The sequence below is a fragment of the Calliphora vicina genome, chromosome 2, assembly GCF_958450345.1.
Source record: "Calliphora vicina chromosome 2, idCalVici1.1, whole genome shotgun sequence".
In the NCBI taxonomy this organism is placed as follows: domain Eukaryota; kingdom Metazoa; phylum Arthropoda; class Insecta; order Diptera; family Calliphoridae; genus Calliphora; species Calliphora vicina.
In genome coordinates, this window is record NC_088781.1 from 110,422,078 (window position 1) to 110,494,166 (window position 72,089).

General features: G+C 31.7%; 3 protein-coding genes across 3 annotated transcripts; all 3 read left to right on the forward strand.

Moving 5' to 3' along the window:
• The first annotated feature begins 2,843 nt into the window (after nt 1-2,843).
• LOC135950785 (synaptic vesicle glycoprotein 2A-like) lies at nt 2,844-10,413 on the forward strand. The gene is made up of 8 exons (XM_065500312.1): nt 2,844-3,003; nt 3,059-3,220; nt 8,744-8,906; nt 9,022-9,143; nt 9,220-9,791; nt 9,847-10,130; nt 10,187-10,314; nt 10,379-10,413. The coding sequence occupies exons 1-8, from the start codon at nt 2,844-2,846 to the stop codon at nt 10,411-10,413; spliced, it is 1,626 nt and encodes a 541-aa protein (XP_065356384.1).
• A 7,009-nt stretch (nt 10,414-17,422) lies between these two features.
• On the forward strand, nt 17,423-21,871 carry LOC135950786 (uncharacterized). The gene is made up of 7 exons (XM_065500313.1): nt 17,423-17,516; nt 17,593-18,164; nt 18,224-18,507; nt 18,579-18,710; nt 21,249-21,424; nt 21,482-21,588; nt 21,644-21,871. Exons 1-7 carry the CDS (start codon nt 17,483-17,485, stop codon nt 21,869-21,871), a joined length of 1,533 nt encoding a protein of 510 aa, XP_065356385.1. The 5' UTR covers nt 17,423-17,482.
• Nucleotides 21,872-25,262: 3,391 nt separating this feature from the next.
• Nucleotides 25,263-40,647, forward strand: LOC135951576 (synaptic vesicle glycoprotein 2A). The gene is made up of 8 exons (XM_065501252.1): nt 25,263-25,545; nt 25,610-25,771; nt 35,432-35,594; nt 35,726-35,847; nt 35,925-36,499; nt 39,962-40,245; nt 40,317-40,444; nt 40,518-40,647. The coding sequence occupies exons 1-8, from the start codon at nt 25,368-25,370 to the stop codon at nt 40,550-40,552; spliced, it is 1,647 nt and encodes a 548-aa protein (XP_065357324.1). The 5' UTR covers nt 25,263-25,367; the 3' UTR covers nt 40,553-40,647.
• Nucleotides 40,648-72,089: the final 31,442 nt, after the last annotated feature.

The window sequence follows — 72,089 nt, forward strand, 5'->3', positions numbered from 1 at the left end:
AAAAAGTTAAATACTAGATTAACCATGTCAGAAAATGGACATTGTTGGTTCTATATTTGTCCATTTGTAGTTTAATATATTCTGCCCCTGAGCCTTAAGCTTCGTAATTTTATTAGCACTTTAATTTTTCACTATCAATATGACATAATATATTTTTTTTTGGTTTTACTACTTTATTATCAACGGGAAAAAAATTGATTTTGCGTAGAGTTTTCATATGGTAATCTTTGTCGCAATTGCTCAATTAGTTTAATTTGTCGTATTATTTTTGTCATAATCTTCACTAATTAAAACGTTCTTTATTTTATCTCTCATTCATCAAACTAGTATGAAAAATGTGTCAAAAACATTAAACAATTTTCAATTGGCGACGATAATGGATCAAATTCCTTGAATTTTAAATCAGAAAACAGCAAATGATTTATTTACTTTTTGTACTTTGTGCAATACTGGTTTTAAAAAAAGATGGTACGCCAAATTATAATCAGTGTATTAATTACTTAAAAGTTTGGCTTTTTAGAATTGCTGGTTTGACGAAATTAAAACAAAATGGGTTTTAACTCGAAGCATAGATCCACATGACGTTTAACGGCTATTGATCGCCATCGAGTATCACAAGCCTTCAAGAGTTTGTGGGGCTCTTGTCCATTATATAATGATGAATATAATGTGTAATAACAATTTTGTCTTGAAAGAGAATTTGCTAGACATTTAAGCTTTCAGATATAAAATACTCTATTTCATTTTGAACCACTTGATATTGGCAATTGTTATTTGTTCTTTTAATACTGCACAATTCTTGAGTATGTTGAAAAGCTAAATGAAAATCAGTAATGAATTAAAATGAAAATGGTTCACAAATATAAATTTAGCCTTTTTATTTACTCTTTAGTCTCGAAATTTTTAGCCTTTTTTAATTTCAAAAAAGGCTATTTTGAAATTAAGAAAAGGCTAGAAAAAAGCCACGAAGCTAAAACCAAAATTTCGAGGCTAAAGAGTAAATAAAAAAGCTAAATTTAGCCTCAAAAAGGCTAAACTGGCAACACTGCTCACACCTTATAAAAAAATCTCTATATGTTATTCAAGTCAAAGACTGCTTACTATGCGCTTCTCATTTTTTCATGTACCAAATGTACATTGGTTTATTGTTGTTTTTTTTCACTTGCACTTACACAATGCTCGTGATTTTTTGTTGCTTCTAGCATTTGCGAATGTTTAAGTGAGCTTAAGTAAACTTTTATTGACCAAACATTCAACTAATTTGAATGACTTTTTACTAAAAAAAGATTTCTCCCAAAAAAAAAAAATCTTTTTTTAGTAAAAAATCATTTTTTAGTAAAAAATCTATTTTTTAGTAAAAAATCTATTTTTTAGTAAAAAATCTTTTTTTTTTGGGAGAAATCTTTTTTTAGTAAAAAATCATTTTTTTTGGGAAAAAATCTTTTTTTAGTAAAAAATTTTTTTTTGCAAAATAAATTTTTGTCATGAATAATCTCTATCTATGAACGCAATAGTTTCTAATTTATGAACGCGCACAAAGTCATTCAAATTAGTTGAATGTTTGGTCAATAAAAGTTTACTTAAGCTCACTTTTAACATTCGCAAATGCTAGAAGCAACGAAAAATAACGAGCATTGAGTGTGTGCTAGTGCAAGTGAAAACAACAATAAACCAAAGTACATTTGGTACATGAAAAAATGAGAAGCGCATAGTAAGCTGTCTTTAACTTGATTAACATAATAGAGATTTTTTTACAAGGTGGGTGATTTGCATGCATTATTTTAAAGTATAATAAAGAATAAGATATAATGTTTTATATATCAATGGAAAGGTAATGAAATGTAGTTTTCAAAGAAATTAATATTTTGAAAACTGCTTAATTATTTTTAGATGAAAATTAATAAAATATAAAATTATTATATTTGAGAAATGTTGGATATATTTTAAACTTTCGATAACTCATCAGCAACCTCCACTGACTTTCAAACGTTAAATGAATTAGTTCGTTTTAATTGAACAATGTTCATTAGCGAATAACCTTAAATAACTTCCAGTAGTGGAAGTTAAAGTGATACCCCAATGTAGTCAAATAAAATACGCATTGATGTAATAAGTCAATATTACAAATTCAGTTTGATTTATTTTAAAGTGTTGATTCAATAACTATATATAATCGAATGGCAAAATTATTGTTACATTTGACTGTTATAAAACAAGCCAGAGTTGTATGCATTTGGGTTGTAAAGTAAGGTTGCATTTTTTCTTTCATACATATATTTTAATTTATTTCAAAAACCCCTTTTACTTAGGATTCAAAACAAATATTTAATTTTATTTGATGCTGTTTGATCTTACAAAATACTTGTAAGAGTAAACAACATACAACTAATTTGAGCTTAAAAAAGTGTTTACCCTTTTTTTTATCAATATTTTGCATTCATTTCGGAAAAAAGTTAAATTTTAATCCATAAATAGTTTTTAAACATTAGATTTTGAATTCATAAATAATGTTTAATTCTTTCTTTCAGTTAATTTTTTTTTTAGTTTCCCAAAATTTTACATAAAAATATTTTGTGCGAGGAGCCCTTTTCAATTTTTTTTGTTTAGTAGTGTTACTTTTGATATCACAAGCTGAAATCTATAACCCAACAACAAGATGCAGGCGTCTTAATTGCAATTATTAAACAAGAATTTATAATATAAATTCTTGTATAATTATTAATAGTATTTAACGAATTAGACAACTATATTTAAATATAAGTATTTACCGAACTAGATTTTCTTTCTTATAAACAAATTGCTACTAAACCAAACAACATCGCAGAAAGAACAGTTGAAATGAAATGAAACTAACCGATGATCAACACTCAGGATCCATAAGCAGATCTATGGAAAAATTAAATATGCCTGATACAGAGAATGAATGTGGCGATTTACCACAAAAGCTGCAAAGTGCTAGGATTAATAGTTTATGGGATTATGAAGACATTTTGGAAATACTGGGTGAGATGGAATAATATATATATTTGGAAATATGAATGTAATAAGAGTTGTTTAGGTTTTGGCAAAACCCAATGGTTACTTTTACTAATTAGTGGCCTTTTAACTATGACTTCAATGGCTGCCGTATTGTCGGTGGGTATAATAGGCATAGCATCACAGTGTGAATTTGATATTTCACAGAAAGAAAGGGGTATAATGATGGCAGCTTGTGTAACAGGTAAGTGTAGTGAATTTAATAATTGTTAATGCTTTAAACAACATTATGACAGAAAGGAATAAAATCAGAGTTTATAAATATTCCAATTTATATATAATATTTTAAAAGTGCTGTTAATGTTGTGAAATTAAATATCTTTAAAAGAACACGATACTTTTGTTGGTAAAAAGATTTTTACAAATTATCCAGAGTTTTAGATTGCAGTAGTGTTAATAATTAAAATTCATGAAATATGAAATGGTTTTGCAACTATAAAATATTTTTTTAAGTGTCTAGATATTATTTAAAAAGACTTAAACCAATTAAACAAAATATTGAGATTTTTCCTTAAATAATCCAAAGATTCAAAAGAAGTCATACGTGGTGTAAATTTTTCAGTTATTAAATAGTTTTTACATTTAAAAGTATAATTACTCGGTATTAAACTGCTAAACAAAAACATGTTCAGTGAAAATCTAAGGTCGAACAAAGTATGTCTTGTTAATGCTAAATATGTAGGATTTTTGGCTATCACACAGTGGTTTAAACAATTTATATTTTGGAATTAATATGGTAGCGTGTGAAATAATACAGACATCTAAATGAAAGTCAGTGCTGAGATATTTGCGAATTGACTCACATTTACATGAGTTCGTACTTGGAATGGAGGCTAAAAGGCTGCTCTCCAAAGTTACTCACCACGGTCCTACAAAATTTGTTAAAACTCACCAACAAATTTCAAGGGAAAACAAGGTTTGTGAATCTCCTGAAGGGTAGATATAATTACTATGTACAAGTAATTATTAAGTAAAAACTTTAGGACAAGAAGAATAAGATTTAACATAAAATAAGAGTGTTATATCACCGTCCGACAAATAGAGAACAAATTCGTTAGACACGAACCGGATGATATACACCTGAAACCATAAATTTAATGGAGAAAAACTGTGTTTTCGGTTTTTCATTTCGTGATACTGTGTCCTTTTCTAAGGACTTCAAAGTTTCAAAGAAGTACATTTTTCAAAAAATATTTAAAAATACTCCTGCTAATCCAACAATGACAAGTTGTATGTCAAAAGAACAAGACGAGTTGTAAAATATTTTGTATTATCTTTATTTTATCCTGTAAGGATCAAAACATATCAAAATTGTCCTTTAAAATGTTTATCCTTTAATATCCTTTAAGATTGCCAGTAAATTCCTTTTAACAAAATAGTGCGTTAAAGACCCAAATATTCTATACTAAATGTCAAAATTTCATCCTTTATATATAAAGGTCAAATTAAAATATAAAAAAAATATTTATTAGTATACAAAACAGTTTTATTAAGAAAAGTGCAAGCTTATAAAATACACCACCATAGTGGGAGAGGTATAATGGGTTAGGGCTGTTGTTTGCAACATAAAATTTTTTAAAATATTGTCCCAACGCCCACCTTAAAGTATACCAATCTGCTCAGGATCGCTTTCTGAGTGGACTGAGTGATGTCCTTCCGTCTGTCCGTCCATCCATGTAAACCTTGTAATCAAACTACAGGTCGCATGTTTAAAGGCAATTCGACAAAATTTGGCACAAACCTTTATATTGCCCCAAGAACAAAGGCTATTGAATTTGGTTAGAATCAGCCCATTATTTATCCTAGCCCCCATACAATTGGACTATTTGAAAATAGTTATGCTCTCATAAATATCTTAATTATAAATATATTCAAACCAAATTCAGCACAATTAACTCTCACGACCAAATTTCGTGACGATCGGTCAACAATATTCCATAGCTCGCATATAAGCAACATTCTCGAAAATGCCATTAATATAATAAAATTCAACACAAATATGTTTCATATATTCGCAATTCATCCCACCAAATTTTGTGACGATTGGTCCATAATTAGTCATAGCTCCCATATAAGCCCCACTACCGAAAATGTGTGTATTCAAATAAGATTCAACACAAATAAGTTTCATATCAAAAGAAAACTCTTTATAATCATATACCCTGTGTAGGGTATCATAAGGTCGGGCTTGCCCGACTATACCATTTTACTTGTTTATTAAAAAGTCTTCTTCGTTGCTTTTCACAACGGATTTTGTTATATTTTTTTCGAATGAAATATTAAAATAAAATATAAAAAATTAAATAATTCAAATTTAAAATATTAGAAGTATTTTAAAACATTTTTTAAAAATGTACTCCTCTGAAAATTTGAAGTCCTTTTAAAAGGAAACAGGATCACGAAATGAAAAACTGGAAACACAGTATTTCTCCATTTAATTTATTGTTTCAGACGTATATCATCCGGTTCGTGTCTAATATTGAGTGTCGTACGGTGTATTCAAAATACTTTTCTGATATAGGGGTTTTATGGGGGGTAGGATCAGTTATAGGTCGATCCTCAAAAAAGTTGCTAGATAGATTTAGATTCATATAAAAGTTGTTTATGTACAATTTCATCACGATATTAAAGTTCATGTCGTTTTCTGAGGGGTAACATGTATGGGGACTAGGGACAAATGTTTTCCGTATTTTGCCATACTTTAAACTATAATTTCAGAGTACTTAGAACTAATTTGTGCAAAAATTTATCATGATTGCATATTTATGGCTACTACATTTTGGGGCTAGTTATGAACCGATATTGCCCATTTTCAATACCAGACAATCTTTATCAACAGATAATATTTGTTGAAAATTTCAGCCAGATAGCACCTCTCGTTTGGGTCCTATCGTGTTTTCAACAGGCAGTCAGACGGACGGGCATAGTTAGATCGTCTTAGAATGTTATGAATATTTATACTTTTTGGTTCTATGACCAAATGTTACAAACTGAATGACAAAATCAATACACCCCCCGTTACTGGGGGTGAGGAGTTTTAATTTTTCCGTCATAAAAAACTCATTTAGGACTTTTATTTTTTCCGTCAAAAAAATAAAAGTCATTTGAAGAGTTTTATTTTTCCCATCAGAAAATAAAACTCCTTTTAAAGCTTGCCGCTGCACAGTGGTTCCACCCATAGGCCAAAAATCAAAAAAACGATCACAAAATATTTAGACAAAATGCAAAAAAATTTTCTCTCAAATGACTAATCTTCTTAATGGCAAACCGGTTTTTGCTGGAAATCTAACCTGACTTTTTAAAAATAAAATTAAAAGCATGAGCACATGTTCATTTGCAAAGCGCAGCTGAACGGTGGAAGAATAATTCAAAGCAGAAGTTCACTTCAAAACGGTCTTGTAATTGCTGTAGTCTACAAAATTAAATTATTTTCAATGGATTTTAAAGTTAAAGTTATTTATTTTATCTTTGGAAAATAATAAAAACTAACTTTTGTTGTATTTCTTGTGAAATTAATGTTTTAGTTAACCTATTTGTTTATTCCTTTTTTGTAAAACTTCAGTATGTTTACTTAAAGTTTTATTTGTGTTCCCCCAAGATTCCCCCTTAGGTTTATTTTTCATTGTATTAATCTGATTCGTAAGATAATAAAAGTGCTGAAGTTAGTTGCGGTCATATTTTTTCAATGTCAAATTTATCCAAGGAAGCTTCTGTTTCGCCTATTTATTGAGCTGTGTGTTCGTTTTCTTCTTTGGTGTTTGAGTACAATTGTCAATGATCATTTAATTAATAATTTTTGCATTTTTGTTTTAAATTTTCAATTCGGTTTTGGAAGGCGACTCGTATCAGTGTGTGTTTGCACCCCTATATATTTTCAATTTATGGTGCACAAAATGGGGTACCATCGCAGAAATATTACAAGAAGTGATCACTGATGTACAACATAATATTGAGAATAACGGCTACATACCTGTCTTGACAGAGCTTTTAAAATCTGTCGGCTACATACATATGTATGTAAAAAAAATTTTTGCTTTTTGGACTCGTTACGATCGTAAAAAATCAGTTCTCCAATTTCAATTTAATTGGCTGAATCAAAAGGAATTTTATTAAAATGCATAATGAGCAAATGGTGAAAAGTGCACATCGTGGTCGAGATCAAAGCGACGGCTGAGCTTACCGAAATAGATGAGTCCGCTGTTTCATCAAATGCAAAATGTATCCCAATGAACCAATATTGCTGATAACAAACTTTGTGAACTGCAAAATATCCTTTGATTTGGAAGCAAAGTATACTAAATTCATTTTTACCACATTCTTAAATATTTATGAGCCATGGAAAAAATTTCAGCATTCTACTACCATTAGAAGTATTTTTGGCCGCGCCTCCATACAAGCGGATCCACTGTGCGCTGGTCAGATCATTACAATTTGTAAAGCCCCTTACATTGCAATTGAATAATTTTTCGTTAAAATAAAATCAGGTGGGATTTTAATTTTTTATTGTTTGATTCCTATTATGTTTTTTTCCTTAAACAAATAAATTACTACAAACATTATATCAGAACGATACTGAAAAAGAGTAGAAAATAAACGAAAAGAGTTTAATTTTTTTACGGGAAAAATAAAACTCCTCAAATGATTTTTTTTTCAGACGGAAAAAATAAAAATCCTCAAATGATTTCTTTTTTTATGACGGCTATTTAAAACTCCTTTTTTAAGTGTTTCATGCGAACTTTTATTTTTACGTTGAATAAATAACTGGTAACTGTGCACTTGAGATAATTTTGTTAATACCACTACAGATTCTGAAAGAGCACGTCAATATGAATTTATTGGTATATAATAGTATAGGTCTCCGTTGAATCTAACATAGACATTTTTTGATTTCAAATTTTCTGGATAACCGTTATTTATAGATGGTGGGTATAAAAATGTATTCTGTCAATTTTCAGAATAAATTTTACCATAAAAACTTAAAATTAAAATAAAGTGTAAACTTTGAACACAAGTCACAAGTACTGGTGCCTGTGTCAAGAGAAAGTCAATACAGTTTTACTATTGACATTTCCTGCAGGGAAATAAATGTGTATGACAGTAATATTTGCCACTCATATTCATTTGATCAAATGAACTAAACACACTAAAGTGTTGAATATTGAAAACTTGAGACTTCACCACAGTCATGTCTCCATATGGGTAACGAAACTGTTGGAGTTTCTGATAACATTTTGATTATAAGTACGATAATAGTGTATGACACCTAAACCTTTTAGGTGCTTGGGTTTCTTCAGACATTGTCGGACATATTTCTCCCCTTCCGACCTACTTTGTATATACTACAATAATTCATTCAAACATTAAATATAATTCCCAAATATGGGCCGGGGCTTCATGCTCTAGTCTAGAGAATTTATAATGACAGGCTTTTGTACATTACTTTTTATACCCTACACCACCATAATTGGTCATAGCTCCCATATAAGGCCCACTTCCGAAAATCACTCAAAAATGTATATTATTGAAATATTGAAAAAATGTTTTTGCTCTTTTACTTAGTGTAGGGTATTATATGTTCGGGCTTGACCAACCATACTTTCTTACCTGTTTTTCAATGTCATTAACTAAACAATAATTATAATTTTTATTCCCCTTTAATAATTTTATTTTATTATGTTTTAAAAGCTTTCATTTTTTTTCATTCCAGGTATAGTTCTGTCCACCTACATCTGGGGCTGTATGAGTGATGTCTTGGGTAGACGTACGGTTTTAATATGGTCCATGTTCATTTCGAACATTTTACAATTTGTATCAATGTTTGTAACTAATATATGGCTATATAATGTCATTAATCTCATTATGGGAATCAGGTAAATTAAAACATATTAAACTATTTCGTAAATAACTGCACTTGGTTTTATAAATATTTTCATACAAATTCCAAAAAAAATTAAAGTGATTTACAAAATAGGATTTTTCCCACAGTTTAGGTGGCATATTAGGCGCTATGTATCCCTATCTCAGTGAATTCAACACAGCTAAATATAGAGCTATAGTCATAAATTATTCTACCATGTTTGTTAGTGTAACAGTTATGTATGTACCAGGTAACAAATCAAATTTAACCATAAATTACAATTAATAAATTTCTGAAAACTTTTTTGTAATTTATTTTCATTTCAGCCATTTCCTGGTTAGTGCTCTCCTACAATTGGTCATTTGAAATAACTGAATCATTTACCTTTAGACCCTGGCGTTTGATCATACTCTTTAGTATGCTGCCTGGTTTTATTGGCGCTCTAATGTTGCTACCGTTTCCCGAAAGTCCCAAGCTTTTGTTGGCCCATGACAAGCAAGAAGAAGCTTTGAAGGCTCTTTATTGGATTTCAAAATTCAATTGCGGTAAAAATCTGGATACTGTTCTAAAAACTTCTGAAATTTATTTAAAACCAGTAGAATTGGCTGATGTTCATCTACTTCAAATGGGTACTGGTTTCACCGTACTCTCCAATATTTGGAAAGCAACGGTGCCCTTATTTTACAAACCTCATGGTACGAATGTAATAATTGCTGTTATAGCCCTTTTAAGCATAATGTTTTGTTCAAGTGGCATGCAAGTATGGTTTCCCGAAATAGTCAATCGCTTAGCTGGTGGTTCAGTGTGGGGAAATAGTTCCACGCTGTGTGAAATTTTAGATGAATCATATCGTGGTGATCATTTGAATGTAACAAATGAAGAGGGTGTAATAAGTGATGTAAAATAATTAATTAACTTTTTTAATTATTTCTATTAAATGTTTGATATTACAGATATGTGATGATACCATCTCCACTAAAACCTACATCAATAATATGATTCTGGGTTTGGTCTTTCTTATAGGATTCTCCCTACAAGGGCTGTTGCTAAGACCTGTGGGTAGGAAAAATCTTTTAATTGGTAACTTGGCTGTTGGGGCTTTATGTGGAATTTTGTTGCATGTTGTCTCTAACTCAACAATAATATTAATACTACTTTGTTTATCGATTTTGCTGCCGGGTTTGGCAGTGTCAATTATGTGTGGCGGCATAGTCGATTTAGTGCCAACACATTTCAGGTGAGCTTGAAGTTTAAATAATTTCTCAAGAAATTGTTTCACTAATTTATTTTCAGAGGTAAAACCGTCAGTTTGGGTTTCACTTTGGGTCGTATAGGCACTATAGTGGCCACAAATTTAATAGCTGTCATGTTGGAGCCCTATTGTGCGGGTATTTTTGGCATAATTACCTGTGTACTTATTGGCAAGTATTACAAACAAATTTTCTATATAATGGGTTATTGTTTTATTTTTGTATTTATTTGCAGTTTGTGTTGGCATCGTTTACTATTTGCCGATTTAGTGTTAAATAAATTTTGATTAATATATTTTTTTTAATTATAACTTTAAGTTGAGCAGCTTGTAGTTGTTCTTTTTATTCTAAGCAAAAATTGTTATTCAAAATTTGTTACTGAATCATTATATGATTTTAATTTAAATTGGGTGTTGAGTTTCAATGTTCTGGAATATTTAATATAAGTATCATTATTCCGGAACTTTGTGGAATACTTTCTTATTTTTCGTTAGGTCTTTGACATATTGAGAATGTCATTCTCAATATCACTTTCGACGACCGTTTCAAAATCACATTCGCCATCACTTTCAACACCGCTTAAATCAAAGTTAATATTTTCATTATTAGCAGCGATTCTGCTAATATTTCGAGCCGGTTAGGGCTCGCCATATCGAGCCCTAACCGCAAAAATAACGTAAGCACCATTTTTTCAAAATTGACTTTTTAATGAAAATCGATAGAAAACTTTTGTGCGCATCAACACCCGAAATAATGAAAATTAAGTGATTATATATACAGAGATACCGCAATTTCAATTATATCGTAAGCGACACTCACCTTTTTGCTTTACCGCAAACGTAAGCGACATAAAAGCAAAAAGGGACAGTAAATGAAAGTAAGAGTAGCCGAAGAACTACACAGAAAATCAAAAGAAATTGAAATATAAAAAGATAGATGTACTAAATGTGATCAAGGAAAAAATTTAGGCAGCAGTCACATCCAAACAGAAGAATTTAAGTTTAAGAATTTTTTTGAAGGAACAAAAACAAAGGAGGGAAAATGTTTTGTTTTTATGTGCTAGTTTCGACCTTCAAAAAGTTTTGAATATGCCTCAGTGTAAAACAAGTAAGAAAGTGTGGTTGGTCAAGCCCGACCATATAATACCCTACTCTAAGAAAAATATCAAAATCATATTTCTTTTAAAATTTCAATAATTTATATTTTTGAGTGATTTTCGAAATGGGCCTTACATGAGAGCTATGACCAATTATGAACGGATCACCATAAAATTAGGTCGTGTGATTTATGTTTATATGAAAGTTATTTATGTTGAATTTTATGTGTATACCAACATTTTTAAGAGATTTACGCACGTTAAAGTGATTTTTGGAAGCGGGTCTTATATGGGAGCTATAACTAATTATAGGCCGATCACAAAAACATTTGGTGACATAAATTCCGCATATATAAAACTTATTTGGAGCAAGACTTGTGGATATATCCATATAAATTAAACATTTATGACCGATAAAGTCCAATTTCGGTAGGACATTTGTATGGGGGCTAGGTGAAATAATGGACCGATTTCAGCCAGTTTCAATAGGCTGCGTCCTTGGGCCGAAAAAATTATATGTACAAAATTGCGACCTGTACTTTGCGCACAAGCTTTACATGTACATCCAGCCAGACGGACGTACATCGTTTAATAGACTCAGAAAGTGATTCTAAATCGATCGGTATACTTTAAGGTGGGTGCTAGACTAATATTTTTGGGCGTTACAAACATCTGCACAAACGCATTACACCCTCCCCACTATGGTGGCGTAGGGTATAAATGTTACACTGTTTTATTCAAGAAAATACTAGTGTTACTATTTAAGTGTTTATGGATTGTGTTTTTTAGGGGGTGAAAAAGGTGGCAAACGATGTTGTAATGAAATTTGTACTACAATGTAAAAAAATCCTTATTTTAGATGGACGGAAAACTGTGAACGATTTAAGTTTGTATTGCGATAGCTGTGCCTGCAAAATCATAATAAAGCCATGTTAACCATGATAGCTTATTTCATTATATCATCCAAATTCATTAAATCTATTAAAATTACTTACTTACTACCAGGTCTTACCATGATGCCTGTTGATTCAATTCACAGCACAATATAATTATTTACTCAAACCGAACTGTATGGGCTCCTAGTGAGTGGCCAACTGTTATTCGAAGTGCAAGAACAAACCCCTACGGTTATAAGTGTATATCGTTAAAGCACTCTGATTTTCTAAACTGGAAAATGTTTTCTGATCTGCTTCTTCCAAAGAAAGTAAAATTAAGCCCGATTTGGTCTACAATTTTTGATACTGTAAGAAAATATATTATTTTGATACTTAAGAAAATATTTTTTCTTTGTAAAGCATTTATCGTATGCGCCACAATTTAGTCTCAGCCATAATTTAGTAAGCTCCAAAACAAATTTGTTGCTCACAAAATTAACTTAAAAATGCACTTATCGCATGTATGATACTATTAATAGACTACATTTAAATTTTCAAAGAAATACTTCGCACAGCTTAAAATAAAAACGAAAAAAACTCTCTCCCATAAAATTTGACTTTTGGCGCTTACGTTATTTTCGCGGTTAGGGCTCGATATGTTCCCCAATCATGTTTAGGACCTAAAATTTCAGTTTCGAAATCAATTGTAAAATCACTCAGCATTTTATTTTACTAAATAACAAATATTTTATTCCGCACCTTTTATTTTCATTGGTTCAAGTCATAAATTAAAGATTTTGTAAGACTTGGTTTTAGAATTCACACTTCTTGCACTAATATTTATATATTTATAGAAGCAGCTATGGGACCTCTTTGGAATTATGAAAAATTTTAGATTTAAATATATGTATATGTACATTAGAGCGTCCCTTAGAATTGAATTTCTTGAATTGTTGAAACGGTACCCCCTGAAAACTTTCGTAATGACCTAAAATACCACCACAAAAATTGTTAACTTGTTCTAAGAAGGGCAACTCGTGCCGACTTTCGATTTAGTTTTGAGGTGCATTTACAAGGGGAAAAAATGGATTTTTCTCAGTTTTTTTTTTAAATTTTGCTATTAAGTAATTACTTTTGCAATTTATTTTAAAAGAATCGAAATGTGAACATAATTATCGTTCTAATGAGATATAAAAGACAAAATGTGGTTAAAAAATGTTAAAGTTATTAAAAAAACAAGTAAGAAAGTATGGTCGGTCAAGCCCGACCATATAATACCCTACACTAAGTAAAAGAGCAAAAAAAAATTTTTTTTAAAATTTCAATAATTTATATTTTTGAGTGATTTTATGACTAATTATGGACCGATCGTAACAAAATTTGGTGACATGAATTTTGTGTATATAAAACTTATTTGGAGCGGAATTTGTGGAGATACATGTATAAATTAAACATTTATGACCGATAAAGTCCAATTTCGGGAGGACATTTGTATGGGGGCTAGGTGAAATAATGGACCGATTTCAGCCAGTTTCAATAGGCTTGGTCCTTGAGCCGAAGAAATAATATGTATCAAATTTCATCGAAATATCTTCAAAATTGCGACCTGTACTCTGCGCACAAGGTTTACATGGACAGCCAGGCAGCCAGCCAGCCAGCCAACCAGACGGACGGACGGACGGACGGACATCGCTTAATCGACTCAGAATGTGATTCTAAGTCGATCGGTATACTTTAAGGTGGGTGTTAGACTAATATTTTTGGGCGTTACAAACATCTGCACAAACGCATAATACCCGCCCCACTATGGTGGTGTAGGGTATAATAACATATTTTGAGAAATATTAAAAAAAAAGTTTATTCTTACTTAAAATGTATCCATATTTACTTGTATATGAGTTTTTATCTTCATAGGATACAGTTAACCTATTCGCAGGTATAACCAAAAAAAATATATTTTAAAAGGTTTGTACATTTTGTTTTTTGAATTTTCTTTTTTTTTATATTTACATTCATTGAAAAAGCATTGAAGTTTTTTTCAAATAAAAACAAAAATTAACTTTAAAATTTCTTTCATAGTTTGCTTTTTTATGTTTTTGAAATTTTTTTATTTACATTCTTAAAAAATATTTTGATTTATTTAAATGTATGTGTTGGAAAAAGTTTTGAAAGCTTTTTATAATATTTCTCTGGTACGAAAAAAACATATAATGTCGACTTTAACAAAAATTAACTTTAAAATTTCTTTTATAATTAGGATGATAAACTGGAAACTAATAAAATGTTTCAAAATTACAAACATATGCCTTGCTGATTACCTAATAAAAATTAAATTTGTACGAATTTAGAGATCGTGTTATTGTTTGCATAAAACCACTTATGTATAATAACAAAATATCTAAACAAGATTAGGTATAATATATATAATCAATATTGAATTCAGTTGCTAACGAACTGCTGCACATTACTGGGACTCAAAAGCATGTGTATAATAAAAGCGACTCTAAATTTTTTAAAATGACTTGCTAATATATACAATATATACCGGGTGAATTCAATACCCTTGAGAAAATTCAACACATTTACGATAAAATCATATTTTTTACACGCTATTACAAGAACACACATTGTTTTATATTTTTTTTAAACACTTTTAGCATTTTAAGCCCTTTCCTTGAAGTCATATAGTGCCAGGAACAGACAGATGGAAGGACATTGCTAGATCGTCTTCGAACCAGAATACATATATTTTTTATATAATTTAGGAATTTTGTTTTTTTAGCAGTTTTATTGCAAGAACCTGGAATATAACTGAATGCTTTAAAAACTATTTATGGATTTAAAATCTAGGACAGTAAAGCTCTCAATGGAGTACAATTTGTTTTTTTTTACATTAATAATGTTTGCAGGATAATGCAATTAATTGCAGAATTTTCAGTTAGCAAAGTTGCAACTACGGTAAAGCTGAACAACTCCTGTGAACATAACAAATCTTAGTTTTAGCGCCAACAAATAGTAAAAACGAAAATTGTTAAGTTACAAATTATTTTTTGTGAGCTATTTAGAGTGCCTAGACATGTTCAGAATGAATTGGTATGTTTACAAGAGTTGTTCAGCTTTACCGTAGCTACAAATTTGCTAAATATTGTTAATGAAAAATTATAAGTGCCTGGAAGTTATTATAAAGACAGAAAAAAGATTTTACTTCCTATATTTTTTCAAAAAAAGTGCACAAATTTTTTCAAAAAAAGTGCACGGAAAAAAAATTTGCGGACTCTTTACCATATTACTGCTGGCCAAAACCTGATGACAACTTTTTTAAGGGACCACTGATTTTCAGAATCTTTGGGGGACCATAAAAATTGGTCATCAAATTGGACAAACTGGTAGTAGAGGCGAACCTATACTATCTTGATCGTCTGTTTTTCCAAAATGCTTTATTTGTTTTATTTAATTTAACAGCTAATATATTTAAGTTTTTGCGAATACTGCAGATACTAGTTAATTTAGCGATTTTGTAGAGAGACAACAATGTTTAAATATAAGCAAGTATTAAACTGGATTTTCTTTCTTATAAACAAATTGTTAATAAACCAAACAACATCGCAGAAAAAATGGTTCAAATGAAATGAAGCTATCTGATGGTCAACACTCGGATCTATACAAATATTAAATATGCCTGATACAGAGAATGAATGTGGCAATTTACCACAAAAGCAGGAGAATGCTAGTGTTAACAGTTTATGGGATTATGAAGAAATTTTGGAAATACTGAGTGAGTTGGAAATATACATACATATTTGGAAATAAGAATGTAATAAGTGTTGTTTTCAAATTGGATTAGGTTTTGGAAAAACCCAATGGTTAATTTTACTAATTAGTGGCCTTTTGACTATGACCACAATAGCTGCCGTATTTTCGCTGAGTATAATAGGAATAGCATCACAGTGTGAATTTGATATTTCGCAAAAGGAAAGGGGTATAATGATTACAGCATGTGTAACAGGTAAGTTTAGTGAATTTAAATATTGCTAATGTTACAAACGACCTTTTGCCAGAAAGAAATAAAATCAGAGTTTATAAATATTCAAATTTATATTTAATACTAGCTGATGTGACAGACAGACAGTCCAACAGACAGACAGTTCAAATTAGAAAAAATATTTGCGTTCGATTTGTGAATTTGTGAGAAGCTGTTTGAAATGTGTAAAAATAGTTAAAAAGATAAAAAAAACGTATTTTTGAATGATAATATTTATTCATATAGGATTGGGTTATGTTTGATTTACATTTGATTTGAAAATACATATGTATGTACAATGAATCTTATGGTGTTCTATTTAAAATTTGTTAATTTTTTAACTAATTAAAATAAAAAAATACTTTTTGCGATTGCTTTGCTGCAATATCATAATTTTTTTCATTCTGCCTTTGAAATTTCTTTGACGATTGATTCCAGTTATAATATCTTGGCATTTCGGAGTATAACAGCGTTCGGAAAAATTCATCATTCCGGCACATTTTAAAAAATCTGGTCAATTTTGTAGATGGCGGTAGATCAACTCGTTGAAGTACCTTCTCCTCAGCAAAGTACACTCTTTGGCCATTTTCCGGATGTACAGCTATATGTACAACAGTTGAATATCTTTCATGAATGGCAAGTGAAAGAATGCGCCAAATTGCTTCGTTATTGCTAACATAGCCATTGGAATTCTCCGCACTAACTCCGATCACAGCAATGTCACTACTTTTGGTCACATATTTGCAGATGTATTTGATACGCGGGCATATAGAGGTCGTGAACAATTTATTTGTCTGTAAAAAACTTGTGGACTAATGCGAACATTTAAAAAAAATTAGCCAAATCGGTCCAAGCGCTCTGTGATTTCTAGATATATCGAAAAAAAATGACGTAAAACTGGGCGTGGTCAATTTTTCTTAGCTTATACTTATATATTACTATCTATGTCAATTTATTTGTATTTTTTCATTCCAGGTATTGTACTATCTACCTACATCTGGGGCTGTATGTGTGATGTTTTGGGTAGACGTAGGATTTTAATATGGTCCATGTTCATGGCGAACTTTTTACAATTTATAGCAATGTTTGTAACCAATATATGGCTATTTAATGCCATAAATCTTATTATAGGAATCAGGTAAATTAAAACATAACATATTACTTACATTATTTGGTAAATCACTTCACCTCGCTTTGAAAAAATTTGCATACAAATTAAAAAATGTGAAATGATTTACAAAATATGCCCTTTTCCACAGTTTAGGTGGCATTTTAAGCGCTATGTATCCCTATCTAAGTGAATTTAATACAGATAAATATCGCCCTATAGTCATAAATTATTCCACTATGTTTGTTGGTGGAGCAATTATGTATGTACCAGGTAATATATAAAATTTCAACATAAATTACAATTAATACATTTTTGAAAACTCTTTTATAATTCATTTTCATTTCAGCCATTTCCTGGCTAGTGCTCTCCTACAATTGGTCATTTGAAATAACTGAATCATTTACCTTTAGACCCTGGCGTTTGATCATACTCTTTAGTATGCTGCCTGGTTTTATTGGCGCTCTAATGTTGCTACCCCTTCCCGAAAGTCCCAAGCTTTTGTTGGCCCATGACAAACAAGAGGAAGCCTTAAAGGCCCTTTCTTGGATTTCAGAATTCAATTGCGGTCAAAATCTAGAGACTGTACTGAAAACTTCTGAAATTTATTTAAAACCAGAAGAATTGGCTGATGCGGATCTACTTGAAATGGATACCGGGTTCACCATACTCTCCAAGATTTGGAAGGCTACGGTGCCCTTATTTTATAAACCTCATGGTATGAATGTAATAATTGCTGTTATAGCTCTTTTAAGCTCCATGTTTTGTGCAAGTGGCATGCAAGTATGGTTTCCCGAAATAGTCAATCGCATAACTGGTGGTTCGGTGTGGGGAAGTAGTTCCACTTTGTGTGAAATTTTGGATAAATCATATCGTAGTGATCGTTTGAATGTAACAAATGAAGAGGGAGTAATAAGTGATGTAAAATTATTAATTAACATTTTCAATTATTTACATTTATTAAATGTTTGCTATTACAGCTTTGTGATGATACCATCTCCACTGAAACCTACATCAATAATATGATCTTGGGTTTAGCTCTTCTAATAGGATTCTGCATACAAGGCCTGTTGCTAGGACCTTTGGGTAGAAAAAATATTTTAATTGTTAACATAGCTGTTGGAGCTTTATGTGGAATTTTGCTGCTTGTTGTCTCTAACTCAACAATAATATTAATATTACTTATTTTATCTATTCTGGTGCCGGATTTGTCGGTGACAATCATATGTAGCGGCATAGTTGATTTAGTGCCAACACATTTCAGGTGAATTGAAGTTTACATAATTTCTTAAGAAACATTAGGTTTTAAAATTGTTTTTATTAATTTATTTGCAGGGGCAAAGCTGTGAGTTTGGGTTTTACTTTGGGTCGCATAGGTACTATAGTGGCCACAAATTTAATAGGTGCCATGTTGCAGCACTGTTGTGTGGGCGTTTTTGGCTTAATTACCTGTGTAAATTTTGGCAAGTATTACAACTACAAATTTTGCATATAATGGGTTAATGTTTTAATCTTTTACTTACTTACAGTTTGTTTTGGCATCGCTTACTATTTACCGATTTAGTATTAAGTTGAGCAGTTTGTAGTGGTTTTATTTATTCTAAACAAAAATAGTACCTTAACAAAATATGTTAACTAACTATTGAAATTTGTTATTGAGTCATTACACTGTGCGACAAATGGTAAGGGTCAGTGATTGGCGGCGGTTTTTTCCACTGGGAAAAGTTAGATCGGTAAGAAAAAAATTATACGTGTCCCGGCATTTCGCTGGGTCACGTCTAGGAATCGAACCCTGGAAAATCGGTTTGTCATAATTTTGTTCGTTATTTATCACTCAAAACTCAATTAAAATCATCTAATACCATAGCCAGATAAAAAATATAGTTGTACATGTTCCCCATAACCATTTCAGAATGTTTACAAGTTTTTTAACAATATTATGGTTACTGTAATTATGATATGATTGCGGTAATCATAATATGTTTAAGTTAATCTTATATATATCTTATATATAAAAAGCAATGTACATTTTGATGTCACCACTAACTGCGAAAACGGGTCGACCGATTTCTACCAAAATCAGGATACGTTGGGAATGGTCTGTAGATGGTTTATGTGAAGTTTGCACGAAATCGGCATAGTGGTTCCGGAGATGGCTGGACCGATTTTTATCAAATTTTCAGTGTATCTTCAGATTTTAAATTTTCGGTCTGTGGGCGGAGGGGCGTGGTAAAATCAAATTTTTACACTATACCGCTAATGACACTGACTGGCGAAACAATGAAATACAAATCGATTGACACAGTAATGAACGAAGAACAAGCCCCAATTATGCTACTGAAACATTGAAGGTTGGATCACAGATAATGTTTCTCCGCAACATAAACGCGCCAAAATTATGCAACGGAACACGATTGACCATCAAAAACCGTTCACCAAATTTAATTGAGGCAACAATCATCAGTGCAGATTAAAATGCGAAGACGTAATGATTTCACGCATACCAAAGATTTCCAACGACAAAGCATAAGTCCAATCGTTGACTATTGCTGGCTTACATTTGGAAAATTCATGTTTTGCAGGTTTGCTCCCGAGTAAATAAAAAAAAGAAACGTATATCCCCTGTCCTTAAGATGAATTCATAAATATAATATCCCATTTGCCTTAAATACATCCGTTTAAATTTTTAAGGGCATATCATGCCACTGTACTTATAGATATCTTCTACAACTTTGTCAAATGACCACCTCAGTCTTTCGGGTGCGATGTCAGGTCGGGGGAGTCCGTACTTTTTTTTTGTTCGACACTGTATATTCAAATCGAGATGCAATATAAAACAGAATTATTGTAAGGGCCAGCAACGCGAACCGGGTTCAGCTAGTATTCATATAATTGTAGCAATTATATATACATTTTAATTTTTCTATGAGATGTTCTGTGGCAAATGTGAGCAAACAGACATGTTAAACTTTAACCAGTTCGTCTTCTTGTTAGGAAATCAACAGCAATAGCTTTCCAATTTGTTTGCAACTTCTAATAACGTTAAAACTGTAGGCGAGTGGTATGATGAGAGGTCTAGCGAAGGAATCGTTTTATATTTTTGATTACAGCAAAGTCAATTAGATCGGGCATCAATTCTGTTAGACGATATAATTTATATTGAGCACTAGAAGCATCAGGAAGGCTTGGATAGTTAGAAGACTAATATTGAGCATATGGTATTAGACTAATATTTTTGGGTATTATAAACATCAGCACAAACGCATAATACCCTTCCCAGTATGATGGTGTAGGGTTTAATGAATGCATAGTATTTATAACCAGTTTAACCTTCGCTTTACCAATACCCACCCGGGTGACCACTCGAATTTTGTTAGCTTAATAATTTTTTTCATTTTGTTTCGATTTAAATAAAATTTAGACTCAATGAACAAATTTTAGAGTTCTATATTATTTAATAAAAACATTTTAAACTTTTTATAAGGTTTTTTCGATTTTTTAAAATTTTGTTCGTCGGATATATGTATAGAAGTGCAGTATCACCCGGGTGGGTATTGGTAAACCACGTACATAAAAAACCTTTGGTAAAGCGAAGGTTAAACTAAAGCACCAATAATTATAGAGACAATACCCCCGGCCAGATACGAATATTATCATATAAACACAACCAGCGACAACAGTAACTGCTTACACAACAGAAACTGTAACACAGGTCAATAATAACACACAACTGCTAACAAGCCATGAGTGAGTTACGCGCTGTCAAAATTGCAAGCAAAAATGCTTTACGTCACAAACCGGCCTCCAGCAAACGACAATTTTAAAGTAGTCACACAAGATTCAAGTATTTTTTGCTCTTTGCTAATTCCGATGCTGAGCAATAGTCCAATTACAATAAAATCATACGATATCAAGAAAGATGGGTCGGGATCTTAAGCAGGAAAATCCTAAATGATCTTGTTTAAATATTTTTTATTATTGTTAATAAACCAAACATAACGACAGAAAGAACGGCTCAAATGAAATGAAGCTATCTAATGATCAACACTCACGATCTATAAGCAGATCTGTGGAAAAATTAAATATGGCCAATACAAAGAATGAATGTGGCGATTTACCACAAAAGGAGAGTGCTAGTGTTAAGAGTTTATGGGATTATGAAGACATTTTTGAAATACTGGGTGAGTTGGAAATATATATATTTGGAAATAAGAATTTTTACTAGTCAAATCGCTTAGCTGGTGATTCGGTGCGGGGAAATAGTTCCACGCTGTGTGAAATTTTAGATGCATCATATCGTAGTGATTGTTTGAATGTATCAAATGAAGAGGCTGTAATAAGTGATGTAAAATAATTAATTAACTTTTTTAATTATTTTTATTAAATGTTTGATATTACAGATTTGTGATGACACCATCTCCACTGAAACCTACATCAATAATATGATATTGGGTTTAGCCTTTCTAATCGGATTCTGCATACAAGGCCTATTGCTAGGACCATTGTGTAGCAAAAATGTTTTAATTGGTAACTTAGCTGTTGGGGCTTTATGTGGAATCTTGTTGCATGTTGTCTCTAACACAACAATAATATTATTACTATCATATCAATCATATGTAGCGGCATAGTCGATTTAGTGCCAACACATTTCAGGTGAGCTTGAAGTTTAAATAATTTCTAAAGAAGCATTTGATTTTAAAATTTGTTTCATTAATTTATTTGCATGGGCAAATCTGTCAGTTTCGGTCTTACTTTGGGTCGGTTGGGCACTAAGTGGTCACAAATTTAATAGGTGGCATGTTGGAGCCCTATTGTTTGGGCATTTTTGTCTTGTTTACCTGTGTACATTTTGGCAAGTATTACAAAAAAATTTTGTTTATAGTGGATTAATGTTTTAATATTTTTATTTACTTACAGTTTCTCTTGGCATCGTTTTCTATTTGCCGATTTAGTGTTAAGTTTTTTTTATTTTAAGCAAAAATAGTACCTTGATAAAATATTTTAATTAACCGATAATTGAAATTTTTTAATTAATCATTATATGATTGTAATTTAAGGATAAGCGTATCAATGCTCTGCAAACTTAAACCTAAATATCATTAATGTAGAATTCCAAAAACTTTCTTGCGAATTAGGTGGTCGCCTTTTTTAAATTTCTAATATTCTATTCATAAGATTCATTTTCCGGTGGATAACTTGGATACTTGAAATCAATGGATCTTTGAACAAGAGAAATACATTGTTCTTCTGAAAACATTAGGTTTTAAAACTACCTTGCAAAAATACTTTCTGTTTACGGGGATGTTTTTTTCAGGTACGGTCTACTGTACAATACGATTGTGAGTTACAAATCAAATTTCTGATTAAACAAACATATTTATTATTCATATCCATGATTAATTGAATAATTTTGATTGATTATTTACAAAATTTGATTAAATTAAAATAAATTATTTGAATATTGTGTAACTTTTTTGTTTTATTTTCTTTTTAATTTTTTAGAACCAAAATATTCAAATTTAAATAATCAAAATTCAAATAAAATGATTAATCTATGTTTTGGGTAATCAAAAATGTTGATTGTTGTCGATTATTCGCACATCCCTAAAAAAAGTTTAATGGTAATTGATTCTCTAGAAAATTTTGAATTTGAATAAGAAGAACTTTTTGTAATCTCTTTGGTTTTTCAGTTGGTGGCTTAGCACAGTGAGGCCAAATGCCCCTGGGCGGTTTTGTCCTAGGAATTCCCTAGGAGTTGAAAAATGTTCATAGTAAGGTACATTGCCTCAAATGCCCTTCATAATTTTAAAGTTTGAACACTTTCACAATTATAGGTCTGCAGATATTCGAAAATATACATACATTTCCTTTTTATCATGTTCAATTTCAATAAAAATAAACAATAATAATATTTTTTTGGATTTTTTTTAGTATGTAAATTCCCATATTTTTGCAAAAAGTATTGTATAAATTTGTCATAATTTCCTATAAAAAAGTCTTATAAATACGATGTCCAACCAGAATTTTACATAAATCAGTTGTATACAAAAATCAAACTATTAGTTTTTGTTATGATTGGCTATAACTACGAATTGGCTATAACTACGAAATAATTGGCTATAACTACGAAATAAGACACATTGATAACAACGCAAAACAATCGTCCCTTAATAGGGACGATTGTTTTGTTAAACAATTTAGTACGAATAATTTACATGTATATATTATTTCAGTCCGAAGATTTGTGTTTTTTAAATTTTTCATATTACTTTTTATGAAAAACTAGCTTTAAAAAATTTCGATTTTCATATTTGAACTATGAAAAGAGCTATATTCGGCTGTACCGAATCTTATATACCCTTCACCAAATTATACTTCAAAATAAAAATTTAAAATATTTTTAGGTAAACAAAATTTTTTGTTTTTTTAATTTTTTGGAAAAAAAATTTTCGAATTCTTTTTTTTTAAATTTAAAAAAAAATTTTTTAATTTTTTTTGTTTTTGTTTTTTTAATATTCAGGAAAAAAATTTTTTATAGGGTCGGAAAATTATATTGTGGAAATTACAAACGGAATGACAAATTTCTCACGAAGGTGAAAGGTATAAAAAAGGTTTTTGATTGTACACTTTAAAGTAATGGACAATTATATATGTGCACTTTTTTAAAGCTTTGAATTTTTTCTTCAATATTCGAGACGTAATATTTTTAGGCCGAAAAAATAATATCTGAAGTAAATTTCATTGACATCGGAAATGACAACTACGAAAATTATAATTTTCTGGTCGTTTTGGGATGGATTGTTTTACTTTGCTAATATTGAATGTATTTAAATGCTAAACTTATGTATACATTCCCGATTAGTGGACACAATAATATTTTCTTCTTGCATTCATTCGCACACGCTTTACAAATTAAATAAATCTCATTTTTCATTTGATCAAAAAACAGTAATTTTGGCCAACAAAAAAATATATTCCATCATGCATTTTTATTTAAAAATTAAATCATCTTATTTTGGTTTTTGGAAAAGAATCCCCCAAAAAAATATATTAAAATTAAAAAAAAAATTTGGTTTTTACACTTTTTTAATTAATTTATTTAAATTGTTAAAAAAAAACATTTAAAATTTAACACAAATATATTTTTAAATGCCAGAACAATACTCTGTTTGTACACCAAACACATTTAATTTTGCGACTTAATGTGCTGAACCGAATACAACAATTTTAAGTCATTCAACTGTTAAATAATATAGAAAAATAACTAAGATACGAAAACAAGTAATTATTTCTATACAATGATAAATATTTAAATTTATAATAGTCACGTTAAAAGAGCAAGAAGTAAGAAGGTATAGTCGGTCAAGCCCGACCCTATAAAACCCTACACTGAGTAAATGAACAAAAATGTTTTTCTAATAAAATTTCAATAATTTGTTTTTAGCTGTGATTTATTTGTATATAAAACTTTGGGCCAAAAACTAAAACATTTGCCAAATTTTATCGAAATATCTTCAAAATTGCGTACTAATTTGCATGGACAGCCAGCTAACAAGACCAACGGACGGACATCGTTAAGTCGACTCAGAAAGTGTTTCTGATCAGTATACTTTAGCTGTGACACACATCAGCACAAACGCATAATACCCTCCCCACTATATGGTGGTGTAGGGTATAATGAATACAAAGAGTATTTAAAACCAGTTTAAATAAAAACCCCAAAAATGATAGAGACAATACCCCCATGCAGACACGAATATGACCATATAAACAAAACCAGCGACAACAACAAACAGCGGTAACAACAAAAACTGTAACACAGGTCAATAATAACACAAACAACTGCTAACAAGTCATGTGTTTGTTACGCGCTGTCAAGATTTGCAAGCAAAAACGCTAGACGTCACAAACCGGCTGGCAGCGAGCGACAATTTTAAAGTAGTCACACAAGATTCAAGTCTTTTTTGCTCTTTGCTAATTCTGATGCTGAGTAATAGTTTAATTAAAATCATACTTTAGTCCAGAATGTATAAATATAAGTAAACATTGCAATGGAATTTATTTATTATAAACAAATAAATATTAAACAAAACTACATCGATCGTTAGAACACAGCGCAAAGTCATGCAGTTCTCTGATGATCAACAGACACGATCCTCTAGCAGCAGAGAAGGCTTGCAACAAGCTGTTGTTGGTGATGAAGTTGTAGGTGAAGGTGGGGCGTCTGGTGATTTAGAGCTTAAACTTGAAGCAGGTGCAGTTAGTAATTTATGGGAGTATGAGGAGATTTTAAATATTTTAGGTGTGTTTTGTAATATTTAGAAAATTTAAAATTCTTATAAAATAATTTATATTTATTTTAAAAGGTTTTGGTAAAACACAATGGATTTTATTACTAATCAGTGGCTTGTTGACCATGACCTCAATGGCGGCCCAATTATCGGTGGGTATTATAGCAATATCGTCTCAGTGTGAATTTGATATGTCTCAGGGAGAGAAGGGTGTAATGATGGCGGCATGTGTGACAGGTAAGGAAAGTGTTAACAAATAAGGAATGTTTTTTTTTAGAAAGTGTCGAATGACATTTTTATGTGAAAATATTATAATCCTCTATCAGCTACACACCAGAGTATGAAAAGTGACTGGCAATAATTTACAGTGTTCTTGTAATTTGTGTGCGCGCTATTATCAAGGTTGGCTACCAATGCAAAACGGTAAAAAGTTAACGGTAACGCCAATTTGGATTATTTCGCTAATGGTTACTTAGCGGTAACGATATTTTCTGTTATTTCATTTATTCCTTTTAATTTGATTACTCGTGAAAACCAGTACGTAGTGAGGACAGATAAAACCTTCAATTAATCAGAATGATCAAAGGGTTAATTCTTAAGCCGGAATATGAATCTGAAAACTAATAAATATTTAAACAACTCGTCAAATCTTTATTAAAATTCACCATTCAAAACTAAACCGATTCACGAGCCTTGTTTTTATATGCTGTAGAATTTGAGGAGAACTTAGAATGACAAATTTAAATATCTTTATATAGAAATGCAAATCTGTAATGAAAAATAATTATGATGAAAAAATTCTTAAACATCAACTTGGATACACAGCAAAGAAAGAATTTACTGAACCTCCAATCATACAGCTCTGATATGTACTGCATAAATATACGCATAAACTGAAATGGTTTAGATACTTTTTATTTTGTAAATAATTCGGTAGCTCGTGAATGATTTGAGACATTTTAACGAAATTTCACACAATCAGTGCTGAAGTGTTTTTGAGTGGATTTGTATTTACATGTACCGTGAAGAAACTCTCAACAGAAATATCTCCAATTGAAATAATTTTTTTTAATTTTTTAAAAAACAAACACAAAACGCGAAGAGTTTTGATTGTCTGCAGATACACTCTCCCAGAGTCTCAGGCGGTAATGGAACCCGCAACCATCAGATTAATAGATTAGCACACTGTCGACTTGTCTATCGACATGAAAATCTCCCAAGTTCCATACAGTTATCTGGTCCCTATAAAATGTTACAATAGGGTGGCACTTAATAAACAAAAGATGGATTTTTTTTTTCAAATTTTGGGGTCATTTTAACCCCGAGTGACATTAAGGGTTAATTTCCATTTTTGTGCTGTTATTATAAATACTAGACTTCATGTTATAGTTTTCTCATGTTTCATCAAAATCAGCCCAAAAATATACAACATTTCGCTATTGTTCCATTAGACATTCCAAATATTGAAACATTTGACTTTTAGCCTTCACGATTTAAAGGTTAACATATTCCAATTTTAGTAAAAATTTCAGAGTATATTTAGAATTATCTGGACTATAATATACTGAATAGGCTACTTAAAATACATAACGGTAAGGAAATTGAGCTTATTCGCCAAAATATAGCCAAATAATTAGTTTTTCTCGAAAATTGCTAAATTTAATCGCGGGTACGAAGAAACTATAGTAGATATTTTCATAATTTTTCCGCGCTTTTATTTCTTATTATATTTTCAATAAATCTCAATATGGTGATTGAAAAATTCTGAAATTTGTTTGACAAAATTTTTATAAATTTGAAAATGGAGTTTTGAAACTGCCGTTTGGTCATACTTGCGAATAGGTTAACGGTTCCTACGATGACTAAAAAACTTATACAAGTTAATATGGATATATTTTAAGTAAAAATGAGCTATTATTTTAATATTTCTGAAAATGTGTTAATTTTGTTTCTACATTTCTTGTTCTAGTGGCCTGAGACCAATTCTAATTTTAATTTTAACCAATTTCTGCTCATTAGAACGAAAATTACGTACTCATTTCTATTCTTTTAAATTAAATTGGAAAAGTAGTTTCTTAATGGAAAAAATGTTTACAAAAACTGAAAAAAATCCATCTTTTCCCCTTGTGAATACATCTCAAAACTTCAGAGGGCTTGTGGCATGGCATGTCTTAGCCATTCACCAAAATCGGGCCCTAATGAGCACCATTCTCGAAAATTTCATTAATGTGAATAAATCTCTAAAATACTTATGTTTCAGCACAAATATGTTTCAAATATACGCAAATAATTTGTGACGATCGGTCCATAATTAGTCATATCTCTCATATAAGGCCGACTTCCGAAAATCACTTTCGCATAATATCTTAAAAAAGATGGTATTCAAAAAAGATTTGTCACAATAGTGCCCAAATGAGGAGCAATTTTCCGCAAATATTCTCTATTGCTAAGGTTTGTTTGGTATTGAAAATGGGCAATGTAGGTTGTAACGACACGTTTTTCCGCTGGTTGCCGGGGTAGTCTCAGCGGAGTCCAGGGTCGTATTGTTGTCTTGATTGAAGAGAAACCACAAAGTTCTCCTATGTCGTCTCAGTAAAGAAAATAAAAGACGTATTTCTCTTAAACGTTATAATACGTATCACTTTATTTTAATTTTACAAATAACACAAAAACTCAATCTAGAGTAACGCCAACTGTCTGAGTGGAGCCACGGGAAGCAAGGTAGCAACTAGTCAGTCGTGCTGAGATAAAATCTGCTGGCGACGACGCTGTTGGGCTAAAGTAACAAGCGACTATTGGGACTTGCCTACACCACGTCGCTAACGTCGTAGGTGTCGGACAAGAGTGTCACAAGATAGAGGTATAACCTCTGGATGTACCACTGGTTTCCCACTAGTGCCTCTTAGAATAGCCAATTAGTTGTACCCTGGTGAGCTAGATCAATAAGCTACTATTGGGACTTGCCTACACCACGTCGCTAACGTCGTAGGTGTCGGACAAGAGTGTTACAAAGTAGAGGTATAACCTCTGAATGTACCACTGGTTTCCCACTAGTGCCTATTAGAATAGCCAATTAGTCTTAAAATGCCTCTATTGGGACTTGTTTACACCACGTCGCTAACGTCGTAAGTGTCGGACAAGAGTGTTACAAGGTAGAGGTATAACCTCTGGATGTACCACTGGTTTCCCACTAGTTGCCTTTTAAAGCTAACCAATTAGTTAGTACTACTCGTCGCTAACGTCGAGTGGTTCTTACCGCTTGGCCTCCTGCTGGCAGACTGACTTCAATTTCACAGTGTGCCTTCTTTTATACCCGTGTCGGACAACTAAGTGACTACAACCATCGTTGGTAACGATCGTACTATGGTACTTTTATTACATTCTGCATGGTTGTATTTTGGGGTAGTGATATTAAATTGACTCTATTATTTACCAACAGATGGCGTACTCATATAAATGAAACCGTTAAATTTAAATACATAAAACAAATAAAATAATCAGATTAAAACTAAACATAAAATAAAATATATATAAAATAATAAAATTAATATTTAATGGTGGCAAAAACGAGTCCACGACTTTTGTCGTCACATTATCCCCTTCCTTCCCCTTGTGGAATTACGGGTTGAGCGATCGTATGCGTGTAGGTAGCGTACTTGAGACATCAATATTCGATAACATTTGACATCAATGATTTCCATCAATCGTTGTTGTTTGTGGGACTTCTGGACGCACAAATTCGTTTCAGGCGATCGGGAACCTGCGCCATACGCATTTGCCTGGAGCTCCACGGTATGAGAGGTGCTGTGGACATCGCTGGTGATTGTAGACTGGTGGGTGATGTCGATGAGTGATGATGCCGTAAAAGTAATGTTGGTATTGATGAGGTCGTCGACATTGATGAGAGCGATGTGGGTGATGAGATCGATGTAGTTGACGAGGTTGATGAGGTAGCTGATGATGTTGATGACGTAGCTGACGATTTTGATGACATTATTGATAGTAAGGTTTTAGTTCACTAACATGTGCTTTGCGCATGTCTTTGTTTTGCATCCCGTAGATTTCTGCAATAACGGGGGACACAAATCCCTTAACGACATATGGTCCCCCGTACTTCGGTGCTAACTTGGCAGCAAAATTATCAATTGCTTTTGACAGTGGATGCTGCCTCACCAGGACTTGGTCCCCAATATTTGGTTTCCACCGACGACGACGTAGATTATATCGTTTTTGTTGGTTTTCTGAAGCCTTCGCTAGATTTCGTCTTACAATTCTGAACACTTCTTTTAGCTCGGTGGCTCTTTCATCGGGGGTTATATTTCGAGCTCCTGTTCCTATGGTTACCTCACCATATAGAGCCTTCGGCAGCCGCGGTTCTCTACCCTGCGTTAGATATGCCGGTGAGTAGCCCGTAGATTCGGAACTGCTGGTATTAATCGCAAGCATTATTTCTGGTACGAGTTCATCCCATGTGGTATGTTGTTGACCCGAAAACTGAGCTATGATAGTTTTTATGGTGCGGTTTGCCCTCTCTGTAGGATTTTCCTGTGGAGTGTATGGGGCAGTAAACTGTTGATGCACACCAATGTCATGCAAATATTTCTTAAATATACGAGATGTGAATTGCGTTCCATTGTCGGTGACCATCATCTTTGGCACTCCATAGCGAGCCACTATACGTTCACGGAAAGCTTTAACAAGGCCCTCTGAAGTTGCTTTTCTCATTGGTACTAGTTCGCACCACTTTGAAAAGTTATCGAAGAACACTAAGAGCATGGTGTTTCCGTGCTTCGTCCTAGGTAATGGACCCACAAAATCTGCGCAAATGGTGGACCAAGGTTCATCTGGTATCCGAGTGAGCATAACTCCGGCGGGTTGTTGCTGAGAAACCTTATATTTTTGGCAGATTTCACAATTGCGAACATATCGTTTTATATCCCGGGTCATTCCCGGCCAATAATATCGACTTGCTACCTTATTAATGGTTTTTCTAATTCCTAAGTGACCACCGGCTGCACAGTCATGATTTTCTTTTAATACCTTTTCTCTTAAGGGCGTAGCAACACATAACTTCCATGAAGTACAGTCTTCATCGTTGAACTGGCGTGAAAAGTGCTTGTACAGTTGGTCCCCTATTATGGCATAGTCTGCATATTTATTTGGCTGATTCCGTACTTCTGCCATTCGCGCTTCCAGCCATGGACATAAAACGGGGGTTTTTGTTTGAACCATGTTGATACCTTCGACTGGCTGTCGTGATAGTGCATCTGCTACAATATTTAGTTTTCCTTTTCGATATTGAATAGAAAATTTGTATTGCTGTAGTTCGAGTGCCCATCGTGCAAGTCTTCCCGTTGGGTTGTCGATTGAATTTAACCACTTTAACGCAAGGTGGTCGGTCACGACAATGAATTCGTATCCTTCGAGATAGGGTCTCATTTTACGTATACCCCAAACAATTGCTAGACACTCTTTTTCGGTAGCTGAATAATTATTTTCTGCTCCATTCAGACGTCGGCTGGCATACGCTATTACATTCTCTGTGCTATCGGTAGTTTGTGTCAAGACCGCACCTAGCCCATAGTCACTGGCATCAGTTTGTAGTACAAACGTTTTTGTAAAATCTGGGCACGACAATACAGGCGCCGTTGTTAGTTTCTCTTTAAGGAGATCAAAAGCATTTTGTTGTTCTTCTCCCCACTTCCAGTGTTTGCCCTTTTTAAGCAGGCGAGTCAGTGGGTGAGAAATTGTGGCGAAGTCGGGAACAAAACGTCGATACCACGATGTGACACCTAGAAAACGACGGACTTCCTTAACATTCTTTGGTGGAAGCATTTCAGAAATAGCCGCGACCTTATCTGGATCAGTTTTAATACCATTGGTGGTCACCACATGACCCAAATACTTCGTTTCGGTGTTAAAAAATTGGCATTTTTCTATGTTGATTCTTAATTTGGCAGATCGCAATCGTCGAAATAATTCTTTTAAGTTGGCCAAATGCTCTTCAAACGTGGACCCGATGACAATAATGTCATCTAAATATGCAAAGGCGTGGGGTTCCATATCTGCTCCTATTACGCTGTCTAACGCTCGTTGAAAGGTTGCGGGAGCCGAGTGCAAACCAAATGGCATCACCCGCCATTGATATAAACCTCTTCCGGTGACGGCGAATGCAGTATACTTTTTACTTTCTTCATCCATAGGGATCTGCCAGTAACCATCTTTTAAGTCCAGACTGCTAATAAATTTGGCATTTCGGAGGCGACTTAGTATGGTGTCTATTCGTGGTAGGGGATAAGCATCCGGTACAGACCTTAAATTTAATTGGCGAAAATCCATGCAAGTACGCCACCTTCCGTCCTTTTTTTTAACTAAGGTGATGGGGAAGCTGTAGGGGCTACATGATGGCTCAATACATCCACGGGAAATCAACTGATTGACCTCCGCATCGATGATAGCTTGCATCGCAGGATTTCGTTGCGCATAACGTAGTTTAATCGGTCGGTCATCTTTCATAATTATTTTATGGGTAGCAATATTTGATAGCCCATTAATCTGCTGAAACTTCGGTAGTTCTTCCGCCAAGAATTTTGATACTTGTAGCCGTTGTCCGGGTGACAACGATTTTTTTTCATCACATTCAGTGGGCGTACATACAATTTTAGGTATATAAACAACTTTTCTTACCTGAAGTTCTTGACTTCTATTGCATAGGTTCATATTGTTGTTTTCCGGTTTTCTACATCCACAGTTTACTTCAAGGCCGGCACAAGTGAGAGTGGTGTTGAAGATTCGTAAGAAGTCAATCCCCAGGATGATGTCTTCTGTAGATTCTTCCATAATTAGGAAATTACATTCTGCTGAAATATTTCCTAAGGTAACCATATATTTTGCAGCTTCCTTTATGAGTTTCTTTGACCCATCAGCTAGGAGTACATCAATGTCTACTGGTACATAAACAGGTTGGCTGGAAAATCGTTGTATTTGCTGTGGAGTTATGAAACTTCTAGTTGCACCGGTGTCAATAATGGTGGTGACAAAATTGTTTCCGATTAAAACAATGGCCTTTAATTTTTCATCTTCATAGAGAAGTCGTGTGCTGTTCATGGTACCTTTGTGACCTTGGACTTCGACGTCATTACATCGTGTGACGTCATTACGGGAGTATGGGCTTTCAATAACCATACGATGATGAGCGCTGCGATTTTGGGGTGTGTCTGTAGGTATACTTTCTAGATCATCAGCTAATTGTAAGAGATCATCGAGGGTAGTAAAATCCTTTCTTCGGATATACCACTGATAATCCGGCTGGGCATTACGGAAGATTCTCTCCAGTTTCTGCGCTTCGGATAGATCTGCATGTCGCATTAAATCTTGTAAGGCAAGGACATATTCCTTAAACGGTTCTCGAGCGTGTTGCGTTCTTTTACGGATTTCGTCTTCCAGCTTCTCGAAGTAGCGTGTGGGAAGGAAAAATCTATAAAAATCTTTCTTAAAAAGTGACCATTTCATCCAGTGTCGGTTATTGTTTCGTAACCAAACCAGTGCTTTCTCTTTGAATAGCTCCGGCAACACTAGTGGTAACTGGTCCAGGTCGATGTTGTACATTTTGGCAAGTTCTTCCGCCCTTTCAATAAAACCTAATGGATCTCTGCCTCCATCGAACTTCAATCCCCATTTTCGAACCAGCTCTACGACCATAATACGGCTTTCACTTGGTGCTCGTTGGGGTTCATTATGACTCGGTAATGGTATTGGCAATATCATGGCTGCTTCTGATGTATCCCCTGTTTTATTGGGAGTCTCCATTTTTACTGGTGACGTTGGCGGGATGTACGTGGCTGCGACAGGTATCTGTAATGTTGAACCAGGGGATAGTGGAGCTGGATTATTTATAGCATCATGTTTTGACTGCAATTCCAATAGCTCTTTCATCTCATCCTCCGTGTGATCTGTGCTCAGGAATTTTGCAAACCTCTTCCGTAATTCATCTACGTTTCCTGTGGCATCTTTTCCAACCTGGGATAGATATTTCACTAGATCTTCCCGTTTTAGGGAGTATGCCCAGGAGGTTTTCAGCATTTTCTTCTTGGTTGTTGGACAATTTAATGTCCCTGCTCGGGCGCCAATGTAACGACACGTTTTTCCGCTGGTTGCCGGGGTAGTCTCAGCGGAGTCCAGGGTCGTATTGTTGTCTTGATTGAAGAGAAACCACAAAGTTCTCCTATGTCGTCTCAGTAAAGAAAATAAAAGACGTATTTCTCTTAAACGTTATAATACGTATCACTTTATTTTAATTTTACAAATAACACAAAAACTCAATCTAGAGTAACGCCAACTGTCTGAGTGGAGCCACGGGAAGCAAGGTAGCAACTAGTCAGTCGTGCTGAGATAAAATCTGCTGGCGACGACGCTGTTGGGCTAAAGTAACAAGCGACTATTGGGACTTGCCTACACCACGTCGCTAACGTCGTAGGTGTCGGACAAGAGTGTCACAAGATAGAGGTATAACCTCTGGATGTACCACTGGTTTCCCACTAGTGCCTCTTAGAATAGCCAATTAGTTGTACCCTGGTGAGCTAGATCAATAAGCTACTATTGGGACTTGCCTACACCACGTCGCTAACGTCGTAGGTGTCGGACAAGAGTGTTACAAAGTAGAGGTATAACCTCTGAATGTACCACTGGTTTCCCACTAGTGCCTATTAGAATAGCCAATTAGTCTTAAAATGCCTCTATTGGGACTTGTTTACACCACGTCGCTAACGTCGTAAGTGTCGGACAAGAGTGTTACAAGGTAGAGGTATAACCTCTGGATGTACCACTGGTTTCCCACTAGTTGCCTTTTAAAGCTAACCAATTAGTTAGTACTACTCGTCGCTAACGTCGAGTGGTTCTTACCGCTTGGCCTCCTGCTGGCAGACTGACTTCAATTTCACAGTGTGCCTTCTTTTATACCCGTGTCGGACAACTAAGTGACTACAACCATCGTTGGTAACGATCGTACTATGGTACTTTTATTACATTCTGCATGGTTGTATTTTGGGGTAGTGATATTAAATTGACTCTATTATTTACCAACAGATGGCGTACTCATATAAATGAAACCGTTAAATTTAAATACATAAAACAAATAAAATAATCAGATTAAAACTAAACATAAAATAAAATATATATAAAATAATAAAATTAATATTTAATGGTGGCAAAAACGAGTCTACGACTTTTGTCGTCACAAGGTTTATGATTTCGCCTAGTACCCATACAAATGTCCCACTGGAAAATTATTTGAGCCGTCATAAATATGTTAATTATGCGGCAATCCTGTTAAAATGTTGTACAAATTAGTTCTAAGTACTCTGAAATTATACTGTACAGTATGGCAAAAATCGGAACACATTTATCCCAAGTCCCCATACAAGGTCCCCATCAGAAAATGTCTTGAACATTCATAATTGTCTTACAATAGTTAATATCTTAATGAAATTGGACATAAACAAGTTTTATAGGAACATAAATCTTTCTATCAACTTTTGTGAGGATCGGCCCATAATTGACCCTACCCCCTATATAACTACTATATCAGAAAAATATTTTATTGTCAGATATTGGATGGTGGCTATACAAGAATCGGCACAGCCGAATATATAACTATTACTTCTAGTTATTGAGTAGATAACTTCTAGTTATTCAGAAAATGCTTTGAAATACATAATAAATTACTACTTAATAATGGTAACTTATTTACTTCTCCCTTAGATTTATTTATCATTATTTACAGCCTGTTGAAAAATATTAAATAAATTTTCTAATAGCTTCCCTAAATTCTTTCATAATGTTAATAGTTTAATAGGTATTTACTATATAATACTTAACATTAATTATATCTAATTACAGGCATTGTTTTATCCACCTACATTTGGGGCTACATTAGTGATGTCTGGGGCAGACGTACCGTTTTAATATGGTCGATATTCACAACAAATGTTTTACAATTTATAACGATGTTCGTTACCAACATATGGCTATTTAATTTCATAAATCTTATTATGGGTATCAGGTAAAATATTAGAAAAAAAACTTTTTCTATCTTTTTTTTGTTGCTATTTTATATGCTTTTTTACTATTTTAATATAAATAAAATTGCAATTTCCTAACCACACATTATCTTTTGCTTACACATTCAAACAGTTTGGGTGGCATATCGGGCGTCCTATATCCATACCTTAGTGAGTTTAATACCGCTAAATATCGTGCTGTAGTCATAAATTATTCTACCATGTTTGTAAGCATAACGGCCATTTATGTGCCAGGTAAGGAATTTTGTTTTTCTATGGCAAACTTATATTTAAAATGTTTTTATGTTTAAACTTTTATATGTGTTTTTTAGCCATTTCATGGTTGGTGCTTTCTACTGACTGGTCATTTGAAATTACGGAAACGTTTCACTTTAAACCCTGGCGTTTAATTATATTATTCAGTTTATTGCCAGGTTTAATAGGTGGTTTGCTGTTGCTCTCCTTTCCTGAGAGTCCCAAGCTTTTGCTGGCTCACGAAAAAGAAACAGAAGCTTTGAAAGCTTTAAATTGGATTTCACTATATAACAAGGGTTTGGATTTGGATATAGTACTTAAAAGCTCTGCCATTTCCTTAAAACCGGAGGAATTAGCTGATGCCGATTTGCTGACAATGGGTCGAGGTTGTTCCATTTTTACCAATATATGGAAAGCTACAGTGCCTTTGTTTTATAAACCTCACGGTTTGAATGTTATTTTAGCTGTAGTGGCTTTATTTGGCATGATGTTTGCTTCAAATGGCATGCAAATCTGGTTTCCAGAAATTGTAAATCGTTCGGCCGGAGGCTTACAGTCGGGTAATAGTGCTACGGTTTGTGAAATTTTGGATGAATCTTATGCCAGGGATCGTCTTAATGCTACTTATGAAGAGGATGGATCCGTTAGTGGGGTAAGTTTAGCATTTTAAATTTACAAGCATTGGTATTCGTCATTCCGTTTGCAATTTCCACATTTTTTTCTGCGACCCCATAAATTATACATAATCTGGTTATCCGTCTGTATATAGAAATTAAATTTCCGAAGCCACCAAATAACTTACATACATTTTGAATACATCAGTATATCCTAAAGCGGACTTTAGATTGCTATTTAAAATCGGCCCATAAATGGCCGAACACCTCGATTTTTTCTCCTATTTTTCACCACATTTTGTTATACTCATGACCAGGGAAACCAAAATATGCAAATGCATGTTTTTTCTGGTGAGTCTAATGAGCACATGGATAAGATATTTACACGTTTCAGAACTATTTAAGAATTTTGGCATCGATTTGTTAGTGCATATTTTTGCATATTTTACCCTTAAATACATATTTTTGCATATATTTCTTTTAAGAGCATATTTATGTCATATTTTTGCGTTTTTAGAGCATATTTTACTGTTTAATAGCATATTTTTAATTTATCAAAAACAAATTTTGTCTTACTTATTTTTCGCTGTTGTGTTACGGGTTTTTACTTCCTTTGTGTAAAATTCAAAATTGAAAAATATATGTCTTTTCACCAAAAAAAAAAATTTAAAAAACAGAATTTTTTTTTTAAATTTAAAAAAATTTTAAATAAAAATTCGAAAATTTTTTTTTTCCAAAAAATGAAAAAACTGAAAAAAAATGTTTGTTCACCTAAAAATATTTAAATTTTTTATTTTGAAGTATAATAAGGTGAAGGGTATATAAGATTCGGCACAGCCGAATATAGCTCTCTTACTTGTTTTAATATAAACTAAGCACTATTTTGATAATAGCGCTATCAAATTTTAGTTCTAATTCAAACTTAACCATTCTAAGTGTTAAAGAAATATTGTCTTTTAAATTTGCTCCCGTAACATTAGTTGATGTCGAAAGAACATTTTCTATATATAAAAATGTTTTCAGATCCAATAGACAACGATTTTTATTTGCAAATTTAAGTAAATTTTTTTTGGTTAAAAATTATGTAAAAGTTTGTTTTTTTAAGAGCATATTTTTTTAAATTTTAAGAGCATATTTTAAAGTTTTTACTGCATATTTAAAGCGCCTAAAACGCTTTTTTTAGAGCATATTTCCGGTTTCCCTGCTCATGACTATGAATGGCAAGGGTATATATAAGTTTATCACTCCGTTCGTAATTTTGAAACTGGCTGAAATCGGTCCATTATTTCACCTAGCCCCCATACAAATGTCCCCTCGAAATTGGACTTTATCGGTCATAAATGTTTAATTTATCTATGTATCTACACAAATTTCGCTCCAAATAAGTTTTATATATACAAAATTCATGTCACCAAATTTTGTTACGATCGGTCCATAATTAGTCATAGCTCCCATATAGACCCGCTTTCGAAAATCACTTTAACGTGCATAAATCGCTTAAAAATGTTGGTATACACACAAAATTCAACATAGTTAACTTTAATATAGACATAAATCACACGACCTAATTTTATGGTGATCGGTCCATAATTGGTCATAGCTCCCATATAAGGCCCACTTCCGAAAATCACTCAAAAATATAAATTATTGAAATTTTAAAAGAAAAATATTTTTACTCATTTACTTGGTGTAGGGTATTATATGGTCGGGCTTGACCGACCATACTTTCTTACTTGTTTTTTTAGATTTCAAAGAGTGCCGGGTGTAATATTGTGACACTAGGCCTAAATGTTAAGTGCTGAAAATTTGAGCCAAATCGGGCAACGATTTCTGGACGCGCATCGAGGTCAAAGTTCAGATATATGCAAAATTTTACTGTTAATATGGAATAAATAGGTGAAACTCGTTAACTTTCTGCATTGTTTTCTAGAAATATGTAGATTTATTTATATTAATGAATATTACATTAAAAAAAGTTTTGGAAATTAACCCTGTATCTCCTTTGGTTCAAAATTACCCAAAAACTGTATTATCGCCAAAATTAGAGAAAAATGCAAATTTTTCAGTTTTTGAAAAAATTTTGCTACTAAATAAATATTTTTGCAATTGAATGCAAAAGAATCGAAATATGTACGTAATTATCGTTGTAATGAGATATAAATGACAAAATTTGATTAAAAAATTTTAAAGTTATTACAAATTCACCAGACCATTAACGTGTTTCAGGCCACTTGAACAAAAAATTTAGAAAAAAAATTAAGAAATTTCGAGAAAAATTAAAATAAAAGCTCATTTTTACTTAAAATATGTCCATATTTACTAGTATATGAGTTTTTGTATTCGTAGGATACCGTTAACCTATTCGCAGGTATGGCCAAAAAAAATATTTTTTTTTAACGACTGTTTCAAAACTCCATTTTCAAATTTTTAAAAATTTTGTTAAACAAATTTCAGATTTTTTTGATCATCACATTGGGGTTTATTGAGATCAAAATAGGGAATAAAATTATGTCAATACCTCTTACAGTTTTTCCGTACCTGCGATTTAAATTTTGCGTTTTTCAAGAAAAAATATTTTTTTGTCCATATTTAGGCGAATGAGTCCAATTTCCTTACTGTTATAAATTTTAAGTAAAACCTATTCATAATATTATAGTCCTTGTAATTTTAAATATGTTCTGAAAGTTTTACTAAAATCGGAAAACGATAACCTTTGAATCGCGAAGGTCAAAGGTCAAATTTTTCAATATTTGGAATTTCTAATGAAAAGATAGAGAAATGTTATGATGTTATGAAAAATTAAAATACAATTTGGAAAAAAAAATTTTAAAAACGATTAAAAACAAAAAAAAAAATTTTGTTTACCTAAAAATGTTAAAAAAAATTATTTTAAAGTATAATTTGGTGAAGGGTATATAAGATTCGGCATAGCCGAATATAACTCTCTTATTTGTTGATCTATATCTGGATTATAAAGTCATTAATATAGACAATATAGATGTCTAATGATAGATATTTCAAAGTTCATTGCAACGATGCATATAAGGCTATTGGACCTACAATGAGTGAAAATCGGGAAAAATATTTTTTAAACCGAATTTTTTTTTACCAAAAAAATATTTTTTCACTTAAAACATAAATTTAAAAAAAAAATTTAAGAAAAATTCCAAAAAAAATTTTGAAGAATTCCAAAAAAATTTTTTAGAAAAATTCCAAAAACTTTTTAGAAAAATTCCAAAAAAAATATTAAAAAAAATCGGAAAAATTTAAAAAAAAAATTTTTTTTAAATAAATTTCAAAAACAATTTTAAATTTGTATTTTAAAGTATAATTTTGTGAAGAGTATATAAGATTCGGCACAGCCGAATATAGCTCTCTTACTTGTTTTTTTTTTAACATAAATTTGTTTTAACAACAATATTTATCTTTGTGAAGGGTATATAAGAATCGGCACAGCCCAATACTCATACTTTTTTGTAATTTTCATTTTTTATTTGTAGTTCTGTGATAACAGTATTTCGACCAAGACCTATATTGACAACATTATTATGGGTTTGGCTTTTCTGGTCGGATTTTCTATACAAGGGGCTTTGCTTAACCCCTTGGGTAGAAAAAACGTATTAATTGCTGCCTTAGCTGTCGGAGCTTTTTGTGGTATTTTATTACATGTGGTTACCAGCACTACTGGAGTATTGGTGTTATTTTGTTTATATATTTTATTGCCGGGCTTGTCCATTTCCATTATGTGTGGAGCCATGGTGGATTTGGTGCCCACACATTTGAGGTAAGTTTGATTTCCCCCTAAATACCTTTAAAGGTTCTTGATAATGAAATTTATATTTATTTAAATTTTAGGGGCAAAGCTGTTAGTTTGGGCTTTACCCTGGGCCGTTTAGGTGTAATAGTGGCCTCAAATTTGATAGCCGGCATGTTGGAACCCTATTGTAATGGTTTATTTGCTATAGTAACCTGTACTTTATTAGGTATTTTAAACAATTTAACTATATAAACAAAATTGTATCAATTAATTACTCATTTTTTTTCTATTTCTTACAGTTTGTGGTGTTCTTGTTTACTTTTTGCCAATTTAAGTTTAAATTTAAAATACAATAACTTTTTATACCCTACACCACCATAGTGGGGAGGGTATAATGCGTTTGTGCAGATGTTTGTAACGCCCAAAAATATTAGTCTAACACCCACCTTAAAGTATACCGATCGACTTAGAATCACTTTCTGAGTCGATTAAACGATGTCTGTCCGTCCGTCCGTCCGTCTGGTTGGCTGGCTGGCTGGCTGGCTGACTGGCTGGCTGGCTGGCTGGCTGGCTGGCTGGCTGGCTGGCTGGCTGGCTGTCCATGTAAACCTTGTGCGCAGAGTACAGGTCGCAATTTTGAAGATATTTCGATCAAATTTGGTACATATTACTTTTTCGGCCCAAGGACCAAGCCTATTGAAACTGGCTGAAATCGGTCCATTATTTCACCTAGCCCCCATACAAATCTCCCCTCGAAATTGGACTTTATCGGTCATAAATGTTTAATTTATCTATGTATCTACACAAATTTCGCTCCAAATAAGTTTTATATATACAAAATTCATGTCACCAAATTTTGTTACGATCGGTCCATAATTAGTCATAGCTCCCATATAGACCCCCTTCCGAAAATCACTTTAACGTGCATAAATCACTTAAAAATGTTTGTATACACACAAAATTCAACATAAATAACTTTCATATAGACATAAATCACACGACCTAATTTTATGGTGATCGGTCCATAATTGATCATAGCTCCCATATAAGGCCCCTTCGAAAAATCACTCAAAAATATAAATTATTGATATTTTAAAAGAAAAATATTTTTACTCATTTACTTGGTGTAGGGTATTATATGGTCGGGCTTGACCGACCATACTTTCTTACTTGTTTTTTTCTAAAAACTTGTTTAAAAAAGCAAATTCTTGCAATACTTGTTGTATATTATTTTAAATTATTTCATAAAATATTTATTTTAAACTAACAACCCTGCATAAACAAAAGAACCAAAAAAATATATAAAAAAAAATATTGTTCTTCCCCCCTGATTTGTTCAAAAAATCACTTCAAATATGAATGTGTTATGAATTCCCATTTACATTCCAACACCAGTCACCGTGTTAAATTTGTATGTCATTTATATATATATGGGGGATTTCATGTCAAGTGAACCAACTTTTGAAATCGATGTCTTCCGATCGGGATGAAATTTGCACCAAGGTTAGCTCTATTGGATAGTAACTCAGACACAATTTTTCAACAACATCGGTCGAGAACTCTCTGAGTTATAGGGGGTAAAATTTTGACAATTTGGTCAAACAGGGGTTTTTTCTTATCCATGTAACTTATTACCTATTGTTCTTAGCAAAATGTGTTCCAAATAGTATAGATAGCTATTTCTTCGATCTTTCGAAAAAAAATATTTAAAAAAAAAATAAAAAATTTTTAATATTTTTTTTCCGAAATCAAAAACTTTTTTGACTTTTTTTTAAAATACGCTATTTTTTTTATTTTTTTTTTTTTCTTAAAATAAAGTTTAGATATTTTCCTTGAACACCTACTTGGTCGCTTAGTGGGATGCGAGTGGGATATCTATCAAAATAAATATTTTGTAACTCAAAACATAAAATTTTTGACTTTTTTTGCAAAATCAAAAACTTTGTTGACTTTTTTTTTTCAAAATGGACCCTTTTTTAATCTTTTTTTTTAGGTCAAACAAAAGCTTAGATATTATCCTTGAAGACCCTTTTGGTCGCTTAGTGGGATGCGAGTGGGATATCTATCAAAATAAATATTTTTTAACTCAAGACTTACAATTTTTGACTTTTTTTTTTGCAAATACGATTTTTTTTCCAAATGGGCCCTTTTTTAAAAATTTTTTTTGTAGTCAAAAGAAAGCTTAGGTCCATTCCTTTAAGATATTTTTAGTCCCTTAGTGGGATGCGAGTAGGATATCTATCAAAATAAATATTTTGTAACGCAAGACATACAATTTTTTAATTTTTTTTTGCAAAATCAAAATTTTTTTCCAATATGGGCCCTTTTTTAATTTTTTTTTTTGCTCAAAAGAAAGCCTAGGTCCATTCCTTTAAGATATTTTTAGTCCCTTAGTGGGATGCGAGTGGGATATCTATCAAAATAAATGTTTTAACACAAAAATTGTATGTCTTGAGTTACAAAACATTTATTTTGATATATATCCCACTCGCATCCCACTAAGCGATCAAAACCATCTTAAAGGAATAGGCCTAAGCTTTCTTTATAGCAAAAAAAAAAATTACAAAAAGGGCCCATTTTAAAAAAAACTCAAAAAAGTTTTTGATTTTGCCAAAAAATCAAAAATTGTATATCTTGAGTTACAAAATATTTATTTTGATAGATATCCCACTCGTATCCCACTAAGGGACCTAAAATATCTTAAAGGAATGGACCTAAGCTTTCTTTTGACTAAAAAAAAATTTTTAAAAAAGGGCCCATTTTGAAAAAAAATTCGAATTTGCAAAAAAAAAGTCAATAATTGAATGTCTTGAGTTACAACATTTTTATTTTAATAGATATCCTACTCACATCTTCCTAAGTGACAATATAGGTCTTAAAGGAAAAGACCTAAGCTTTCTTTTGAGCAAAAAAAATTTTAAAAAAAAAGTCCCATATTGGAAAAAAATTTCGATTTTGCAAAAAAAAATTAAAAAATTGTATGTCTTGCGTTACAAAATATTTATTTTGATAGATATCCCACTCGCATCCCACTAAGGGACTAAAAATATCTTAAAGGAATGGACCTAGGCTTTCTTTTGAGCAAAAAAATAAAAATAAAAAAGGGCCCATATTGGAAAAAAATTTTGATTTTGCAAAAAAAAATTAAAAAATTGTATGTCTTGCGTTACAAAATATTTATTTTGATAGATATCCTACTCGCATCCCACTAAGGGACTAAAAATATCTTAAAGGAATGGACCTAAGCTTTCTTTTGACTACAAAAAAAATTTTAAAAAAGGGCCCATTTGGAAAAAAAAATCGTATTTGCAAAAAAAAAAGTCAAAAATTGTAAGTCTTGAGTTAAAAAATATTTATTTTGATAGATATCCCACTCGCATCCCACTAAGCGACCAAAAGGGTCTTCAAGGATAATATCTAAGCTTTTGTTTGACCTAAAAAAAAAGATTAAAAAAGGGTCCATTTTGAAAAAAAAAGTCAACAAAGTTTTTGATTTTGCAAAAAAAGTCAAAAATTTTATGTTTTGAGTTACAAAATATTTATTTTGATAGATAACCACTCACATCCCACTAAGCGACCAAGTAGGTGTTCAAGGAAAATATCTAAACTTTATTTTAAGAAAAAAAAAAATAAAAAAAAATAGCGTATTTTAAAAAAAAGTCAAAAAAGTTTTTGATTTCGGAAAAAAAATATTAAAAATTTTTTATTTTTTTTTTTAAATATTTTTTTTCGAAAGATCGAAGAAATAGCTATCTATACTATTTGGAACACATTTTGCTAAGAACAATAGGTAATAAGTTACATGGATAAGAAAAAACCCCTGTTTGACCAAATTGTCAAAATTTTACCCCCTATAACTCAGAGAGTTCTCGACCGATGTTGTTGAAAAATTGTGTCTGAGTTACTATCCAATAGAGCTAACCTTGGTGCAAATTTCATCCCGATCGGAAGACATCGATTTCAAAAGTTGGTTCACTTGACATGAAATCCCCCATATATATAAAATTTATATATATATATAAAAATAAACATCAAAATTCATTTGATTCAAAACAAAAGTATTGTATATTTCTTATTGTAAGCATGTAGTGTTGGTATATAAAATATTTAGCATTTTGATACAAATCAAATTCCCACAAGCATTATAACTTATAGAAATACAAAAGTTTAACTTACAAAAAGTATGAAGAATTGATAAAAAAATGTTAAGAAAAATCTTTAACAAATATGAATAAATAATAGTGCAAGATCTATATATTAAGGTCGACTGTATTTTAGCAGTACAGTTACGTTATCTTAAATGTATCTTATGTTAGATATTTTTTGATGCGGTTAAGAAATTTTAAGATTCACTATCACTCATTCCATTTATAATTTCTACATGCAAATGATAAAATTTTTTTGTTTAAAAATGAGGTTCTGTTCTAGCAACGTTACGTGCATTTCTCCCATTTTACTGTAATGCCCATTTCAGGGTGAATGGGTACGTCAAGGGAATTGGATGATGGGGACACCCACGACATGTGGTTTTAAAATGACGCACCTGCGTGCCACTCAGCTCATGAGGGCATGATCATCTCGCGTGGAGGTTTGTGTACCGAGATAGTGCGATTTGACTTTTTCTTGTAGAGTATTCCCAAGTCGAAGGTCTATGCTAATAGTAACCTATGGCATGAGCTGTATGGCACGCAGCTCAGTTACATTGAATATTAACTTAATTTCATCGGCCAAAAGTCCAACTTTTTGTTAACTCCGATTACAAATGCCAATGAATAGTAAATATATTGAAACTAAGGTGGACAAAAAATTGGATAAAAATATTGAAAATTGTGACATGCTGTTAAAGGCAAATATTGTTATTTTATAAAAAAATTTACTTTTGGGAGAATCCATATCAAAAATAAAAATCCATCTAAAACAGTTATTTTTCAACGTAAAAATAAAAGTTCGCGTGAAACTCATTTGAGGATTTTTATTTTTTCCGTCAGAAAAAAAACTCATTTGAGGACTTGTATTTTTGCCGTCATAAAATAAAAGTCAATTGATGAGTTTTATTTTTCCCGTCAGAAAATAAAACTCCTTTTATGTAAATTGACACCTAAAGCTTTCCGATGGTCAGATGATTACAATTTCTAAAGCACATTGCATTGCAATTGAAGAAATTGTCATTAAAATAAAAACAATTGGGATTTTAATTTGCTATTGTTTGATTCCTATTATAAAATTGTTGTTGTTTTTCTTTCTTAAACATATAAGTTACTACCAGAGATCGAAAATAACTCGTCCATATACCAAAAAACTCAAATTGTGATTTATATTTTTGTGATAAAAATAAATCACTAAAAATAACAGTTATAAAATGATTTTTATTTAAATGGTTTGGTATGACCTTTATTCGTTTTTGTTGTTTTTTAATGGTTTGGTGTGAGATAACAATTCATTTGTTCTTGTTCTTAATAACTGTTACTTTCTCTTTTATTTACATACAATAACATATTGTTAGTAATTTTTAACAAATTATGGAAATAATATGATAACTATGATGTAATGAAGTCTGAGTAACAGAAATGAGAATTTTTTTAATTTGTTATAAATCTTTTGATAAATTGTATATACTTAAGCGTTGATTTGCATCAAATGAATTTTTGCGATTTATTTTTCATGTTTGCAAATAAAAGTCACAAGCTGACCTTTACGAAAAAAATAAATTATAAATCACTCATCCAGATTATTTGTGTTTGTTTCTTTTCTGTTTCTCTCAACCCCAAACCTAAAATGTTCTCGAATAAATCACTCTCTCAGTGATATATCACAAAAAATAATTTTTAAATGGCTGCGAATGAGAATTTACCATTGAAATGAAAGTGAACCGTTATTTTCGGTCTCAGGTTACTACACTCATTATATCAGATAGACTCAATAAAGAAAAATACTAAAAGAAAATAAACTAAAAGAGTTTTATTTTTTGACGGGAAAAATAAAACTTCTCAAATGACTTTTATTTTATGACGGAAAAAATAAAAGTCCTCAAATGAGTTTTTTTTTCTGACGGAAAAAATAAAAGTCGTCAAATGATTTTTTTATGACGGATATTTAAAACTCCTTTTTTAAGAGTTTCACGCCAACCTTTATTTTTAAGTTGAAAAATAACTGTAAGCCGTGGAGTTGGGATTAATATCACCATAGATTCTGAAAGAGCACGCCAATACGAATCTATTGGTATATAACAGTATATGTCTCCGTTGACTCTAACATAGTGATTTTTTGGTTTAAAGTGTTCGTTACTTACGGTCCCTGAAAAGTTGAGATACGACCTAACTATATTAAGCCATCGATATACTGAATTCATGTCACCAATATTATGATGATCGCTCCACAATTAGTCATATCTCCCATGTAAGGCCCGCTTCCAAAATCACCTTAACGACCATAAATCTCGTAAAAATGTTGGTATAAACATAAAATTCAGTTACCTCGTTTGATCTGAAATTTATTGGGGTAAGGATAACACCACTGTTGTATTAGTTATACAGTAAATCGAAATATAATTCCATATTGAGGTTAATAGGGTTAGTACAGCGATATCCAGGATTTGCCCTAAGATAAAATTTGAATTCAGTTGAAGATTAAATATTATCTTTTCGTGTAGGAAAATTTGTGGCATAAAGCTAAAAATAGATTACTTAAAGACTTTTCATTATTATATCTCCAATGGCTATGGTGAAAGCACATATATATTTCTTTATTTTTCTATGACCAAGAGTAGTTAAAATTATATTATTATCTGTCAAACTTGTGTTTTAGTAATTTTGAGGAGTATCTTATTTAAACCAAAACCTCATTGTGAAACAAATATAACATTGATTGAAATAAAATCTTGGAATTAATGGCAGTGATTTTAGCCGCGTCATAGACAAATGAATATTTGTATCACAATTCAGAAAACTTTATTTCAAAACATATTTACATATTTGTCACAAAAACCAATCACTGAGCTTAACGTACCATGAAATACAGACATATACATATATTTTGTTTAAATTACCACAATTTACAGACACCCGCCACAGACGCTTAATACCCAATTTCTTGTAGGGTATAATAAATAAGAAAATATTAAAAGTTCTTACATTTCAAGATGCTCTTTTTTGAAAAAGAAAATAAAACAGAAACCCAACAAATGTTAAACATTATGATAAACTGTATGAATTGTAACAAAATAAATTTGAGTTTTTATACGAAATATATAGACGTGTGTATTTATGTATTTATATGTGTGAATGACTGTATGTATAAGTGTACATATATATTACTTATTGTAATAATATACAAACAAGCAGCTTGTTTGTTTTATTATTACCCTCTGGTTGTAAAAATTTTTGAACTTTTTTTTGGTTCCTTTTATATTTATAAATTTCATTCAACATATTGTACGAATATTTGTAATATTTTCTCTTTTTGTCATTTCTTTTTTGTGTATTCTGTATATTTTGTTTTATACAAAAATATTTCCGTAATATTGTTCATAAATAAAAATGTTCGAAAAGTGTTAAATTTGATAAGAAAAAAATAGTATATATGGATTGAGTTATATGTTATATTTGTTTGCTTTATTTTTTAAAGTCAGGATTTGCATACATTTTTTGGTATATCAAGTAGTTGTTTAAAAATGTTAGTTATTTTCAATGATAACAAACTGTCAATTTTGATTTATGAATTTTTTTGTTGTTGTGGGGAAGGGTTACTTAAAATAATTTACCCTTTTAGTTTAAGAGTAAATCAATAATACATAAAATAACAAAATTTTATATTGTTACAGTGAAAGGGAGTTAACTTTAATTTGATAAAATGTTATTTATAAAAAATATTTAATAATATTGTGATCATTCATTCTAATATTTCCTAAGCATATTACTATTTTAATAACTGCCTAAAAGTATGTTGCCTTTAGGTGACAAAATATACACCATTTTCCATGCTTAGAAAAAGTACCAGGGTTGACTATCAAACAAACTGTAATACTGCGCTCATTTTTGACAGTTATTATCTGTTATAATCTGGCAAATCATCATGAATAGATTAAGGTTTGAACAACTCTACCAACTTATCTAAATTTACTTTGAAAATCAGTCATCGATTCTCGCAACGTATAAACGATTTTTTTATCGCAAAATTGTGTTGAGCGATGAACAATTGAGACAAATCCATAACAGACCCTACAGACTCCATTACATGCAGAAAAATGCTGTGGCATAATTGGACCTTATTTCTTCAAAAATTAAGCCGAAACTCAGTAACGGTCAATGGAGATCGCTACCGCACCATGATCAATGATTTTTTATTTGAAAATATTGATGGTGGTTTCAACAGAATGACCCTACTGCAACAGCAACCTTTGATTTATTGAAATCAAAATTGGCGATAAATTGATTTCGAGAAATGGACCTGTGAACTCCCGATTATTTTCTGTGGGGCCACGTAAAGTCAGTGCAAAAATTTACGCCTTGGATTCCAACATTGTTCGTGTATGTTTCGCAATGCTCGAAAAAGTGGCCAAAATTGGATATCCAAAAAAGAAAGGCCACCACGGCCTTTTTAACAGGTAAAGAAGTAAATCAAAACTTTGCGCATATGACGTTCGTTGGTACAAAATTCTACATTTTCAGATTTTGATAAAAAAAATCTGAAAATGTAGATTTTGTACCAACGAGCATCATATGCGGAAAGTTTTGCTTTAGTTCTTTAATTTGGAAAAAAATTGCCGCTGAAGCACATCAGTTGTTCACCAAAGCTTTTGGTGAATGTGTTCCATCGGTTTCGATGAGCGAGAAATGGTTTGTGCAGATCAGAAGTGGTTAATTTGACGCGAAAGGCAAATATCGCCCAGGCCAACCAAAAAAGCTTGAAGGCCAAGAATTGGATGCATTACTCCATGAAGATGGTTGTAAAACTCGACAAGAGCTTGTAAAATCATTGGGAGCAGCAGAATTTTATCAAAAAGAAGGGAAATTGGATACCATACGAATTGAGGACATTGAAAGACGATTTTTTATGTCGAAAAGGATGCTTGAAGGCTATAAATGAAAATCATTTTTGCACCGAATCAATACGTATGTGAAGCCAGGTCAACCAAATATCCATGGAGCTATGTTTGTTGGGAGCAAAATGGTTCTATCTATTATGAGCTTCTGCAATCTGAGCTGACCACCATAGGAACCAAATGCAACTGATTCGTTTGAAGCTAGCATTGACCAAAAAACGCCCAGAATATGCGGCCATGACAACGTGTTGCTCGGCCACGTGTTGTAATACCTTTTAAAAAGTATTTCGAATGACGTGGTTGTGATATTTTGCCTCACTGACATTATAGTCCAGGCCGTGTTCCGTCCGATTATTATTTGTTTGGATCGATGCAGAACACTCTCTCCGGGATACACTTTAGTTTGGAACTGAATATCCAATATATGGATATTCGTTCTTTCCCTCAAAAGATGAGCACTTCTTTTGGCTCGGAAGCCATATATTGCCAGAAGGATGCGAAAAGGTCATAGTTAACAATGGCCAATACTTTGAATAAATTTATATTGTACAAATCATCCAAAATAAAAACAAAAAATTCAGCATTTTTAAGTCATACATCCAATTGAAAGTTTGACTATTTTTTCGAATTATTTGTGAACAATTTAATACAAATAAGATCCATTTTTGCCAAAATGTTTCTAATTTGTTTACTCATTTATATAGTTTGGCTTTGATTGAGGTATTTACGTATTAGTTTTGAGTTTATTAGAAATAAGAAGATATTTTAGACACTTGTTTGGAAAGGTATAGGAAGGTATTTGCTAAAAACAAAATATGGTCAATTTATTTATATTTGAAAGTATAAAATACAACTTGGAGAAACATTTTTTTCTTTATTTTTCTATTTGCTTTAAAAACGACATTTAATTTTCTGAAAGCTAAATTTAATTTCCTTCAAGCGGAGTATTAGTTTCGACGATACAGATTTATTATCACTTTTTGTCAGATCGATACAATTGTGAAATGATTTGACATTATAGTACTCCATGACTGTATGCCTGAAAAAAATATTCGGGTACAATCCGTCCCCCACAATAATTGTTTTATGGATTGTAGAAACACGTTCTGTAAAATATTAGGATAATTTAGAAATGCTCTTATAAGGAGAAAAATTATATTTTTCAATTTTTGGAACAAATTTTGCCACTAAGTAATTATCGCATTTTAATGTAAAATAAACAAAATTCGGTTAAAATACTTAGAAGTTATTATAAATTCCCCTGGCCTTTAATGTATATCAGGCCATTTGAATGAGAAATCTAAGACAAAAATTAAAAAAATTTTTAGAAATATTTTTTAATTTTATTATTATTTAAAAATGCAATTTTAATTTTAAAATTTTGAAAAATATGATAATATCCCCAATAGTTCTACCGTACCTGCGATTTAAATTTTGCTAAATTTCGGCAAAAACTAATTATTTTGTCATATATTGGCAATTTCTATTCATATAGCTGAAACACTAGGAAATATTTACAGCCGTTTTTTCCAGCTAATTGTATTTATTTAAATATCCGGCATAAATTCTTCGAATTCTTAAAAATTTGTATGTGTTCTTATATAAAAAGTAAGGAAAATGCCTATAAATAAATTTCCCACAAACACGAACAATGAAAAAGAAACACTTTAATATAAAACAAATTTATTATTGCATTAAATTTTTGGTATAAAAGAAATTTCACACACTCAAGAGTACATATTTGGGTGGCCCTTATTTTGCACTATTTTGATTTTCTAAAAACGAACTACTGAAAAGTAGAGAAATTCAATTAAAAAACAGTTTTTGTATTTGACTTATCCATAGAACCTTAAATATTAAATATAAAAATTCTGTAACATCGTTAACTCATTATAACTTGTCTTTTGTTTAGTCGTCACTGAGACAGCAACGAATGTACATGCTAGGCGGATGTATTGCTATTTTCTTTATTTTTTTCATGATCACTAAAATAATATATGAACTGTGTAATATATTTCGAACTTTAAAAAATCATTGAAGTGTTTTCTGGTTTTCTCCATAAATTTACTTCTGTGAAACATTTTTTTGAGATTTTAAATAAATTTAATCAAAACAACGTAATAAAATAAGCAAAAACAATATTCTATTGATACGAGTTTGCCAAAAATTATTAATATCGAACTCTCAATTAATGACATATGAAAATAATTTGAGAAATACTGATCTCTTTTTTAAGTTCACTAAACTTTTATTTTAGTGTAGTTCTATTTCGCTCAGCAACACAACTGCAGTTTTAGCTTTGGCCATCCCTGGTTTATACAGATTGTGCTGATATAATTCTTTATTTTCTTTGCTTAAGTAGCCACAGTTTGATGTGTGTTGATATACATAATTCTGAATAAATTTATTTTTAATTAAAAATACAGAGTTTTATGATCAAATTAAGAACTGTTATTGCCTTCGTTCTGAACTCCGAAGTACAAGCCGAATCTAACCCAATACCTACTCTTGTAGTTTGCCAATTGTAAAAACTTCCTAATTTTTCTTACTCCCGAATTCTTCTTGATTTAGTTGTAGTTTAGCCATTTGTAAGAACTGTATTCATAGCCGAATATATAGTTAATTTCTGTGTTATTAGAGACTGTGATACAATCATTAAGTCGACATTATTCAATGGGGTCTCTGTCTGGTCGAAAGCATTAGGCAAATGTTCAATTTGTATGCTATTCGCGAGGGTTTAAGAAGAAAAGCAATCCTGATAACGGGAGCTCTAAAATCGTCCGCAACTAAGTCGCTCTTTACTATATTGAACTGGATCCCTGTGGAACTAATGGCCAAATGGACAAAATAACATTCACCTCGGCCTTCAGGCTAGACGCGATTGGGGCATGTTTCCATGCCAGTATAATAGCTAGCATCCAGAATCTTCCGGATAATATTGATTACTGCATTTCTAGACCCTTCATGGCGAGGAACTTTGGTTTCTCAATTCCGCACAACACGGAAGTAATGGATGCACCTTTACATGACGCAACTAGTATATCAGTCTGTACGGTTGGTTCTAGGAGGGAGATCGAGTTGGCGTAGGTGTCTACATTCAGGAATTCGATACTAGGCTATCTTTTAGAATCCCAAATGAATGTAGCATTATTCAGGCTGAAATATCAGCCATTAAAAGGGCGGCTAACTGGCTCAGTTATAACAAGATATCAGGCAGGGATATTCGTATATGTACTGACAGTCAGGCCGCAATAAAATCTCTAACAGGTGTATACACAACATCTAATCTGGTCAAGGAATTCCGGGCATCCTTAAATAGAGATATTACGGGCAACTGTGTTGCTGACGATTTTGCGAAAAAAGGCGCCATGCTACCTGACGGAGACATAGTCTTCCTATGTGGGATTCCGTTATCCAAATACAAGATGGGGTCGCGAACCCACATGTACTATAACCAGAATGCTATGGCTCCAACTGAATTATGGTCGGACAACATATTTTCTAGGTTTAACTCGCTAACAATTGAGTGATGGTTAGTAGCGGACACTGCACTTTTGGTAAACATGCTAGGAGACTTGACTTCTGTAGAAGTTTTTAGATTGAGGAGGAAGATGAGACCATTTTTCATCTGCTTTGTCATTGTCCGGCATTAAGAGGCGTACGCTTAAGGTTTCTGGGACATCGTTCCCCAAATAGTCTTTCTGAGCTCTCGAACATGAGGCTAGAGTGCATTAGTGCCTTCATAAGGAATAGTAATTGGCTAATAAGGCCAGACATGCGAATTTCCACGTAGTGACCTAATAACCGCCTATTCACTGGTGCTTACTTAATAATTTACACTCCTCTCTTTCTTCGAAACTTTTTCTTCTTCACCTTTTAATCTCTCCATCGCATCTGACTGTCCCTTTCACTTTTTAATTTCTATCTGTCCTCTTTTTTGTCTTTCTACTTTCAGATAACACAAATGGACCTACTGCCTGGATCCACGTGAGCTGCTCTTCTTTCCTGTCTTCACTTTGAGGCTGCCCGGAAACGTAACATCACTTAATCAGAGATATTAGGCTGCTAAACTATCCAAATTATTTTTCATACCCCACTAGATACTTTTGCTCTTTTTCACTAAGCCGAAGATCAACTTTTTTTACTATTGGGTTAGTAGCATCCCAACGCTTCACCTGTCAACTTGTGTACTAGAGTGTCCCTTAGAATTAAATATTTGAAATGTTTAAACGGTACCCGCTGAATACTTTCGCAATGACCTAAAATACTACCAAAATTTGTTTTAGCTTCTTCTAAGATGGGCAACCCGTACCGCTCGTCGCTCAAAGTTTTGAGGTTCATTTTTATGCAACCTTTCAGTTTTTCTGTTCTTGGAATATAATATTCTGAACAGATTTTATTTAAAATTATTAACATTAAGGAAATTGGGCTCATTCGCCAAAATATGGCGAAATGTTGAAACGGTACCTGCTGAATACTTTCGCAATGACCTAAAATACTACCAAAATTTGTTTTAGCTTCTTCTAAGATGGGCAACCCGTACCGCTCGTCGCTCAAAGTTTTGAGGTTCATTTTTATGCAACCTTTCAGTTTTTCTGTTCTTGGAATATAATATTCTGAACAGATTTTATTTAAAATTATTAACATTAAGGAAATTGGGCTCATTCGCCAAAATATGGCAAAATAAGTTTTTCTCCAGAATCGTAAAATTTATATCACAAGTACGGAAAAACTATATGAGGTGTTGACATACTTTTTCCACATTTTTATTCCCTATTATGTTGTCAATAAATCCCCATGTGATTCTAAAATTTGTTTAACAAAATTTGTGAATGGAGTTTTGATACTGCCGTTAAAAAAATTAATTTTTTTTTGGTCATACCTGCGAATAGGTTAATGGTTTCCTACTAAGACAAACACTCATATACAAGTAAATATAGATATTAGGCCGGGTCGAATTGTATGGAATATTTTCCGCATTTCGATGATATCCAATGATATTTCAGTATATATTTTTCTAATAGTTTTTTATTGGATAAAAGTCGAAATGCGCAAGATAGGATTTGATTTTAGACCTATGGTTTCTTGGGGAAAATTTCTTAGAATTTTCCGTAAAATGCGTTTCTGCTATACGATTTTTTATGAAAAAAATCGACCCAGCCTAATGGATATATTTTAAGTAAAAATTATCTTTTTTTTTTGGGGTATTCACACGGTCTGCTATTAGTCATATTGTCATAATGTACTAATATATTATAATTGTTGTTGTTGTGTTTTAAACAAAAAAAATATTATTTTATGACAAATCAATAAACATAGTTCAAATAGACTTATTAGTTTAGAACTTTTATGTTTCAAACACAACAAAAATTTGATTAAACTATCCTAATATATTAAGATATTATGAGAATATGACCAAATAGTAGACCGTGTGAATACCCCAAATATTTCGCAAAATATTTTAATTTTGTACCCACATTTCTTGTTCTAGTGGCTAAGACACATTAACCCATTATCGGCCACTACCAGAATCCGACGAAGCTTATTAAATTCCTTTTAAAGGCATGGTTTAAAAGCTCCAATTAAGAAAAAAAATTAAAATTTTTTGCCCCAGGGTTGCCATATTCCTAGTATGGCTTGGTCGAAAAATCGACCGAAGACGATATAATTTAAGAATTATAAATATTTGCAATCAATAAAAGAAAATCTTTTGTTTGAAGGAAAATATTAAAGTAATGCGGTTTTATTTAAAATAATTATCATTTCTGAATATGTGAATGTATGGTATTCATCAAAACATTTGATGTGTAGATAAATATTGCACTTCTTACATGTAAATAAAGTGTGCTTCTTGCATAACTTACACAAACTATGTTTATTCTACGCGCTCTTTGATACGGCGTGTACTTTCTCATTGATTCGAGGAAGGTTTGTGGGATATTCCAAGTTCTCATTTTCAGACCCATTTTCGTACGTCAGTAGTTTACTTATGACTTCGGAATGAAAATCAATTTGAGATAATGGTTTGTTGTTTTGAAGTTTTTCTATTCTTTTATCACTTTCGGCTATGGAATTGTTATGGTTTTCTTTTGCTTGCGACAATATCTTTTTGCATTGATATATGGTTCAACTGTGGAGTTATTGTTACAACATTACTGTTGACTATCAACTACAGGAACAACTTCTCCTCGCTACCTTTCTTTAGATTTTGCAACGTAACATTTTCCATTCGGTTTTCACGTATAGTTCCAGTTGCACGTATAGTTCCAGTTGCATAAGCATAAGATAAGTAGAATAAAAAATTGTCAAAGGAAACAGTATGAAACTCCGGATCAGGTACGTTAGCAAGCAAATTTAAAACTTTTTGGGCACCAGGACATATGCTCTTACTATAAGATGTGGCTGAACCACCGTATAAAATACTATAAAATAAGTAGCCCTTTTCTGAACATAAGCACCACGACTTAAAGCGGACTCGAATTGGCTTTTATTTTATAAACATCTTACATGAGTGCAACAAAACGATCTGATATATCCAGTATTATCGGCAAGATGCAAATACCTGTTTCAATATTGATAATGCCATGTCGGATTGAGAAGACCAATAATGATCGATATGTGGTAAAGTATGATAACCACACAAATATAAAATTGCAATGAACCTACGCAATTCTGTTGGTGTAAGGTTAGCAGTAGCATTATTTTCACGCGCATAGACATTTGCAAAAGCAACCATTAACGCAATAATGGAATTATCCAAATATAGTGCATAAATATGAAAATGAGATTTAGGTCCCACAAAACAAAATGATATGTATTTATCACACAAAAATTACCCAAGGGTAAAAATAAAACATATGTTATGATTTTGAAGCATTTTAATATAATAAGAAAATAAAATAATTAAATTAGTATGCATGACGCTATATGATGGGTTTCGGCCATTGGTCGAATTTTCGACCACCAAAAATTACGAACTCTCACAAATGAGAGTTTTATCATTTTGAATTTTATTTCTTTCTTCTCTTATAATTAGGTATTTTGTCTTCACGGAAAAGTAATAAAAATAAATTACTTTTTTATTTTTTTAATTTTTTTAACATTTTAGAAAAGTGACTAAAAATTGCATTTTTGCTTCATCAAGAAAAAATTCTGGTTTTACTTAAAGACAAAAAATAAATATATCAAAGATGTTAAAAAAATATAAAACTTCATTTCTGTTAAAACACATTTAAAAAAATATGGTCAGCTTCTTAGATATTCACTTACAAAATTGCTGGTCGAAAATTCGACCACCAGCCAAAAATGGGTTAATGGCCTTGCGAATTTTAAATAACTTTAACATTTTTCAACCAATTTTTGTCTTTTCTATCTCATTAGAACGACAATTACGTACGAATTTCGATTCTTTTAAATTAAGTTGCAAAAGTTATTACTTATTACTAATTTTTTACAAAAACTGAAAAAATTGCATTTTTTTCCCTTGTAAATGCAGCTCAAAACTAAATCGCAAGTCGGCGCGGTTTGCAATCATGATAGAAAGACAAAATTTCATATTTAACTACAGTTTTATATACATATATAAAAAAAATAGAGGGTACCCGTTAAAAAATTTTGGCTTATAAGGGACACTCCGACACCGACTGCGACGTTTCATCTTTGAATAAGTTCACCGTCTTGCAGCTACTACGTTTCATCGGTTAACACATTTGAATGCTGAATAACTTCGTAGATTAAAGTAGTTAATAACTAGATTTAGGTTTCGTAAATAAAGGCTTTGTTTTGAATATTTGAATATACCACCTAATAATATTCGAGTTTTTATTTCAAAGGAAGCTGACCTCTGAATCGCACCTGGACAGACTGAGTCATGCCTCAGCTGGAAAATTAAAATTCATTACAATTTCCGACTTTGGAAGTAAGAGTAAAATAAGGGCCAACCTAATGTACATACAAACCCACAAAATATAACAAAACATTCAAGTAAAGAGAGTGAGAAATTGTAAGAGAGAGATAGAGAATAAAATTTAAACAAGAATAACTTACCTTTTGATGGTATTTCTGGTGAAGCCGTAACGGTTAAAAGGAAAATTATACAACTGACGACATGCACGACTTCCATATTGCGGTTGTTATTTTGTGGTAATAATGATGGTTGTAATGTTGCTGTTATTATTGCCACGATTTTCGTTGTTGCAGTTATAGCTGTTGATTCTTGTTGCGCTGTTGTTGTTTTTGCTGTGTGTGCAGCCAGCGGTAGTGTTGATGTTTGTTGTTGTATATTGTTGTTTTGGTTTGTTAAATAATAAAAAAAAGAAATACCTCTTAATGTGGCAAGACTTCCGCAATGCAAATTATAACGCGCACGTTATTGAGTTTTAAATGAACATAAAATAAAGCACATAATCACTCTGATATACATACAAACTTCAATGAAAAATTCACACTTGTTTTATTAAAAAATTACTGCGACTTTTGAAAATGTCTTTGAGGCTTTAGATTTATACGAGTTTAATCCAAAAAAAAGTAGGAGATTTAAATTTGTTAAGGAATTTTTATTTACTTCCTTTGGTATTGTTAACTTTACAAGTATTTTCTTGTTTAACAAAAAACAACAAGGTATTTTTTTTACTGTTTCCTGTCAAAACTTTTGATTTTCGTTTGCTTTTTTTTTATTTTTGGCGCAAATTTTTTTTCCGCCACTTTCCTTTTACACAATTATCTTCAAAGGCATCAAATTAGCTGGAATTTTCTTCAGCTTTAACACAAAATTTCGTTTTCAAATCACTAACACTTACACAAGTCTAACATACTGTTTGCTGCCTTATAATGTGATATGTGTCTTTAACATTGAAACATGTGGGTTTTTGTTTTTTAGATTTTATTTTTCTTTTAGACTCCTTTGGCGTTTTTATTTTTTAAGCTTTACTTAGGCTTGTTGTAATATTTTTTCTATTTCCTATTTCTCACTGTTGTTTGGTGTCTACAATTTTCACCTTTTTAAATCACCTTAATTTGTTGCTGAAAGGCCTACAATGATTTGTGGTTTGTTAAAACAATTTGTTATTTGTAAAGTGCTGGTGTTGTTTGCAGCACTTCTTACTTTGTAAGAATTTCTGTGTGTGTATGTTATTTTCATGTTAAGCAACTTTTTTTTGATAAGTAAATAGTATAATTTCAAATATTTTCATTTAACAATTTATTACAACCTGTTTGTTCCTGTCACGTTTTGCTTTAGACATTAATATTTGTTATATTTTGGTATTAAAGAATTTTCTTAAAATTACTTTAAATATAAGCACAACTTCATATTAGATTAGCTCTGACTTTATATCAAATGCAAAAGTTAAAAGATTACACTAGTTTACAAATCAAACATTTTTCTTTGCTCATGGAATGAAACTTATATTTTTGAGAAGAGCTAGGGACGCTTGTTAATTGACCATTTTTTGTTTCCCATCTATACGTCAAAATTTTGAGATATATGGGTTTTTATTTTTCACCTGCCCTGAGTACTACTATTGCATACTGTAGTGTACCGAATTGTAGTAATTAAGTATTTACATCGTTTTTGGGTACTCAACACTCTGGTGAAGCTGCTAGATACTTTCAGAGTTGTATTCTTTTGACAAATTCCAAAAAAAATTAACGGGAAAAAAATAAATACGGTTTAAAAGTACGTCTTTCCTGTAGATAAACGTTAATAAATCGCTGTTAAATACAAATTTCTAAAGTAAAAACTATATCAAAATGTCTTCTAGAAAGTGTAAAATAAACCCAGACCATTTTTGTTTTATTTGCAGAAAAATTATTCAGTCAAATCGAGGTTTTCCTATAACACAAACACTGCAAAATGCTTATTTACATACATTAAATTATTTCGTAAAAGCTTTAGATAAGACAAAACAAGCATTTCAATATTTATGCAGCGTGTTCTCGAGTCTTTCTGAGGCTAAACTAAATGATGGGATATTTGTGGGTCCGCAAATAAGAAAAATTTTGGTTGATACCAAATTTGAGTGTCTATTAACCGGTGCTGATAATGCAGCATGGAATTCTTTTAAACTTGTTGTTCAAGAATTTTTGGGGAATAAGAAAAGTCAAAATTACAGAGATATTGTTGCAAATTTATTACATAATTTTGAACAGATGGGTGTAAATATATCCCTCAAGATTCACTATTTAGATTCTCATGTGGATTTTTTCCCGGAAAACCTAGGACACATGAGTGACGAACATGGAGAGCGTTTCCATTAAGATTTGAAGTTTTTCGAGAGGAATTATCAAGGGTTTTGGGATCAGAATATGCTAGGAGACTACTGTTGAAGTGTCGTGAGGGAGACAAAAGAAAATAATTATAAAAAGAGGACTAAACACTTCACATTTAATTTTTTTGTAGTAATTTAATGTACATTTTTATATGTTTCGTTTTTAATAAATATCTCAAAAGTTTGACGTCCAGGATTTTTTTTTATATTTTTTCCAAAGTTAGAAGACCTTAATACACAAATCCCCATATGTTTCAATTCATGAGCAAAAACCTTGTAAACTAGTGTTATTAAATAAGCAGATACTACATATATTTAGTATAATTTTCCATATCACATTCTTGCTAATTGTCGTGTACCCATTTCGTCTTATCATTGCATCCATTCATAATTAATCCCCAACACTAATCCTCCGAGCTAGTACTGCAAATGATGACAATCATCTTATTTCCTCCTCTTATTTTAAAGTGGTTTTGTCGTCAGCTGAGGTAGTTCTGTCGAGTCCAGCGTAAACTAACGTATACACAAACCTTAAGTGCTAAACAATTCATTTCTCCTTTCTGGATCGGTAATACCTTTCTGTATCGATTTAATATAGTTTAATTATCAAGAATCTTAAAATGTTTAAGTGCTGGCATTTAGTATTGTTCCTTTTAGTGTAAAAATACGATTGTAAATATTTTAGCTCAATCGGACTTTGCCTTCCCGTGTCGAAGTCTGAAGACCTGAAGTTTTCAAAAAGGCTATCGCTAACAGCTTATATGTGAGTGATACCTGTGCTATTCTTTAAAGCGGAGATTCACAGAAGTTGTTCATCATCTTGCTTACCTTTCCTTACCAATATTGCAACAACAAACTTTAAATTAATATTTCTCTGTAAGTACATTTACAAGCGACAAGTCAAAACCTAAATTGGGATTCCCAGAGTTTTCCTTTCTGCTTTAATACATGATTAGTAATGAAAACTGAACTAGTATATATCAGATGTTGCAAAATGGCTTAAGGCAAAGTCCGATTGAGCTAAAACTTTAACAATCGTATTTTTACACTAAAAGAAACAATTCTATAAAAATCGGAAATCCATTTTATAAAACCACCCTATTGTTTATATATAATGAAAATACTTTCGGATGCAGACCGGTCTGGTGGCGTGTATCAAGGGAATTCTTTACTGGGCAGTTTTTGACAAGCGATAGCTATGAATTTCTAGTCTCTGTATTGAACAGTTTGCTGAAACCTTTTTACTGAACAGACAACCAAAGTTTCTGTATTGAACAGACGACTGAAATCTCTGTATTGAACAGTTGGCCAATGCCCCTGTCTCTGCACTGAGCAGACGAACGAAGTCTCTGTGTTGAACAGACTACCCATTTCTCTATATTATGCAGTTTGCCGATGCCTATGTATTGAACAGTCGGCCGAAGCCTCTGTACTAAACAGACGAATAAAGTCTCTGCGTTGAACAGTTTTCTGAAACCTCTTTACTGAACAGATGACCAAAGGCTCCGTATTGAACGGACGACCAAAATCTCTGTACTGAAGATACGAACGAAGTCTCTGTATTTAATAGTTTGCTGAAATCTCTTTATTGAACAGACGAACGAAGTCTTTGTATTAAACAGTTGGCGATGGCCCTGTATTGAACAGTCGGCTGAAGCCTCTGTACTGAACAGACGAATGAAGTCTCTGTATTTAGCAGCTTGCAGAAACCAAAGGCACTGTATTGAAAAGACGACAGAAGTCTCTGTATTAAATAGTTTGCTGAAACCTGTTTACTGAACAGTCGACCAAAGGTTCTGTATTGAACAGACAACCAAAGTCTCTCTCAGTTGGCGATGGCCCTGTATTAATCAGTTAGCCACAGGTTCTGTACAGAACAGACGAACCTCTTTAATAAACTGACGACCAAATGCTCTGTATTGAACAGACGATCGTGGTCTTTGTATCGGACAAACAACCAAAGTCTTTGTATGAACAGAAAATCTCTGTGTTAAACAGTTGGCGATACTCCTGTATTGAACAGTCAGCCGAAGCCTCTGTACTGAACAGACGAACGAAGTCTCTGTATTGAACAGTTGCCCGAAGCCTCTGTAATGAAATATAAAATGGGTTACCAACACTGTAAATTCTCTGTTGTCAAGTTTTTCCTAATTTATTTGCCACATAAAAAACATAAGTTAGAAATTGTAGTGCTTCACGTGGAGATTCTATATATGTAATTTTTTTAAATTGGAACCGAGAAAATGTAATATAATCGTGGCCGCACCCCTGGTGGGCCCATGCGGTCAAAATTCAAAATTTAAACTTGACAACATTTCTTCTTTGTACATTCAAATGGGACTAAGGGTTAGAGGTCGATGATTACAAATTTCGATTGATCTGAATTGGATGATATGGACACCCACGACATGTGGTTTCAACAACACGGCACTACCTGCCGCATAGCTCATGCCACATTTGACATTATGCACGAGCGAGTTGAGGACATGGCATCACACCAAATTGACACCAAAGCCAAATATCCATGCCATTAAGGTAATTACCTGTATTTGGTGGGAGCAAAATGGTCCTATATATTATGAGCTACTGAACTTTGACCACACCATCACAGGAAAGCTGTGCCGAATGCAACTGATACATTTTAAGCGAGAATATGCGGCCAGACATGAAACCGTAATATTCTATTATTGCAACGTTCGGCCATATGTTGCACTACCTGTTTAAAAGTATTTGGCATGAAGTTTTGCCTAACCCGCTTTATAGTCCAAACTGTGACGCCGTCCGACTACTATTTGTTTTGGTCGATACAAAACGCTCTCTTTGGGATACGCTTCACTTTGGAACAGAGTATATAAATAAACTAATGTGGCTTCATAAATTTCATAGTTTGTATTATTCTCTGTTACATTGTAAATATTAAAAAAATAAAGAATACAATAATTTGTCTGTAAAAACCTTACAATTAAGTTTAACAGCCTTTCAATTAGCTAAAACCATGTAAAACAAGGCATTCATGTGGCTTTCTTTCTCTATATTTAGGTTTGTTTCACAAATACACACACATACACTTAGGCAACTACTCGTTACAAAAAATTCCCCTTTAAATATCAGTCTTAGCAAATACAGTGGGGCATATTAAAATATTTGTGTAATAAATATAAATTAAGAACTTAAAAAAAACTTTGCAGGAGAATCTATTTCAGCGTTTGTGTGCATTTTTTAATTAAATTTTAAAATACGGACGATATGATATTGACAGCGACATTAACGGTTATAAGTGATATCAAAAAAGTTATTTTGTAACTTTAAAAATAAAAGTCCATCTAAAGCAGTTATTTTACAAGATAAAAGTTCGCATAAAACTGTTAAAAATTAACTTTAATATTCCGTCATAAAATAAAACTCATTTGAGGAGTTTTATTTTTCCCGTCAAAAAAATTAAATTTATTTGAGGAGTTTTATTTTTATTAATAAAACTCATTTTATCTAAATTGTCACCTAAAGCTTGCCGCTGGTCAGATCATTACAGTTTGTAAAGCACTTTGCATTGAAATTGACTAAATTGTCATTGAACTAAAAACATGTGTTATTTTAATTTGTTATTGTTTGATTCCTCTGATTAAGTTGTTGTTGTTTTTTCTTAAACAAATAAAAAAAGAAAAGAAACGAAAGAGTTCTATTTTCTGACGGAAAAAAAATAGGGAACAATAAAACTCCTCAAATGAGTTTTATTTGATGACGGCTATTTAAAACTCTATTTTGAACAGTTGCATACGAACTTTTATTTTTCAGTTGAAAAATAACTGTTAACTGTGAAGTTGAGATCGGTTTTTAATATCATCATTGATTCTGAAATAGCACTTCAATACGAATCTATTGACAGGTCTCCGTTGACTCTAATATGGAGAGTTTTTGAGTTGAAATTTTCTGTATGACCGTTATTTACGGTCCCTGGAAATTAAGCTTAAAAAATTGTATATTTTCTTGGTTAAGATATTTTTGCTGTTAGGGCTTAATATAAATGGAGAATATGAATCCCTTATTAAAAATTCATGCTTAAATAACAGTGTAATAAAACTAAAGCTTTTTTCCAAAGAAATTCAATTTCCTTCCACTGTTTCACGCCCCACAACTGACAGACTTTCTGTTAAAGTTAAAAGGTACCAATTTTCTCTCTATCAACATCGATTAACTTCTAAGCAGTGATTTTTTTTTTTTTTTGGTTTTTGTTTCATTTTCACTGTCGACTTTTTCGTTTACACCATGATTATGGTATTTTAACACAAATTGTGTGTTTTGTAACCTTATATTAAGTATAGATGAGTGTTAAAGTGTTTATAACATTTACACATTAACCATAGACATACTTTTACCAACAGTATTATTTTTCACTTTTCATATTCTAACAAGGGAAATTCAATCAGTCTTGAGTACTATGTTTTCTTTATTTTTTCAAACACACAAAAAACGCCGTTTGATGTTAATTTGACTTAAAAGGGCTTAAATTGTTATTTTTCGTGTGAAAATTAATTGTTTTAAATAAAAAATTGTTTAAGAAATCTAAAACATACAGCAACTCGATTCATGTTTAGATACAAGAATGTTTAAGTAAATTTTAGAAATTGTGTCAGTTGGAGGGCTGATTGGTTGGTTGGCTGGTTGTTTGTAATAATGATTGAGTTGATATTTAAATTGTGTTCTTCTTTATTACATTGTAATGTTTTTTTCTGTCTGCTTTGTTTTGTCTTTTCCTTTTTTTATTGTCCTTTAGAGTGCGTTGTCACAAAATGTCTATGAGTGTTAATTGAATTTTTAACGATATTGTTGTCTGTGCTGTGGCATGATTTTCATGTTTTTATTGATTTTTTTTAGGTCGTTATTAAGATATTTTTGTGTCTTTGCGAAGATACCATAGTGTTAATGACATTTTAATATATTGTTATTGTAATTAAATAATTTTAGAGTTTTAGAATTTTGTCTGTAATGGAAATGTATAAAGGGTGTGGGAACTAACTAAGTTATGTTTTTCTAGTTATTTTTAACAGATTTGTATGTCTGCTCGTCTGTTCACAAATACTCTTTGTATATAAAATTTTTCTGGTATTAAAAATGGGCAATATCGATTCATGATTCCACCTAGCCCCCATACAGATGTCCCGCCGGAAATAAACTATAATGTGCTGTTTTCTTGATTGTAAATTGAAACACCAACTTGAAAATGTAGTTGAAAGCAAGCTCGTTTTAATTAGAACAAACATTTGAGTGTATTAAAACTTGCTTCTAAAAAACTCTCAATCTGATAAAATTTGAGATTAAAGGGATTTCCATGTTTCATTTAAAAAGAATTCCCGGTGTTAGGTTTATGCAGATAAACCGGAAACGATCGGTACTTGGAAGGAAATATTCGAAATTAAAGTTTCATAATATGCTACTTATCTCAAAATATTTGTCCAAGCACTAACAATTGCACAGTGAGTTACAAGTTTACCTTCATCTATTTTGTATTTGCCATTTCTGGAAACAATAATTTAATTCATTAACCATGAAAAGTATAATTTATTATGATTTACAATTGATGATACTTTTTTAATAACTTACATGTCATTTTATAGAATACTGAATAAGTGTCATTTATTCCCACTTATTCATTGATCATTATAGTGTAAACAACGAAGTTTTTTTTTTGCTTCGCAAATAACGAATGTTGTACCAACAAAGCGTCATATGTGGGAAACTTTGCTTAACTTAATAATTTGTTTCAATGTGCGAGAGATTTTTGCGGTTTAGAAGTGGATATTTTGTAACGGAAGACAAAGATCGCTCAGACCAGCCAAAAAAGTTTGAAGACCAAGAATTGGAGGCGCTAATCAATGAAGATTATTGTAAAACTAAACAAGAGATTGCAAAATTACCGGAAGCTACTCAAGCAGCAATTTCAAATTGTTTGCGAGTAGCAGGATTCATGAAAAAGCAGAGGAATTGGGTACCATACGAATTGAAGTCGAGAGCATTAAAAACTATTTTGCATGTCCCAAATTATGCTTGAACGCTACAAAAGAAAATCATTTATGTACCGATACCGATTAAAAATGGAATCATTACGATAACCCGAAGCATAAGAGATCGCACGTGAAACCCAAAATATACATGGTCATATACATGGCAAAGCCAAATATGCATGGCGCTAAGGTAATTATCTGTATTTGGTTCGAGAAAAATGGTCCTATCTAGCTCCTGAAATCTGCTCAGACCATCACAGAATATGCAGCCAGACCTGAAACCTTAATATTCCATCATGACAACGCTTGTCCACATGGTGCAATACTTGTTAAAAACTATTTAGAATGAACTGGTTTGGAAATTATGCCTCACCCGCCTTATAGTCTAGATTTTGACCAGTCCGAATAATATTTTTTTCTATCGATGCAGAACGCTGTCTTTGGGATAAGCTTCACTTCAGAACAGAGTATAGGAAATTGGCTTGATTCGTGCCTGGCCTTATAAGATGAGCAGTTCTTTTGGCTCGGAAACCATATGTTGTCAGAAAGGTGGGAAATTAAAAAAAAATCCCGCATTTTATTGTCATACAAAAATTTTTTGCTTGGATCTAAATCTTAAAATTGACATAGACGTATGAGTTATATTTAATAGCTTGAGGTAATTAAATATTTATCATACGCCATGTTACAAACAAAAATGTCTCACATTATTCAAGACATTAGTATTTTAATTTGAGTTTCACTGCCTAAGACACTTTAATTTCAATAAAAGTACACTCTAAAAAATTCATGTAAATCTACTACTATAAAGTAAATAAGATTTCATGTAAAATTACACAATATGCGTAAATATAAGAACAATATGTTTATCAAAATTAATTAGGTACATACTTTTTCCTGCAAAAATACATACAAAATGTTGTATTTTCAATTTTTATAATATAATAGGCATGTTATATTTAAAATTACATTAGTTTACACACATAAAGTGTGTAAAATAATTTAACCCATTAATGCCTGACCCCCGAATCCGCTGTCCGATTTTGATGAAATTTTATACAGACTGTACTTAAGGCATTTATATTGCCGTGAATATTTTTTAGTTTTTTATCTGCCACACCTGAGCCTGCAGGTTCTGGGTATTTTTCTACACACTTTGGCATATATGGGTTCTAAAATGGGGAAATAGCAATTCTCCCTCTCCAAAACCAAAAATTTTTCATATAAAAAAGGAAAAAAAAAGAAAAATCTAGAACATATTTTAATTTCTTCCCCCCCCCAATGGTTGACCAGATATCGAGCTGCCTAGCTATCATATAGATGGTGAAAAGTTGAAACAAGATATTTAACTAGTTGTCTAATGTTAACCATTTACCATTAATAAATCTAGTCTGGCTTGATAAAAAATCTTGTAACTTCATCATTCAATAATAAGTTGTTAAAAATTTACAAAGTTCTAAAATTGATCGAAAATTCTTCAACATCTTAAAGTTTTAACAGTTGGATGAGGATGAAAATGGTGCAAACCACAGATATTGTCCATTAGATAAGGTTGATACTTTCAGAAAATATTATTTATAGTGTCTGATGAAATTCAAATAACTAAAAAGACTGGTAAGTCAAAGATGGTGTGTATTTAATAGGCAGATCGATTCTTCGACACTTTTTAGAATCCGGTTTTCGTTTCATACTTGCTGAACCACTGTTTTTCTTATACTTCTTATCCTTCGGCTAAAATGTTACCCATTTAGAAATTAAAATTGCATTTTTTCTGAAAATGAGTGGATAATATTTTAGATATTTTATGACTTTAATTTAATTTCAAATGTCAACAACTACGTTAGGGTTTTTTAAAAAAAAAATCTATTTTCTATTTGGGTCAAGGATACAATACAACTGTAAAATACACTAATTTTCACTATTGTATAAACACCTGGTTGACTCTAACTTGTATGTATGGGGTCATTCATCAATAATTTACTCGTTTTAATGCAGAGACGAGACAGTAGTTACTTAAACATTCCCTGATATTGCATGGCGGATGCAGACGTCACTTTACTGGTCCTATGTAATCTAGAGATGGGGACATTTGAAACTTGTTTTTTTTTGTATTGTACTTCAGAAATCAATTATTTAACCTGTCATAATAAATCGAGTTCAGAGTAAATTGGTCATTTGCAATCAAAAAAATGTAGGAAGTCAATTGACTTCCTCCTTGGACAAGCCTATGTCACCTAACTAATTCTGTGGTTTCGGACTGCCACCTCGAACTGTGGGGACTAAAAACCCCTACACACTCATAACTGCCATTTTTTCAACATAAGATAATTGCGGTAATCACCATCAGTATAAAATAACAAGTTTGGCATCATTATTTCATGGTCGAAAAAAATTTAGTTAGGTTATGTCAACCTTCCTCATCTAAATATTTTATATAATTATGTATTCTTATACCCTTAGATGTTTCTTATTATGATTTTCTGAAAAAAAAAATAAATTTTTACTTAAAAAATTAAATTCATATTTCATGTTTTAGAACCCACATATGCCGAAGTGGATATTTTTATACCCAATCCACAAAAAGTGGGTCTAATCACTTAGTTATTTATTTTACTGATAGAGGACATTCAAGACTACTAGGCACAGGGAGGACATTGGGGACTTCCACTCCCCCCGTTTTCTAGAGCAATTTATTTTCGAATTTTGTGATTTTGTAAAATTGCTCAACTTTGGCCGTCTAGTTCCTCTCCATGGCATGACCTAATATTACCAAAAAAAATATTTTATGTAGCTTGATTCTTACTTTATCTATTCCAGAAAAAAGATTTTTGATATCGCTCTCGTAGATTTTTCTAGAATTTTTATAAAATTGCTCTATTTTTGGGTATTTTTCTACACATTCAGCGTTAATGGGTAAAACGTTTATTTTCTAAAAAAAACAAAACCATTTGTTATTAAAAAATATTTGAATTTACACACAACATGTATTTTTATCCAAATTATAGAAGGAGAAAAGTTTCCTATAATTAATGTAGGAAATTTACATGAAAATTTATTAGAGTATAAATTAATCCCAGTATGCAAAATGATTCGAAGTTATATCGAAAATGAATAATTTTTTCGTAAAATTTTATCGATATCGAATTCGATATAATGTCGAGAATGTGCGTGTTTTCCTAAGTAGAGTGCAGAGCGATAAAGAGTCGAAAATCGTTTATTATTCTGATTCTAATTTTTATCGATATACTATACCTTTTTCGGTATTAAAAATGTTCTAAAATGATTCGATTTCGATTAAATATATGAACAATTTCGTATACTTTATACCATCGAGCAATTTCTTCTTGAAATAATGCATATTCAATACTTTTATTATTATCCAATAATGTTGCGTTAGATGTGTTTTCATTTTCAAATGCAATAAACTCTGCACATATTTCTGATGTTTGCTTATTTTGAAGATTCGAATTGTCAAAAACAACATCAATAATTGGCTGCGCTTTTCTTTTAAGACGCCTTCTATCCATTTTTCGTGTTAAAGTATATTTTTATGAATATGTTATTGATAGGATAAGAAATAAAATTTTATTTTCTCACAAATTGACAAAAGAATAATATGTATTTGTCAATTTGTGAAAAAATAAAATTTGACATTAAAAAAAAATCGAACATTATTCGCCATTTCTATAAAATATTAAAATACGATATTCTAAAAACTGTAGATTGGATAGAGCATCATAATAAATTCATATTTTCGATTTTAATTCGAAATAAGTTCGATAAAAAGAACTGACTCGAAATGTTGCATACTGGGATATGATGAAAATATAAAATTTGGAGAACCAGCTTGTTTTTCTTTTATGTTTTGGAATGAAATGGTTTCCAAATATTTGAAAGAATTGTTTTTCAAAAGTACCAAACACGTGGCTACTCCTTTTTGGTTTCCATATAACTTTTATTTTTTAAGCCTTTTACCTTTTATGTATCCTTCAAATTTTAGCTAGAAAAAACGTATTATTTATTACATTTAAAATTCATTAAGATTTGCTAAAACACTGCAACTATAAATTCTATTATTTATTGCATAAATATGCACCATTAAATGTAATTTTGATGATCTGTTCATTAACCTCTATTGTAAGTTTAACATCTACAACAATAACAAACAAAATCCTCCCCTTTTATTATTATTATCATTACTAATACACCTACAAATACAGTTTACACTAATACTTGCAACAAACACATGAATTACATATAAATGAAATGTGAATGTAAATGCAGCAATATAAAACTTAATTTTAGTTAAAATTATTACTATATTGTCTGCTTAAACAATGGTCATTAACTAAAGCCAAATAAATGTTTTATAAAATTATATAGGGCTTTACAATGCTGCACATAATTTGATATTACGGCATTAAAAGGAAAATGACATTTAAATTTTGTCAAACAATGAATTTATTACTGGAATTTTAAATATAATGGTTAGTATTCATAATCATGACAAGTATAGTAGTAATAGTTTAGTTTTTTTTATAAGACAAAAGTTTTATAACAAGAAAATGTTGGAAATTAAAAACGAAATTAAAAGGTTTCCTACAAGGTTAATTAATAAATGAATAATTTTCAAATATTTCCAAAATATATACATAAATATTTAAGGCCCACATTTTTGTATTGAAATTTTTATAAAACTTTTTTAAATCTTAAAGTCTTAAATCTTTATTTTATATATATATATATATATTTAATATATTTAATACAAATATCAGCATAAATTATGATTTAATTTTTTATTTGTTTTCTTTAGTTTTTTTTAAAAAACATTTTAAAAGGCATCATTTCCGCTTCCTTTATTATGCGAATAAAGCAAAAGTAGCAGAGCAGAAAAGAAAAAAAAAAAAACAGCAAAATAATGAAAATTATTGTTGAATTTATTTTTTATTGTTGCTGCGTGTTACTTCCACTACTTGTTTTGTTGTTGTTGCTGTAAGTTGACATAAACAGTTGTAAAATGTTGCTAATGTTGAAGATACTTTGCAATGAACAAAAAATTTTATATAAAAAAGAGAGAAAAGCAAACTATAATATAAAATAGAGAATGAAAATTCTTTAGGAAGTTATTTTATACGAGTTTTGACTATTAAAGGCTTGCCAACTGGGATCTTTAAACAGAAAAAATAATTTTCTGTGTTTAATATTTACAGCGGGAATTGGGTTAATAAATTTGAAATTTATGAAGAAAATTTGACATTAACTGGGGAATAAATCAATAATGAAATATTTAAAGATTCGACTTGAAATCAGTTAAGAAAAGGAAATTTGCATAGAAAAGCTTTTAAACGTAATACTATACGTATGAGTAATATTAATTCTTTGAGTGAATTAAATATTTATCATACGTCCTGTATATAATTAAAAAAATTAGTTTATTCAATGGAATATTTAAGGATTTTAATGAAAAACTGGTACAAACCGATTATATGGAATCTAATTAGAACATTATAGTGTAAAAAGCAACGATTTTTTTCGCTTCTAAAATGTCGATTTTTGTGTCAACATATTTTGCATACTTCTTCAATTTGAAAAAAAATGCCGCTGAAAGACACTGATTGATATCAAAGCTTACGGCCAATGTGTTCCATCGGTTTCAATGTAAGAACGATGGTTTGTCCGATTCAGAAGTTGTGATCTTGACACGGAAGACAAAGATCGCACAGCTCAGCCAATAAAGTTTGAAGACAATGAATTGGAGGCATTACGTCTTGAAAATTAATTAAAAACTCAACAAGAGCTTGTAAAATTATTGGGAGTTCCTCAAGCTCCAATTTTAAGACGCTTGCGATTAACAGGATTCACCCAAAGAAGGGAAATTTGGTGCCATACGAATTGAAGCCGAGAGATTTTGCATGTCCCAAATGATGCTTGAATGCTAAAAAAAAACGAATCATTACTACCCAAACCTTAAGAGATCCTTTGAGAAGCCCGGCCAACCAGCCGAATATACACCAAAGCCTAATATTTATGGAACTAATGTTATTCTCTGTTTATGAGCTACTAGAATCTGAGCAGACCAGGAACATGCACCGAAAACAAATGATTCGTTTGAATCGAGGATTGGCCAGATATAATCAGTAATATTTCATCGTGACAAAGCTCGACGACATGCTGTAGTAGCTGTTGAAAACTATTTAGAAAGAAGTGGTTGGGGAGTTTTACATCGCCCGCCTTATAGTCCAGACCTTGGCCCATTCGAATACTATTTGTTAAGATCGATGCAGAACGCTCTCTCTGGGATACGCTTCACTTCAAAATATGAGTAGTTCTTTTAGCTCGGAATCCATATGCAGTCAGAAAGATGGCAAATTATGAAAGCAAATTGATCAATACTTTGAATAAATTTATATTGAACAAGTGTTTCAAAATAGAATATACAAATATGAAAAAATCCCGCATTTTTAGGTCATACACTCAATATAGAATGTAATATATAAGGATTCAAATGAAAAACTGGTACGAAAAGAAAACCGATTGTACAGAATCTGATTAGAAAACCTCTAT

Excerpts from the sequence above, each read along its gene's own strand:
- LOC135950786 (XM_065500313.1), top strand. The coding sequence starts at position 17,483 with ATGTTTGTTGGTGGAGCAATTATGTATGTACCAG. Across the intron at positions 17,517-17,592 it reads AGCAATTATGTATGTACCAG|CCATTTCCTGGCTAGTGCTC; the intron begins GTAATATATAAA and ends TTTTCATTTCAG. Across the intron at positions 18,165-18,223 it reads AAGAGGGAGTAATAAGTGAT|CTTTGTGATGATACCATCTC; the intron begins GTAAAATTATTA and ends TTGCTATTACAG.
- LOC135950785 (XM_065500312.1), top strand. The coding sequence starts at position 2,844 with ATGAAACTAACCGATGATCAACACTCAGGATCCATAAGCAGATCTATG. Across the intron at positions 9,144-9,219 it reads AACAGTTATGTATGTACCAG|CCATTTCCTGGTTAGTGCTC; the intron begins GTAACAAATCAA and ends TTTTCATTTCAG. Across the intron at positions 10,315-10,378 it reads AATTACCTGTGTACTTATTG|TTTGTGTTGGCATCGTTTAC; the intron begins GCAAGTATTACA and ends ATTTATTTGCAG.
- LOC135951576 (XM_065501252.1), top strand. The coding sequence starts at position 25,368 with ATGCAGTTCTCTGATGATCAACAGACACGATCCTCTAGCAGCAGAGAA. Across the intron at positions 25,772-35,431 it reads GATGGCGGCATGTGTGACAG|GCATTGTTTTATCCACCTAC; the intron begins GTAAGGAAAGTG and ends ATCTAATTACAG. Across the intron at positions 40,246-40,316 it reads TTGGTGCCCACACATTTGAG|GGGCAAAGCTGTTAGTTTGG; the intron begins GTAAGTTTGATT and ends TTTAAATTTTAG.